Source organism: Megalops cyprinoides, chromosome 17 (assembly GCF_013368585.1).
Source record: "Megalops cyprinoides isolate fMegCyp1 chromosome 17, fMegCyp1.pri, whole genome shotgun sequence".
Lineage (NCBI taxonomy): Eukaryota > Metazoa > Chordata > Actinopteri > Elopiformes > Megalopidae > Megalops > Megalops cyprinoides.
This window is the reverse complement of record NC_050599.1, coordinates 8475770-8547858: the sequence shown is the minus strand read 5'-3', so window position 1 is coordinate 8547858 and position 72089 is coordinate 8475770. Positions and strand designations below refer to the sequence as shown.

General features: G+C 41.2%; 2 protein-coding genes and 2 long non-coding RNA genes across 5 annotated transcripts; 3 read left to right on the top strand and 1 right to left on the bottom strand.

Annotated features, from left to right (window-relative positions):
- Positions 1 to 19665: 19665 nt before the first annotated feature.
- On the top strand, positions 19666 to 34941 carry rhag (Rh associated glycoprotein). Its single transcript, XM_036549190.1, has 10 exons — positions 19666 to 19984; positions 25539 to 25722; positions 27058 to 27208; positions 27966 to 28113; positions 30027 to 30193; positions 30604 to 30741; positions 32211 to 32332; positions 32809 to 32882; positions 33216 to 33289; positions 33579 to 34941. Exons 1-10 carry the CDS (start codon positions 19807 to 19809, stop codon positions 33651 to 33653), a joined length of 1311 nt encoding a protein of 436 aa, XP_036405083.1. The 5' UTR covers positions 19666 to 19806; the 3' UTR covers positions 33654 to 34941.
- Positions 34942 to 36212: 1271 nt separating this feature from the next.
- Positions 36213 to 38265, top strand: LOC118791767. The gene is made up of 4 exons (XR_005005567.1): positions 36213 to 36398; positions 37290 to 37365; positions 37500 to 37652; positions 38232 to 38265. It is a non-coding gene; the product is annotated as an uncharacterized LOC118791767 (long non-coding RNA).
- A 743-nt stretch (positions 38266 to 39008) lies between these two features.
- On the top strand, positions 39009 to 40345 carry LOC118791766. Its single transcript, XR_005005566.1, has 3 exons — positions 39009 to 39094; positions 39468 to 39560; positions 39991 to 40345. It is a non-coding gene; the product is annotated as an uncharacterized LOC118791766 (long non-coding RNA).
- A 1316-nt stretch (positions 40346 to 41661) lies between these two features.
- On the bottom strand, positions 41662 to 58404 carry rd3 (retinal degeneration 3, GUCY2D regulator). Of its 2 annotated transcripts, none has more exons than XM_036549192.1 (3): positions 58381 to 58404; positions 47995 to 48321; positions 41662 to 43144 (listed from the first exon to the last, which is right to left on the bottom strand). In XM_036549192.1, exons 2-3 carry the CDS (start codon positions 48282 to 48284, stop codon positions 42835 to 42837), a joined length of 600 nt encoding a protein of 199 aa, XP_036405085.1. In that variant the 5' UTR covers positions 48285 to 48321; positions 58381 to 58404; the 3' UTR covers positions 41662 to 42834. The 2 variants fall into 2 exon arrangements, with proteins under 2 accessions (XP_036405085.1, XP_036405084.1); XM_036549191.1 differs by lacking the exon at positions 58381 to 58404 and adding an exon at positions 51775 to 51964.
- Between the last annotated feature and the right edge of the window lie 13685 nt (positions 58405 to 72089).

Genomic DNA, 72089 nt, shown 5'->3' with positions numbered 1-72089 from the left:
TCATTATTAGTTACTACTACAACTAAAAGGCTACTTCCTATGAAGGCATAAATCTCCAAATGTCCCTCTCACAATAGTGGATCAAAGGTCACAGGCTGTCCCAGATGGTCTTCCAGAAATAACTACAATATTACACTACTACTGCACTCAGTATTTCTGCTGCTACTGCACTCAATCTTCCCTGAAATCAGTATTTATTCCATCAAAGTAGCAGCTTGCACGATCTCTTACTGTAGCACGTATCATAGTCCCACTTCAATGGCAGCAGTCTTTTGATTACTACTGGAGATTCCTCCACAAGAGTCAGACATCAGTCTAGCAGAGAGATGAGTCAGGTGGAATTGTGTTGCCAGGGGTGTAGTCTGAGGCAGCAGTCTTTCTGTGGGTATTTTTTTTTTCTTATTTCAGGCTAGGCCTCACAGTGTCAGTCTCCTCAGGGGCTGTCCCAGATGCAACAGAGACGATTCTGAGTCTTATGTGTGAGATTGTTTGAAATTGACATAACTACCACAGAAAGATGGCCATGGGATGCATTTTGTCTCCACCAATCCTTGTCTAAATTGAGCTGAGTATCCTGAATTGCAGTACGCAGCAAGTTTTTTTATATATATATAAATATGAGTCTCGAGGGAAAAGCATCTTTTCCTATTTACCGAAATGCATATTTTTGCCTCAGTGTTATATAATTACTTGACTGCTGATATTGTGAGCTGTAAGCTCCCTTTTGAAGCAGGCATTAGTAGCTTGGTGTATAATCCAGAACCTCTTGGTCACAGCACTACCCATCATACCGTGATCAGATTACAGTGGTAAAAACCAGCTCATTCATCCTCACAAATAGACCCTCCTGTGAGGAATGCTTTAACACACGTTACGCCAGACCTCTATACGTGACATCAACACGGAGGAGACACTCAGCTGAATCAATTGTGATATATACAGATATATACACAGCATAACAGGGTAGCAGCGTGGCACAGTGGTAAGGAGCAGGGCTCGGAACCGAAAGGTTGCAGGGTCAATTCCCCACGCGGGCGCCGCTGCTGTACCCTTGGCCCTGCTTCTTCCTGCAGTGCAGTGCATCAGCTTAAATCATCTGAGCTCCTGGCCAGGGAGGTGCGCCTCTTGCCCTCATAAACCAGTGACCACACCCTCAGTAAAAATCCAAGTCAAAATGCCGGGGCTCCAGTCTCATGCTTGTTCTAAAATCCCCTCTTAAGTAGAGAGGGGGAGGAGGTTTTGTGGCTTCCAATGTGGGCACAGTAGTCTGTTTTTTTCTGGAGGTAGCAATGGGGGTGGTGAGTAAAGTTGGCCTACATGACTGATTTACCGCATATGATGGCAAATACAGCATCCGTAAGTCACCCTGGAGTAGAGCATGGCATATAAACATTAATGTCGAGCCATCATAATGCTATGTGGGCCAACAGGCTGAACTCTTTGCCACAGAGCCACAGGTCAGTCAAGGCAAACCAGCTAGGCAGAGGGATGTATAAGCAAGGGAAATCAGGCAGAGGGGAAAAGGTCCACCTGTCTAAACTGGACTTGGCCTCGTTTCAGGTTTGGAAAAGTAAACTTCTGAGACAATAGAGTTTCCAAAGCCCAAGCCAAGGGGACTGGACAACACCCCTGTGGTCAACTGCCAGATGAGTCCTGGCGCTGGACACCCACCCACGCCGCGGTTTTAATGACCACCGGGTTCCGCTTCACTAGCGCTCTCCGGGAGGAACCAAGCTGAGAGAGCTGTTTGGTTTTTTTCTTGTCGTGTTAATGCTGGGCCGCTGGAGCGTAGTTCCAGATTTCCCCCTACCCCCCACCAGGCATGCTGTTTTTTTTCCCCCATGAAGGTAATTGAAATGCATTTAAGTGCATCCAACATTGTTTTTTTTAATGTACTTTAGGGACGTGTGAGTCTTGCCTCATTTGCTTTTGTCTCTGGACTCTGAACTTGTTTGAATTCACGCGGGACCTCACTGTCATTTTAAATAAATGGGTGTTTGCAGAAAACATGTTTTTTGTAATTGCAAAAGTTGATTGAGTCTTTCAAAAGGAACACAAACTTATAATACAAACCTGGAAAAAAAACAGCAATTCTGAGAAGAAAACCATCAATTTTTAACTCTTATTTTGCGCTGGAGGAATGATATGAAACCCTTCTCATATTTTATCCTTCTCTGAAGTCTAGAATGAAGTGCCACAAATGCGGATGAGTCTCCGTTTGTCCACTGGGGGGTAGTATTCATCTCATTCACACACTCCGGTTTCCCGCCAGCAAGGAAGATGGGCAGAGAGATATAGAAAAACACAGATACTGTAGATCTGGATAGATAGATATTGACAGAGCAAATATAGATCATTAAAGTCTTCAAAAGCACAAAAACTGTTTTGCTCATGTGTGTCATCAAGATTGGACTGCAATGCCTTACTGTGAGGCAGCGCAAACAAAAATGTAAGTGCGTTCTGGTTCAAAATGTTGCAAAGATATTAGGTAAAACTAAAAAAGTGAAAAGATTGCACCTGTTCTCTGCCTGTAGACATTCCTGGCAAATTTAAACTGAGTGCTATTTTCAGTTATGTGTTAAACTGGCTTTCACTCAACTCCCCTTATGCTGCATAGTGGATCTACCACCTGCCACAGTGTATGGACTAATCTGAACCTGCTCTGGTTCGCACAGGATACATATTCCGCCAGCTCAAAATCAGGTAGTTGAGAAGCAGCTTTTTTTTTTGCCTGTGCTGTTGTGTCAGCTGGGTCAAATTTTGTTCAGTTTGCTTTTCTTAAAGTATTTTTACAATGTCAACATGAATTCCTTTCATTGGCTTTGACTAGCTGTCATTTCATATGAAATACAGATGCCCTATGTCAATTCTGTGAATAAACTCACCTGTCTTTATTTGTGGTTGTGCTTTTTAAAAGTTATTTTTAAAAAATTATTTATGTTGCACTGGACAAAGCACTCTATGATGACACTGTTGTTCAGGAAACTATGATTGATTGATTGATTGATGCACTACTCTCTGTCATGGTGTACGCAATGCATCAAGCTGAGTTACATAAGCTTAGACTTTTTCTGAAAGATTCGGCTCGTCTAACAGGATTTTTTTTTTTACGTACGCAGACCAGGAAAGCGTTTAAGACACGAAACGCCCTGAGGTCAGGGACAGACTGGAAAATGAAAGAAACAGGATACATCTGAATATTTTCTGCAAATGAGCCCCCCCCCCCCCGGAGGGCAAAAGCGTCAAGTAATATTTCCAACTGCAGAGTGATAAAGGCAGACGAGTCCTTCCTGCAAGAGTGGGGCGTGAGATAGGCCTGGGCACCTCGCTTGGCCAAGATCGATAGAGCCCAGTATGCCAACCGGCAGGTCTTATCACGAAGAGCAGCTTTCCTTGACAGTTAGTCCTACAGTAAAATGTGTTTATGACATCTGATGGGGTCAGTAACTTGCCCTGTTTTGCTCAGCAAAGCATAGATACATATGACAGGCAGGAGTCTCCTAAGTCAAATGAGTCCACTTTGTTCTTCTTACTGGCAGGACTTGTGTATTTATTTATCATTTATTAACATATTACATCTTTATACGCCATTTTTAACCTTGAGAATTGATGTAAGCAGCACCTAATAATGAACACCAAACCTTTTCATATACAGAGGAATCCTAGTTCACAGGGTGCAACTGGATTATTGAAGAATCTCCATGTAAATGGTGTTAACACAAACAAAAGGACCTCTGTGTGTTTGACTAAACTAGACCATACGGACAGAGAGAGAGCTGGGAAGACTGTGCAAAGAGAGTAACAACTCTGAATGCAAAGTTCTGTATTTCTAAGCAGTGTTTCTGGCTCATGTGACCCTTTTTGATTTTAATTTTGGCACTCCTTTTGTGCAGGACTTCAAGTCTGGGCTGTGTCACTCACTGACAATGATTAGGAGTCCATAGCAGTAAAATGCAATTGGTTTTGTTCTGCTAGGGGAGGGTGTTTTTCATCAGTCAGGGTCTGTTCACCTAGCCACCCCAGCACCCTCTAGTACCTCATCAGGTGCCTGCACTTTGGATGATGTCAGTGATGATGCACCTATCCTCCACTCGCCATTCGCTTCACTGTGATGTACTGTGAGACTGCACTGCAGTGTGAAAGTAGCTGTTGGCTGCATGCAGCTGTGCTGGAAGAGTGCTCGTGCTTCTGCACTCCTGAGTGAGCATAAAGGGTGTGTTCAGAGGAAAGCCTACAGTTTAGTTCTGCAGTTTACGTATTTCCAAACTGGGTTAAAAAGGAGGACAATCATAAAAAAAAATAATAATAATAGTAACTCTGCATACCTAGTGTTAGATCTAAGAACTGTTACCAAAAATGGAAGAAACCACACTGAATCTCAGGCATTACAATGAGGCAACAACTACATTGCAGCCTACTGTGAAGATATGCAGACTGAGTTGTCTGCATCCTCATTTCGTTATTTATCAATGAAAAGAAGTGCCATTTGAACTCCGGAGTATTCATCCGGACAGAAGGAGACACTACCTGATTATCTGTCCTAACTCTGGAAATTTCATTTAGTCTGCTACATTATCATGGTTCATTATCCACGTCCTTGGGGAGGGACAATGTCTGGGAGTTTCTAAACGACAGGAAACTTTGAAGTCCACCCAATTACTTGAATACCATACAGTCTGAATATCTGAGAATTTCTGAGACAGCTTTGGGAGGCGCTATTTGTCAGACAAACAATCGAATAGAGACACCTCTCCACACACGTCTTGCAATTGTTTTTCAAAATTTAAAAAAAAAATCAAAATGAATAAAAAGGAAACACATTGTACTTGTGCTTCATAATGTCGGACACACCTATTATTTGAAGAGGCCTTTGTCTTTGTAAATCACTTACAGTATCCCATAATGGTCTTTACACCCACCCTAGCACTTTGCTTGCTGGTAGATTGATATCCAGCATCTGTGCAAAAGCATTTTTTTATGCCCAACCTCATATTGGACAAATTCCATACATTACATTTCTTTTTCACATGTTATGCAATGATATATCTGGATATATCCATGTATGTAGTTCAGATCAAGTTCCACAATAGCAGTACCCTAGTCACCATTTGACTCTGTAACCTTCTGCTAGTAAGCTGCTTGACCACACCTCACTTTCCCTCTTAGGCCCACGCCTGACAAGAGATCAGGACCATCAACATGCATGCCCCAGCTCAGAGCAATAGTTCAGAACTGGAAGACACAGATATAGCCAATTCAAAATAAAAAAACAACTCAATCAAAAATGGGGTTGCGAGCTCTCAAGATACTGAACTTCCCGCACAATATTGGCCCTCTTGTTTCAAGCCTAAAAAAAATTACTTGTGAGTTTTCAGAAACAACAGCACAAACAAAAGCGCATGACATTGGCAAACAATGGAATTGGGGGTAGAGCGCGTCACAGAATTCCAGCCGGCCTGAAATGAAAGCACAGAGTTCATACTGTAGATTTCCCTCCATTCACAGCCTTGAGATAATGCAACAAAAACCGCCAACAGACAGTTATGGCGGGCTGTGATTGAGCTCCGTCGAGTGTTGCACTTCACAGAAAGCAGCGGCCTTAAAAAAAGCAATGCCACTCCGTCCCATTCGGCGAAGATCAACAGATTGTTTCAGGCGATAGGGTCGAAGGAACAGAGGTATAAGCGATGGTAAATGACAGCAAAGGGAAAACACACTCTTCTTATCTGTGGGCTGTGGCGAAGCAAGCTTCCCGACATTGTGTGAAGGGCCTCTCAAGTCATGTGACGTGCGCAAGTGGTATTCCAATTTGACCTTTTCAAGCGATTCTGACCCCGGCTTCCCAGAACGTCCCAAATGACTGATGTGGCCAACAGGATGACTTCTGCACAGTGCATTAAGCAAGACAAATCATTCCTGAGTTCTACCTTTGGCCTGTACCAGCAGCGGGACAAAAGTGTTTGAAAAATAGATTCTGTTTTGATCCATCATCCCGCTTTAACTTATTAACTAATTAACGGTTTTTCCAGTAACACTATATCAGTACATAGTAATCAAATTTGAATTGTGACATAGTTGTAGTAGTATGTTAGTATGGTTTGTACAGTTATATCGGAGCTTGCCTGCCAACTGAACACACACATGGTGCTGGTGCCAGGATGGATAATCTACAGTGAAGCAGCAAGACAACTGAACCCATAAAACAGAACAACTGTAAGCAGTTTGCTTTTGTGAATGTAAATTGAGTGTGAGAAAGATGGACACATTCCAGATAGTCCCTTTTACATTGTAAATAAAGTGGTTCGGTCCTAACCGTTTGTAGACTGTTCCGTGTTTAGATAACAGCACAGTTGCTACACTAATGATGATTGATACTGGCCCTGAATGGCACTATCATTAAACCTGTGCTAAGGGAGGTCAAAAGCCTATTTTCACATGCAAAGGGTTATTAATGCCCTCAGCTGGAAGAACACATTTCTCAAGCAATGCATGCAACCCATGCGTGTTATTTAAAAAAAAAAAATCCTCTACGTGAGCGAAACTGATTCTGAAAGATCTGGCAACTGTCACATATGGAGGAATGCATGTGTTCCCAAACATATACGTCAGGCGTGGCAAGTTAATGCACGTGAAATATCTGCAGACATTCCTAATATTGCATGAGAAGGAGTTATTTTCTCTGACGCTCAGTGCTTGCCCCCGACTACCGCCCCAGAACGCACCAATAATAAATAATCCAAGGCCCCCATTCCATCTGCTTATCTGAGCTGCCCTTGTAATTTGACACAGACGTTCGCCAGGCCCGACGGCCCAATAAAACCTTCGGAGCGTTCCTTTTTTTCAACCCCTTTTAAATCTGTTAACCATTACTCCACGTCGTATCCCTGCCAAAAACGCAATCCATATGCCTCGCTCGGCAGTGACTTGGTCATTCTCAGGTCAGACGCTGCGTACGACTTGTGTTTCATCCACTGCCACACTGCATTTTCCACCTCAGTAGAATGTACATACAGAGCCTCTCAGATGTTTTACAGCCCTAGGGGCTTTCATTCTTGAAAAGGCAATACAGTCATCGCCTTTTTTTAAGTCATGGGTGGTGCATACGTAAAAGTTTGAAGTGACACTTGGCTGGCAGATCCAGTTGCTCAGTAATGCATAAAAGTGTATACGGTCAGGTGGCACTTGTATTGAAAGACGGTAACACAGTCAAATAGTGATCTGATGCAAAAAAGACAACTGTGGCAGTATTACTGTTAAAATAAAACACCTACTCATGTCTGGTCTTACGCAGATGGAGAGGGAGAAAAATGGACTTGGACTGCGTACTGAGGGAGGTCACCTGGTTAAGGCGCCTGTGTAGAAAACAGGCTGAGCCTTACAGCTCAGGTTCGAGTCCAGCAGTGTCATCTGCCGGCAATGACCAGAAGCCCACAGCGATGGAACTCACCGGCTTTGTTGCGCCAGGGTAGAGGGTGGGTATGTCAGCCAGTGTTCCCTTGTCCCAGTGCAAATGCAGAAGCTGTTGCAGTTAGATGATCCAAAAAGTTGGAGGACAAGTGGAGAAATGTAAAAACAAATAAAAAAATGGCTTATCTGGTGCATACAGTATGATTAAGGCTTTACTGACTCTGAAGATAATTATACTACATGAAAACCACTGTTTACTTCATAACAATGAGCATCATATATCAAGATAATGACCAGCATTGCCACTTCAGCAGGAAAGCATGACGTGCTGCATCCTTACCGAAGTGTACACCCTAGCGATGTTGGCGGACATTCACTTTTTATCAGGATATGCACAGATCCACTGATTTTTATGTTGTCTAGATGAGCTGATAGTGCTAGCCGACTGTTGATAGATCCATATATTTTAAGAAAGATTAGTGGACCTGCACAGTGCCTGCTAAGACCTGATTTGAACGAGCAAAGTGTTCATTGAGTAACGTCATTTCAAGCCAACTGTTTCTACATACTACAACAGGATACTTTTCCGGATGAAAACCTTGGAATTATTTTAATGCATCACTCATTTAGTGCACTCAAGTGACAGCTCCTTTGCAGCTCCAAGTCTTCCAAAAGATTCTCCTACGGTGGGAAATAATTTAAGCATGTGCCACTCAAACATTCCACATGCAAATCATATCACAGAGGAAACAATATCAACACCAAATGTAAATGTTCTATGTAAAAAAATCAAGAGAAAGTATAGCGACAGCAGATACTATGACATAAACTTAAGGTGACAGGTGGAGGTTGTTATTTAGGTATATTTTCAAATTACTCAATTGCCCATTGCTCTTGATTTTGATTGGAGAGCTGTTTTTTTTTCATTCACATTAAGTGCATTATCTGTCTGCACCCTTGTAGGTGACTGTTTGGTCCCACCTTCTGGGGCATCCTGCCCAGTGGTGTGAAACGTCATAGTGACTCCTGTATTCACTGATAATAAAGACCCTGAAAACGGGCCCTGCTCGGCTTCTGTATGTGTCAGATCTTTGCCCGGCAGTCCGACAGCTTGACAGCCTGCATTCCCACGACTGTAACAGGAAATACCATGGGGCACCATGGTATGGAATCGGTTTAAAGAAATCTGAGAGCTGTTGTTCCTAACCAGTGAACACTTCTACAATCACTTGCACATGTAAAAACATGGACCTAAATTGTTTAAGCTCGCATGCCATTAAAAGAGAATTTATTACGTACATGAGCAGGACTAATTTTAATCCCTCTGTTTTGTATCATCCTGCCCATCCTTTAATTTATGACTGAAAATAAAAATCTTTGTGATCTCTGAATCTCTAAAATCTCTGTATTTCTACATGCACTCATAAAAGGCCGTATTCTTTTGAAAAGACACTTCTGCTGGAAGAAAGGGGAGGAAAAAATAGCAACCACTCAATAATGCAAAAGTGCAAAAGTGCACAGATTTAAGGAAAAAAACAGTGCTCCAGTAAAGTACACACCAGCCTCAGACATGCACAAGAGAGACAATACGGTTGTGGCTACGCAGTGTTCACACGGGTTTGACTGCATTCAGGTGCTTCTGTCACCAGAATGCCTTGAGCATTGACACCACTGTGAACGGCAACCTGCAGCACAAACAGAGCATGTGTTCAGTGCTGAAGTGCTCCTGCCTCACACAGTGAGTAACAGTAAGCGCAAGCATACATTACGTATGCGCACACATGTGCATGATGACAGCCCGCGCATTACTCTTTCCCAAGGTACGAGGCTTCTCGTGCTGTTTGCGTGACAAGCTAATTCCTTCCCCTTTCTTTTTTTTTTTTCTTCCACCGCACATACTTCAATCCGATGTCTCCCACTTCCTCGCTGCTGCAATCCCTCTCCGCTGTTCAAAGCAGGATGTTTTCGATTTCTTCGGGTTCTCTCTCCCGCTCTGCTCTCTGGGTGCCATGGGAAGCATGTGGGCCGCGGCTCAATTATTTTAGTTTTTATTAAGATGTGCCGATAGGGCCAGGTTGATTACTGCATGGAGCCACACGAGGAAAGGGTGCGGTGCAGGCTTCAATTAAACCTAATTTAAAGAATCCCTCATTAGATAAGACAATCAAAAACGGCTCGGGGGGGAAGCGCCGCCCTTCATATAGTTTGTGGAAAAAAAAAATTTACATTTTCTGTCCGAAGCTGAAAATAAGTAAAACAACGGAATTGTTCGTGCAAAATGATTCCGCTTTTGTAGACCAAATAAGCAAAGGACAGGATAAAAAGAGTATAAAAACCACACACAAAAACAATGTTTTCACAAGAGGAATGCTACTGAAATGATCTGTTGAAAGGATGATGGATGATTGGTATAACATTAAATATACATAATTAATGACTGCTGAATGATGAAAAGACTGTATTATTCAGTTCACATTCCAAAAGCACACAGGGAGATTGCGATCTTATCACAAATTTCATGTTGGCAGTGGACTGAGACATGATTTCGCTTTGTTATCTTTGTAATTGAGGAAACTTGAAAGCAAAGCAAAAGATACTTTATCTACATCTTTTCACAAATAAAAGAAGTCCCACGACACCCAAAAACAAGTTTTACCCTGTCCACTAATACTAAAATCACCTTCCATTTCAGGAGTTCAGTGAGTTTAAAAGCTCTCTCTACTATAAAGTTAAATTAGTAGTAAGACAGTAGTGTATGACTTCATGCAGTCTGACATCTAAAACAGGAAATAGCACAAGCTAATTATGAAATCATCCAAATTTCCTGACTCCATTTTTTTCCTTTCATTCCACTAAAACATGCCAGTCTCTTTACGACAATGGTTACGGTGTCGTGAGTGTCTTCCAAAGCAATTCATATGAGATGTTGTATCTTCTGTTAATGGCTAAAAAATATAAAAGTATATAGAGCATATAAGTAAACCTCCCATCGTCGTAAATCTACATATTAAAAATGAAAAAACACATGATTAACAGATATCCAAAGAGAACCAATAAGTGAAATTTCTGTCATTCTTTTTGTTGAGCAATTCCAAACACATATTTCTGTAAACGCGACCCTTCATCAACAACAGTGGAAATTCAACTTGTATTGAAAATGAATGGTATCTTACCATGATAATGGTAGCAGGCTGTTTGTTTTACTAATGTGCCATGGGACACAATATATCATACCCTCTGTGATATCTTTGTATGCGTGTAGCTGGGGCAGTACCACCTGCTGTGTTCAATCCTCTCTATCATAATTCATGTCTACAGCACACACCCTCCCATACTATAAACACTAAGTCAAATTCTGGAGCCTAGTCTTGAGAAACAACCATAGTGACCCTTTCTGGTGGCATGCCTCTCTTCAAAGCAAACTGCATCTGTTTTTTTATTTTACAAAACAACTGTAGTAAAGCGTGGTCAAATGGCGAGTACGAGTACTAAGTTAGTACTATTGTGTGACCTTCTGAAAATGATAATTATGAATTTGTCCTTGCATACTTTTCACATAGAAATGTAGCATTTTCTGTAATATTATTGTGATAAGATTAAATAAATCTATTTACCTCCAAGTAACCTCTGTTCACTTTCTATTTTTAATTCTTGCTTTACTGACAATGTCCACCGAAACAGTTTTTTTCTTTCAAAATCTATGTTCTTTTCATTATAATGTATATTTTATTGTTGTTGTATAATGTCTGTATACAATGTTGTATATAATGTCTACTTAACCATGGGTAATATTTTTTGAAAGTCTTCAGTCTGCAAATGGCGATGAACTGATACGTAATGCAATGAAATTTTTATAACCAGTGCTGCGTTGGGGCGGGGAGCGTTTTAATGGAAGCACTTAACATCAAAGGATGTTATAGAACTGTTTACGCTCCGTGCCTTTCTTACATGGCCATATACCATCAGGCCGTAGAAAATTAAACAAGATGATTGTTCTTGATTACCAACATCTAACACTGTGATTGGCCTCCTGCTTAGACTTCCCTCTCTGCCTGCTTATCAGGGGTATACAAGTTTTTCCTTAAGCTCAAGATGCAGGAAATAAGGGGTGTGGTGTGGTGATGAGGGTGGGGCCAGCGACAGGATGGTAGGGGGGAATCCTTATGCGCTGAGGCCTGTTAGGGTGTCCTCCGTGTAAAGTCGCCAGAAACTTGCTGCAGTCTGAAACACTGCACCTAAGTCATGCAAACCCGCCCTTAGCCTCTCAGTCATACATTGTGGTTTCAGACAGGCTGGGGCCAGCCCAAAGCCGATTTCGATATTTTAAAACTGTACATTGTTCCTAAAAGTACAGTTTTCCTGTAATGTATGGGATGTATGAAGTACTGACATAAAGGATTGAATGTTCCATACCTTCCCACAGCTGATGACGCCAGAAGGCCGACATGTCAGTCTGGCATTTTGAGTGTGGACTACTTCAACGTGTTGAAAAATACTTTTTTTTTCTGCTGAGAGGTCAGATTAGTGAAAGACACTGAGAATCAAATAGTAGTAGTAGTAGTAGTAGTAGTAGTAAAAATAATAAGAATAATTGATGGTATTTATATAGCACCTTTCAGAGATCTGAAAATACTACAGTGGTGAAAGGGTGACTCAGTTCAACCACTACCGATGCATAGCACCCATCTGGGTGGTAGAAGAACTTCTTGTGAGTTTATCAGCATGCAGGCTGCACACAGTGACAATATTATTGCAGAACTGAAATGACACTAAAATGAAATTGAGATAATCCTCACAAATAGCTTAAACGGAGGGATGAGGCTTGCTGTTTGCTGAATTTCAAAAAAGTGAAATGGTCCCTGTGCTGGTTTGGGTTCTTGACTAGGGGTAGAAGAGTTGGTCTCTTGGCTTACAGGACATGGTTCAATAAGCTCCAAAATGCAAGTATATGCCCCACACATTTCATAAGACATATCATATATTATTGTTATACGAGTTCTTCTTTTACTTTCACCTTTTACCTTTTACTTCCTCTAGTGATCTACCTTCTAGTTCCAAATGAATTCAGATATAATTAATAATTATGGAAGACAATCTTTAACACTGAACCTCTGCTGATGCTTCTACAGTATAATGTATATGTACCAGCCATAAACTCCATATCTCCTGAACAACAGAACCACAGGTGAGTCCGGTAATAGGGGATGACCTGCCAGTAATTCTGCTAATCTAATTGTTACACAAAACTATGAAAGGAAAATCAGAGTGTGTACAGACATCAGTGATTGATAACTGGGCTTGTAACAAGAAGGTTTGTTTTGAATCTTTGATGGTGTAAAGCGGTTGTACCTTTTAGCAAGGTGCCTAAACTACACTGCTTCCACAAATGGATTACTTGTGAGAAAAAAGTAAAGATAATGGATAAGGACACCTGCTAAGCGATGTGACTTGTTTAGTGAGGTCTTTTTGTGATTAACAGAGGAAGAATGGGAACAGAGGAGGGGAAAACATGTTACATTACTGGCATTTAGCAAACGCTCTTATCCAAAGCAACTTACATCAGTTACAGTTTTTTTTACAATGTTATCCATTTATATAGCTGGATATTTACTGAGGCAATTGTGGGTTAAGTACCTTGCCCAAGGGTACAGCAGCAGTGCCCCAGCAGGAAATTGAGCCGGAAACCTTTCGTTTACGAGTCCTGCTTCTTACCACTATGCTACACTGCCGCCCCATGCCACCCCAATGTTGATTTGGGGTCACCATGGTTTTTGTTTGGCTGCTGCCGCTGCATTGAGCCGTTATGTAGCCACCTGCAGGTCTGCACTGTGAAGCAGCTGCAGGGAGAGACCCACGAGTCGCAGTCACACACGCATGATGGATCGCTCCAGGGGTGCTCTCAGGGAACAGGTTCATCGTATACCCTTACAGCGGAGCTTCAAAGCATCACAGAATACTCAGAGGATTCAGGACGTAACGGTCTCTACGCTATGAATCTCAGGGAACTCTAAGAAAAGAGATACACCTCTCATGGCTAAAAGGGCAAAAACTTGCCTGTTTGATCTTGTCATAAATATTTAAAAAAAAAAAAAAAAAACACTGATGGTTAAAGTTGAGGAGGTTAAGATGAATCATTTCAACCAACATCCAAGATCTTCAATCAGAGAGAACAGAAGAGACGTGCTTTTTAAGAAGAATCTGTACACTTGCTTTTATGAAAACAAAAAGGCAGCTCTCAGGCAGAGTTACATCCATCTATCACAAAAGTTTAACCTTTGCTTCTTGTTCTTACTTTTATTCTGGTCATTTCATTAAATGCAATTCAACTACGATACACATCTTCTTGAGTTTGACGGTCACAGATAATGACAAAAAATGCTAGTGAACATTTATCAGAATCAAAGGCAAAATGCCATATTCAGAAAGTCTGCATGTGTATGACACTACATCTCTACTTTGCCTAAATTGTAAATCCCAGATGCACTGATTATCATTCTAATTGACTGCTTTGTCTGCATATAATTACTGTTTGTCTTATAGTCTTTTCATTATTTCTTAATAGTCTATTGGTAACAATACATTACATTACATTTTCATTTAGCAGACACTCGTATCCAGAGTTACTTACATACAGTAGATTACAATTGTATCCATTTGTACAGCTGGATATATACTGAAGCAACTGTGGGTTAAGTAGCTTGCCCAAGGGTACCACAGCATCACCCTAGCAGGGAATTAAACCAGCAACCTTTTGGTTATGAGCCCTGCTCCTTAATTTACAAAAATAACTGAAATTAACAAAATAACTGCCTGGAAACAACTGAAACTAGTACAACCCTAAACTTGTTTCCCAAGGCTGGGTCAAAGCACACTCTGGTTAGTCAGAACACAGCCACTGTCTCCATTTCTTTTGGTATTGTGGCAAATATATATACATATGTGGTTGATGAAAAGGGGCTCTGACACTCTCTTCCACACAGCCAGTATTGTTAAGCTCAGATGCTAAACCAAAGATGTCCTTTAAATGTAACATTATGTAAACCCATCTCTGTCTTCCAGTGCTTTTCAGGTCCCCACCAGGGGTTCCAGTGTTTGACACTTTAGCTTCCTTTCCTCTCCGTCTAAAAATGGCCGTTCGCCTCAAGTGAAAATGTTCATGCAAAGTTCTTGAGCGAAGCCTGCATCCTGTCAATCACGTTTCTTGTTTGTTTTCACCATCATTGAATGAGGTCCATAAATCACACAGTGAGTTGCTTAATCCCCACACGGGATTGTTCTCTAAAGGAAAGTAAAAGAGAACAATGGTACCCTGAGACCCCTTGGGGAATGGAGGGGAAGCATATTTTGAGTAGCTACTCCCAGAGACACTGCTCAGATTCCTCCCAAATGTGAATAACGACAAGAGGGGTTCTGGGCTTTCTCCGTTCACACGAGAGCCCGTCACTGCTCAAAGGTAAAACGCAAAATCCTCCAGGTACTGAAAGTGATTACTGCATGGCATTTACAATCACAACAATTAATCAACCCCTGTGGTAGTAAAACGTTATATATGTGCTGGAGCAACGTACAGATCACAGTGTGGTGAGCCGAGAAGAATCCCATTAAAAAATTATTAAACTCCAAGGTCGCAAAAGGTCAAAGGCAGATATTTCCCAGCTGAGCATGTGATTCTTTACAATGGGGGGAGTAAATATTGTGAGATGTCAAAGGTTAAAAAGAAGGGGGGGACCCAATCCTTTATGCATGAAGTTATGGCCTTGAGTTGATTGCATGGGAAAGAACATGCATGAGCTATTAAAAACACTATAACTCAGACACTCGCGTGAACGGAACTGCTTTTTAGAGGCGAGAATGGACTGAGCTGGTTCAGGGCCGTGAGAACATTTCTCCGTACTCCCTTACACACACTGTGCAGGGTGGTGCACAACAACAACGTCTCAGCGTAAAACACAATGGCAGCACTACACAAATACTATAGCGTGAGGTGCAGAAAAATCACACAAAAGTCACAAAGGTCTGACTGAATGTTGTATTTCTTATTATTTTATTGAAAATCATGACAATCAAGAGCAACACATACAAACAGTCTGCTGTCCTGCTAGCCAACAACATCGGTAGCATTACACCACACTACGGTGGGGAACATAAACCGCTGACACAGTATGCCCCCAGACAGAATAGGGAGACTGATGGGGGAGACAACCAATTGCAAAGCAGACAGCACAAAATACAGTGGCACAGCACAGATTACCTACCCCATACTTACAATGTTTATGCACGAATCCTGCACACTAATCGAACAACAGCATGGAAGGGAAAAGCCAACCTGTGTGTGCTGCTCTCTGCTAAATCCCTGTTTTTTGTGCTTTAGAGGCCAAACTTCACTGCGATTTCGATTGTACTTCCATTTGATTCGATTCAATACGGTGCAGTTCTGTGCATTGTCACTGCACATACAATCAAGCCCAAAGAGACAGTTCAATGAGCAAAACCATCAAATTCTAGAGGAGTAATATCATCTTTGTAAGTCCACAAAAATATGAACATGGAAGGTATTAGTAAATTTTAAATAAAGGGTTGGATTGAATTGTTAGATACTTTACAGACCTAAACCCTCTGTTGAAATCCAGGGCATAGCTGTTTAATATTTTATCAAATTGTTTATAAACTGTACATTTTCACATAGTTTTTTAGTTTCATCATTTAACATGCTTATCTGCCATGTATTTTGTGTGTGTGTGTGTGTGTGTGTACCTTGTGCTACCTAATGACATGCACAGTTCTATGACATGAGAGTGAATGAATTTAGTCTGATCATTTGTTTGCTGCCATTAAGTCTGGGGTTCATGGTACTGTAGATTGTAAGCAAAAAAGAGATAATGTACCTAATGGCTTTCCTGGAATGCAGAGTTCACAGAAAGGCTAGATCTCAATGAAGATTGGGCGAGATTAAAGTGCTCTTTTTGTTTTTTGCAACTCTAAACTTAATTGAGGCTGAATTATTTCATCCTTATTTCCTTCTTGGCCAGTCTGTGGATTTTATTCACCAGTCTTCAGTGTTACACAAGGATTTCCATCGTAGGAGAACTCATTTGGTGCCTTATTTTCTCTCAGTTTCTACAAACTGAGAAAGTAAGATCATTTCTTATGAAAACACCGCATTTGAATACTTAAGCCACCAAAAAACTTTTCTTTGTAAAAAAAAAGAACAGTGCTAGCTGCATAAATCATCTAAAATTAAATCAGAGAAATACAGAGAATGAGAAAGAAATTTCATTACATATATGCTATTCTGGAATCTCTAGACTGTGTAGAAATTTAACAGGCAATCACTTCAGAAAACTTGGTGTCTAGTATTGCATAACATGAGTTGATTCACACATATTCACCATGTATTGCCATAACAACAGAAAAAATTTCCCACTCCCACTTGGTTATGCAAGCCCTGCAGGAAAATACAACAAATAACTGTAGTAACAACTGTAGCAAACAACTGTGACTCACCCATGATAGCTGACAAACCGCAGTTGTCAGTTGTCATGAGAGCCACTGTATTCTGAACTGATTTTACCTCAAATGGGATGGAGACCTGCAGTAGCAGGAGAGTAAAGCTTCAGAATCATGCTATAAGTGTCTCACTTGCTGGAACAGCCCAGTGTGCTTCACTATGGAAAGCAAAGACTTTGAATTGGTTCACATAAGGACAGTGACTGACAGCCATTATAGCTCCACCCAATATGGAGTGCGTGAAACCTCAGTCACTCCCAACACGAAGGATTACACAACCCACTGCCTCATTTATTTTCGGTCCCTTGCCAATAACAACAGTGGCACAGATTGGTGACCCTTCATCGTAAAAGGTTCAGCTTCCACTGAGTGCCAACCCCTTTGTTTGACCGACATCAAACAAAGAGTGTTCAGTGCTTCGGTGCTTCAGTATTTAACCCTACACAGGACATTCACAATTATCAAGTGTGCATGTTCAAAGGCATAAAAGCCCTAAACCTAAGCCCATGTTAACCTAAACCACCATGTTAACTTGTGGTACAATAATAATTTAATGGAAAGTTTCTCTTTCATCTACTGCAATCTACCACCTCTGATAAATCTCACTACAGTGTGCTGTGTCCTTCATTTGGACTAATGGGTTTAAGCAAGTGTTACGAATGAATGAATTGTTTTTACATTACATTTTAGCCATTTAGTAGACGCTCTTATCCAGAGTGACTTACATAGGTTAGAGTTTTATGTGTTATACATTTATACAGCTAGATATTTACTGAGGCAATTCTGGGTTAAGTACTTTTGCCCAAGGGTACAGCAGCAGTGCCCCCAGTGGGGAAATGAACCAGCAACCTTTTGGTTTACAAGCGCTGTTTCTTGCTACTATCCCACACTGCTGCAATTTTCAAAATTTCAACACAACATTTCTCATTAATTTCAGAGATCGTTGCCCTCACGCCATGGTGCAGAGGCTGAAGTAATGCAAAAACCACTTAAATTTCCTACTTAAAGATCAAGGACAAAGTACACCGCACCATCTGTCTTGTACGTGGGAAAACATGCACATACAGTAGCTGTTCACAAAGCGGCTGTGATGAGATGCAGTGGTGTGGTTTATTCTCGCTTATAGTGCCATGCTAAGAGAATTACAAAAACACCATATTAATTACATTTATTACGACACCATGTTTATTAAAAGCAACAGATGCTGGTCAGGGTCGTCACAGCAGGTTTAGGCCCAGCTTTCCAGTGAATATTTGAACCTGCTAGCCAACTACACGGCCCCTGCAAGTCCCTCACAAATCCCCTGTCATAACAGTCGCCAGGTCTCACGAACAGCCCGTCTGACGGGAAGATAGCAGACAGAGAACAGGCGCACACTCGTGTGATAGCAAAGAAGATCACAGATCCTTGCAAAGCATCAATTTCAAACAAGTCCTCAGTGAAAAAATCTCATGCAGGCAAAGCCAGATAACAGCAAATTAACCCGCAGTTGCCTTGCTCTGTCTGTTAGGGGCATTTGATACGGTCAGAGAGAAGAATGCTGAGAAGTAACCATGACATCCTTTCACAGTTCACACACAGCCAGAGTGACCATCTTGGTTGTGGCTTTATCTACGCCGCTGCAATTAAACACAAATAAAAGAGCTCCCACCAATCACGTTTCACGTTCATTCAAGATCTCTTTGCAAAAACCTTTAGTCTAGTCTCCTTGGTTTGGGAAGGGGCGTCAGCAGGGGTGGTGGGGGGAGTTAACTACCATAGGAATCAATTATAGAAGACAACCATGCGTTGTGTGACCACTTATAATTTCTATGCCCTCAGATGTCCTCTCAAGCCATTTAATTAGAGAGATGTTGTCTGAGTTCAGACTTATCTTCATACATGCATCACAACATATTAAGCCCAACACTCCTCAAATCTACTATAATGAGCCGGAATTTGCAGGGAAGTTACCCTCATCAAGCGCAATGAACACAGCTTACATATTTAACATATTATCCATAACACCATGTGTAAAGTTGGACATTTACTGAAAAAAGTCAGAGTATGTATCTTACTTAAAGCTGCAGCGGCTGTGGCCCACCTGGGAATCGAACCCACAACCATTTGGCTACAAGCCCAGCTCCTCAACTGAGTTGTTTTTGTATGCTTCACCCATTGTGCAATAGGGCATCTCAAAACCACAAAGCAAGAAAGGCATTCCACAAACTCTAACACTGAAAGTGAACCACTCCGCCTTCTTGTTCTCTCATTTTAATGTCCCCCTGAAAATGCCCTGAAATCCAGCAAACATTTAATAAATTTACCAGTGGCCCTTCAGAAAAATAACTGGTTTTAAACAGAGAGAAAACACAAACACAACTTGCATTTAACAGTCAACAAGTAATAGATAAAAGCTTAGTGATGCAGAGGAAAAGAGATCCATCACAGAGTTTACCAGAGAATGATGCAACATGCCAACTAAACAGAAATAAACATCCAAAACAGGCAATTAAAAACCCAAAACAGCCCCTTCAAGTGAGATTTAATTTCATAAAATTATTTTTCAGAGCCTTGTTAGCTCATTATAGTCACTGTGGGCCTGTTCACATGTTGAAAGTAACTCATACCACTTCACTCAGTTATTGATTGGGCTCTCTCTCTCCTCTCTGTTGCAGCAAATGACACTTCTTGTTTGCCTGCATAGAAATATGTCAACAGATGCTTGAGGAAGCCCTGCCCCATGAACAAAGTGCAGGAGCCATCCACCCTAGCCCCTGCAGAGGGGGTGTAACCATTTGGCCGTGGGTATCCTGCACTGCCATTGGCTTCTAAAGAGTCTGCAGTCAATTTAAAGCCCCAAGACCAGACCCCCCTCTTTTATCATTCTACCACAGGACCAGGAGATCCACCATGCCTGCGTACGCCACCAACATGAGGTTCAAGTTTCCCATCCTGGCTCTTACACTGGAAGTTATTATCATCATTCTGTTTGCGGTGTTTGTGATCTACGACGATGGCAAGCCGAGTCATCACGGCGATCATGACACGTCCAATGACACGCATCATGATAACATGGTGCTCTACCCCAGTGAGTACACCAATATTCCTCTGCCGGTCTGCACGTGTGGCAAATGTGTTCTGCACAGCCATGTGGATTTCCAGGCTGGAATTTATTCTAGAGAATGTTGAGTGTCTTACAGTCATAATCTTGTTGGCTCATCATCTCCAATTGCTGTTGCAATTACTGCCACAGCAAAAAAAAAAAAAAAAAAAAAAACCTTGACTGCATTTGAAGAGTGCCAAGTGAGTGAACATCATAATGTAGCTTTACTAAAGAGTGCAGCTGACCTCCTGTTTTGTATTATCCAGAAACCCTGCACCTATCTGCATCGTGCTGATAATTTGCTGGCCGAGTTTTGATCCAACGCACATTCCAGTGTACATTTCTGACATTTCTGCTGGACTTGTGACAGTCCGTTGATGCCACAATTTGTTTAGTTTACACTCAACAGCTGTTTTACATCAAACAGAGCCAGCTTTACAATTTCCTCCATGACAGATGTCAGTCTAATGCAGAACTGCTGACAGCAATTAGGGATCATGTGTTAGCTGGGTCTAACACACTTGCATGCATTCAACATGTATATTCCTACATCATGTCCTGAGGGGATGTCTGAAAGTTCTTACGAGGTTAAGTACTACTCATTGAGAGGTCTGTTCTATCGGCAAAGTGAGAGTGCATGTGTGCGTCTGTGTGTGTGTGTGTGTGTGTGTGTATGTAGAGTATATGTAGAGTATATGTAGTACATAGAAAGACATAATTTGTATTTAATTCAATAGTTTGTAGTTCTTTGTCATTAGGTCAATTTCACTTCCTTGCTTTTTTTAAGATTCTTTTGGTGTAAGTCTTTGTAGCAAGTGCAGCAGGGTGGAATTTGGCACAAAAACATGGGCAGGGCGCATACTGTATGAAGAACCAAGATTAGGACAAAAGTTAAAATTACTGGCTAGCGTGTTTCCTTGGCAGCATTTTTTTTTCAAGCACTACAGACGTTTGGCATAGCCTCAGATATCTCACCATTTAAATTAAAAACAAAACCATTTTGGGCATTACAGTCAAAACGTTTTGTAGATTTTTAGATTTTTCTCATATTGCACTCTATTCTAAAAACAGAAATGCAGATGCAGTAAAATGTATTTAAATTTAAAATGACAATTTTTTTGATAATAAATTCAAATCCCCAAATTCTTTCTGGCTGAAACTGTCAATCAATACATATAATCCATACATATGTAATTAATCGTATATAAACTGGTGAGGCATTCTATTTGGACACACCAACATCTTTGACCTCATATTTTGTGAGATTCAGAGTTATATCAAAATTTACCTATGAGATGCAGCTTTATTTTAAAAAGAATATGGTAAAATGCTTCTGAATCAGTCACACTTTATTTATAATTTGCCCCAAAAAGGCTGAAGTAGCTTGAGTGAGTATATTAACTGTTTGACTCTTAGACTTCTCTGAGTAAAGGGGCAATTCAGACTTGACGGTTTGCAGTTTGTCCTTTTTTTACTCAGTGAATAACGATCCATGCAGACAGAAGGTATGTAGACTATGGGAAAGTTGCAGGGGCCAGCTGCAGTGTGTAAGGTCATCTATATCGAACTTTGTAGATGTCTGCAATTATGTGTTCAAAGAAAAGAAAATAAGTGGAAAAATGCAATTGTGAAAATAAAAAAAAGATTCAAACCATATAATCAAGGGGCAGATTGCAGGCAAACTTGTGATTGAGAGCAACTGAACTGAGAACAGCACGTTTTAAAATACTTCCAGGTTCCCTTGGAAAATGGAGTCAATAAGATGTTATCTCTCTCAGACTTTTAACACAACTATGGCTAATGTCCAGAGCTCCGTAAATGCCCAATAATTACCAAGCAACAAATTACTTTATCCAACTCATCCAGTGGTATGTAAATCCATTCAGATGCAAAACTCACTTGTGTTGTACTGCCTCACTTGCAAGTTGCTTTGGATAAAAGCGTTTGCCAAATGAATAAATGTAAATGTAACACTGTCAGGACTAAAGTCACACAGTAAAGTGTTGTTTTAATTACAACTGATTTATGCATTCACAATTTACTCGGTGTGTTACAAACGGCAGTTTGTCAGCTAGCCCAGCTCTGACAGCCTGCCTCACTAAGCACATGACTTCTCCAGAGCATGCAGGAAGCTTAGCGTGAGCAACTGCTGGAGTTTCTGAGGTGTAGCATTACCTTATTCATTGAGAAATCCATCGTAATAACCACAAAGGCTTACATTTGTTGGTCCGTTGATAAGAAGAAATACATCGCATGCATGCCAGCACAGACAGGACATATATTACATATATTAAAGTTTGTGCTTTCTAAACATATTGCACTATATGTCTTTCTTGGTAGGAGGCAATATCTTTAACAATGGCTGCATTCCAAACCACGTCCTGGTGCCTTATCTCCCTCACCAAGTGATCATTTTACAGGAGCATACAGAAACACACTTCGGCTGCAGCCGTGTGGTCTATAACAAATGTATTAGATACTATGTTTTGTAAAAAGCCCTCATGCCTATTTCAAGAAAACCATCACATGCATTGTACGCAACTTTGATTAAAGACTTTCCAGAAGGTGCTTGAAACAGTGTTATACATCCATAAGTTTGGTGATTTCTGCAATTATTGACAAATTTTATCGGAGAGATACATGTGGAAAAAACCTCAACATATCACATTATTAAGGAGAAAGTGCACTGCAGTTATCTGACTTTTTTCAAATATATGTCCAAATGTAACAAAAAAACAGATATTTGTGTATAAGTAGAACGTATGCATTGCATGAAGAACACTTCTGCAGAAGTAGACTGAAAATGCAAAGTGTCTGTGGCAAAACCAAATTTGTTCTTTTTTTCATGTTCTTATTTCCAGACTATTTCAGACTATTAAATTAAATTAAAAAAAAAACAGCAGTTCCTAAAAGAGCAAAATGTTTGATGCTTCTTAAAAGAGGCCCGTGTGGGCACATGAAAATATACCATATCTCTCCCCAGACACCATGGGCCCCCTTTATTACGCCAGTTATCTGCACTGTTCAGTCTGAGACAGCCTAGAGAGAGGTCTGAAATGTGGACCCTTTACAAAACATTAAGCGCGATGGGACATATGACAAATAATTATAGTGGAGTGAAGATTCTTGAACCCCTATAATGGGTGGAGCTATGTTAACAACGACCCAATGATCTCAACCAACCATAGAAAAGTTGTTTCATTGGTTCATAAAAGTCAGTGCATGGTAGCTTCACTCATTATGGGGTTCATGAACACCCAACTCTCTCATCATTGTACATTTGATCCATCAGATTCAGCAGCTGATCACAGTAAAGCCGTAACAGGGCGACGTGAAATGAGGATGTTTTCACGGCTGATTCTGAACCATGATTGTTCCCCTCCACACCCTTCCCACATCCTCTGTACAGGATCATATCACCCAATCATAAATGAAGGTGTACTCTTGCTCCACCCCCATCCCCCATTCCTCTGGCCATAACACTTATGGGCAACACGCAAATAGGATGCCGATAAGGAAATGCTAATTGTTGTTTCTGAAAGGATTTACTCCGATGTCTTTGCCAGATGGCAGTCTTACGCAAAGACTGAGCAGTATAATAAGTCTAACTTCCTCCAAAGACACGAATTTGCAGCCGGTGTGTGCTGGGAGGGTGGGCCGTAGGAGGAGGGTTGGGGTCGTGTTATTCGCTGGCAGGACGGGATCCAGGACTGTTTCCCTGCAAACTGTGCTCCACCCTGGAGTGCCTGTGCCCTGTGGACTGTGCGTGCCCTTTGGGAGTTTTCCCCATAATCACCCAGTGGACTTCATTTCAATGGTGGGCACTACTCCATAGAATGACAAGGACACACCTTTCAGCAGACGAAAGGATTTCTGATCAGGCAGAGAGTCGCTGCACACTACATGCCTTTTAGTTTGGAGTCAATTCAACAACAGTTCTCCAAGGATTGGATATGAATTTATGCATGCATACCATATTGCGGTGGTTTCCCAGGTGGGTGTCAGGGTTTGGGCCTAGATGTTGCACAACACAAGTGAATTTGCGAAGGCATGTTTGAAAGTAGTTTTAAAGCCTGCTGGTGTAATACTGTATCTTAGGCTGTGTGATAGACTGTAGGCTTGCATTTTACAAAACATTCATTTAAAATGAATATGCATCATGCCGTTCCAAGAGTTTATTATTTACTGTTTGAATTCTTTCAATAAATTATTGAATATATCAAGAGTATTCCTTCTAGATTCTTTCTGATTTGTAGCTGCCCATGGAGCTAGTAATGTCATCTCTAAGGTAGGTGGATGTCATGTTATGCTATTGACATTTAACTAGTATGACCAGGATTCATGGCAACATTGGAATTATGACTTGACATACTCCAGACAAACACAGTCCACTACATTTAGCAATAAAAATCTATAACTATAAAATAGAATAACTAGATAAGTTTTTTTTTCAGAACTATTCTGAGATTAATTATACTGATTCATTTAAATCACATGCAGTGAGAGCAAGAGTAAAAGGTCAGGCTGAGCTACAGAATGGGTTTCACAGTGTTCTTTTCAGAGTCTAATTTAATTTCGCTCTCACTAAGCTGGCAAAATGGGTCCTACAATATAAATGTTCAAAGCAGAAGACTAATGCATTAACATTCTCAACAGAAGGGATTTTCTGACACCACCCTGCTGCACAGTGCTTCTTTTGTAATCACCTTTTTTATGCTTTCTCCCCCTCGTGCAACCCCGTGTTGGAATCGGCGGTTGTTCGTTAGGGACACCTCAGTGCCTGCAACAGCTTCTCCACTTATGCAGTAGCACTGAAGCAGGATGAATGCGATCCTGTCATGCACTTGCATGCAACCAATGGCAGCCAAGGTCACACAGTGCATCCCAGTAAAGAGGCCGCTCGCTTGAGGATAGGTGCTGCTCCACTGATGTTGTCAGAAAAACATGCAGGCAGGCAATCGTAGTGGGATCAAAGTCAAATCACAGGCTAATTGCAAACAAACTGCAAGGTGCCTGAGAGCAGGGAGACAAGGACAGACAGGCTAATCTGGTCACCCCAGCCAGTCTGCTTCTCTTCAATGCTGCCGGTTTGGAACATTTGGCTCAGTCTGCACTTGAGACGAGCACCTTGCCAGTTAAGCCACTGAGGAATCTCTGTAATCATTCAGACTTGCTTGGCAATTAATGTATCGTCTGACATCTGCTGATACGAGAGGAAATGCAATTTACTGCAAGTTAGCATTATTGCACATTGTGTTCTCTGACTGGAATGATTGCAAATCAGCCAGAGTTTACCCTGACAGAGCGTAGCACAGCACAAGGCAGCATGCCGTAGCAGTGCACAGGATAGGAATGGAATGGCGTAATACAGTACAATATGCCTTTGACTCCAAAACAAATACTCATACACACAAAAGGTAGCGTCTCTTTCTCCCCATTCTCTCTCTCTCTCTCTCTCTCTCTCTCTCTCTCTCTCCCCTCTCCCTCCCTCCCTGTCTGTCTGTCTGTCTCTGACCTCCATGCTGTGTTCTCTCTGCAGTGTTCCAGGATGTCCACGTCATGATCTTCATCGGCTTCGGCTTCCTGATGACCTTCCTGAAGAGATACGGGTTCAGCAGCGTGGGCATTAACCTGCTGCTGGCTGCCTTCGGCCTGCAGTGGGGCCTGCTTATGCAGGGAATATGGCACCTGGACGATGGCAAGATCAAGGTCACCATCCTGAAGTAAGCACATCCGTCCCTGCTTTGCAAAAAAAAAAAAAAAAAAATGGTTTCAATCTGTGAGAGAGCATTTACTAAGATTTTTTACTCATAAAACAGGTGACAATAACAAGAAATCATACTGATACAGGACATTCTATTCTGGGCCCTAAAAAAAGAGTAGTGGTAGGGTCGTTGAGGTATTTTATAAGGGAGGGTGATTCGGCCATCAGTGTGTTTGTAAATAAACACCCCCATTCTGAGAATGCTTGGTAAATGTCTTTATGGCGATTACTAAAAGTAGGTTAGCAATCAAATTAGAAAATATTGAGAGTTATTTGTTTAGAGTTGTACCACAAAGTTTCTAAAAGGTTTAGGGCTGGGATTGCTCAGACTTTGTTCTATCACTGTCTGAAACGAAGACACAAGAGTAAAAAATTGGAAGAGAGTGGTTCAGCTGGCAAGGTGCTTGCCTTGAGACCAAGCTAAACCCTTCAACTCAAGTTGGAAACCAGCTGTGTCATCTGCTGATGGTGACCAGATGTTCACAGCAGGGGATCAAATTGGCTACATTCTGCTGAGGATGGGAGTGGATATTTTGGCCAGGGCCTCATCATTTCACCCCAGCGCTCTACAGCTCATCCCACATCTAGGATTTGCCCAGGTGACATCAACGAAGAAGCACCTACTCAGGTGCACCTACTCAACTGGTGCCCACATAATTGTGGAGTGTTGTGGGACTAGCACTGTTGTTGAAAAATAGGCATTGGTTGTGTGCGACTGTATTGGAAAATTCCTCTGACTTCAGAGCTCCTGCGCACCTGCAGAGGTGGTCATGGAGAGACAAGCCGAATGTGGAATTGGCTATTCCAAAAAGTGTTGCACAAAGAGGAAAAAAAACATAAAAACATCTCTCCGATGTTAAGTTTGGTGATGGTGTATTTCAGAGGAAAAATGTCAATCAAAACCTTCAATCCAGCCAAGTTAAAACAGCTTAGACTCAAACTATTGCATTGAACGTCAACAAATCAGCCTTGCCGAAACTCTTTTTGAAATGTTACTGATTTACTTCACTCCACGTTTCAACCTGATATACATGTAAAACTGCTGATATTTCTCAGGGAATTCCCCCTAGGTGTCCTTTAAAATCAGAGATAAAAGTGGCCTGTTTTGGACATACACACCTTTGCTCTCTTGAGTACGGAACATTCCACTGACAAAGAGTGTAAACTGAGGGACAAATATTAAATTGATTCTGTGATGTATTCAAATGTTCCTGACTGTTTATCGATGTTGATCTAGAAAGGAGTAACTGCCAAATAAAAAAATACATAAATAACCAATTCTTTTCACACACAGGATGATCAATGCAGACTTCAGCACGGCAACCGTTCTCATTTCGTTTGGAGCCGTTCTGGGTAAAACCAGCCCTGTCCAGCTACTCATCATGACAGTCCTGGAAATCGCTACTTTTGCCGCCAACGAGCACCTGGTGGCTACCGCTATAAACGTATGTACATCAAATCATCAAATTTCCTCTTGACAGAAAAAAAAAATCTATGAGGGCTGGCAGTGTGGTGGCAGTGTAACATAGTGGTAAGGAGCAGGGCTTGTAACTGAAACATTGCCAGTTCGATTCCCCACTGGGGCACTGCTGCTGTACCCTTGTGCAAGGTACTTAGCCCTCAACTGCCTCAGTAAATATCCAGCTGTATAAATGGATAACATTAAAAAAAACTGTAACAAATGTAAGTCCAGTGGATAAGAGCATCTGCTAAATGACAATAATGTAATGTGTCATGGTTGAGCAGTTGAACCTATAACCTAGTGTTTGCACATTCAACTTTATTTGGCAGTTACTCCTGTACCCTCTGACAAGGTGCTTAGCCTGGATTGCTTCAAAACATATCTAGCACTATTAATCGATGATATTTAAAAAAAGTGAGATATGCAAGATCCCTGGAAAAGACCAAAGTATGATGTAATATGTAGTCAGGCTAACACTGACACACTTTTTACAGAACATTCCAATACAGTATTTGCCTTCGTGTAACATTTTGTGGACATTAGAGTGTACAGAGACTTTGCAAAAAATAATTTTAACTCAAGAACATCAACACAGTAAAATATGTAATGTTTTAGTGATGGTAGGCTAGGCTACTAGGATGCTAGGCTGATGGACTATCAATCACCTTGATGGCCTTCGCTAGACAAAGGATATTATATGAACATCTACATTGTTATTTTTGCCTTTATTCCAAACATAGGCCAGTGACATTGGCGCTTCGATGACCATCCATGCCTTCGGAGCATACTTCGGGTTGGCTGTGGCTCGCATGCTGTACCGTCCCGCCCTGAGGAACGGCCACGAAAACGATGGTTCTGTCTACCACTCTGACCTGTTCGCTATGATCGGTAAGATTACGCAGGAGCAAAAGCTGACACCATACTGAAGATGAAATGGGGTGGAACGCAAATGCTGTGAAGCCCATATATAGTGCCCTTTTCTGCAAGAAATGTGTAAGGGCATGATATTGGGGGTTTTTTTGTTTGTTTTTTTTTCACTCATTACACAACATTTAGATGATTTTTTTTTTACTTCCCAAAAGGGAAGAACAGGGTGCACTGTATTTGCGCTGGACTGATTGCTTGGTGTGATGTATACTGTGAATGAGGTCCACTCATCAAATATCTAAAACAATTCATTTCCATTCTCTGACACTGCGTAGCTCAAAGTGTGCTGAAGAGAATACTAAATGTCGTCTTTTCATATATACATAATCCACACAAGTTCTTATTTCCTTGATCATTATTATGTAAAACCATATGAAACCGATTACGTCGTGTCGCGTCAGACGCCACATCGCTGTTCGTCGATTATGTCACCTTACAAGACCCATTCGACGTTCGGCTTCGTTCTCGATGTTCACATTCGGGCCCGACACTGGGAATGTGTCGGCTACGACAAAATCGTGTCAAAATCGGGCTGAAATCATGTAGTCTGAACCCGACATAAGTGAAGCAAAGGGTGGTGTGCCAGACGTGGTGTTTTGCACCACCTAGTGGATGAGTGGGTGAGTAGCAGTAATGAGTAGTGCTGTCTTTACAGATAACGGCACAGTAGTGTCTCGTCTGGTGCGGGCTCATAACCACGTTGCCTATTAGTTCACTATCCAAAAAATAGCATAATTGAAAACAATACATGTTCAAATTGTATAGATATCCTTTTACTATTTAAATGTCACCATACATCAACAACAAGATGTTACTTATCTTGAATCAACGCGGGATAACGATGACCAATATAGAACAATAAGACTACGGCGTAAAGCAGTTCCACCGCGAGCAATGATAATCACTCTGCTAGAGAACGTGGGTACCAGGAGGAGAGTAGCGACAGGAGATGGACGGAAGAAAACAAATGCACGTGTAGCGGTATGATCTTCAATTTAAAATACCAGAGGTGGAAAACCCCGGCTTCAGAAAGTAAATATCCTACCATGTATTTATTCTAGCCATTCACTAAACAAGGTGATTTCACTAATTAGCCTCTCTACCTGGCTAAAGAGTTGCGCTAATTAAATTCAGCTGGTGTAGTGCATGGGTGGAACAAATACGTGGCAGGACTTTTACTTTCTGAAACCGGGGATTCCACCTCTGTAAAATACTCAGTTTCAGAGCAAGAGACACGGAAATTTTATTAAATGAATAAATCAGGGGGGAAAACGGAGATGTCAACATTATTTATTTGCTGATTGATTCGTAATTCATACAAATACTGAAATATTGATTTTAAACTTGTAGTGTCCGTATGACGTGCTCGAATCATTCATCATCACTGTATCACGAATCAGTCCTTCCAACCACCAACATACAGACAGGGGCAGACATAAGACATATGCGTGTTGGAAACAGAAACGTTAGGGTGAAGATTCGGACAAATTTAATGCACGTCGTAAAATCATAAACCAGTGACAGTGGGAGAAAGCTGCAGTTTACGGAACAGTAACGGGGGGGGGGGGGGGGGGGGGCTACCGTTTATCATTAGCCTACTATTTTAAACTCTGGGAGTAGGAAATATGAATCCTAATGTACAGCTATATATAAGTTGAGCTATTCCAGATTTTACGAGATGAGCGTGCTAAGAAGGAGCCTCAGGTGGAATTGCACTCAGTTCACTTGTATGCCTTGAATGGCTAAAACCATGACGCACGGCCTGGACACTATCACAGCTGCTACTTACACCGACGCTTCTTAAAAATGACAGCCAACCGTATGCTTCGGAGAATTTTAAGTACTTACATACCACTTTTTCGATTTTTATCCAGGCACCGTTTTCCTCTGGATGTTCTGGCCCAGTTTCAACTCTGCCATTGCTGATTCCGGCGTGCCTCAGTTCACGGCTGTCGTCAACACTTACTTCTCGCTGGCGGCATGTGTGCTCTCAGCCTACGCCATTTCAAGTTTAGTGGAGCACAAAGGAAAGCTCGACATGGTGAGTATTTTTTAATATCCTCATTGTAAGTTTAGTGCGTTAGGGTGTCTGTTGTAAATTTATGTGGTGTAGGGGGTTAATGAGCTAGGCTCATGATCATAAGGCTGGGGCACAAGACGTTTTTTGTTGCTGTTTTTTTTTTTTTTAACCTCAGTCGCTTCAGTGAATATTCTGCTGGTCTTACTGAGCGATTTTGCCATAAAATTGCTGTAGTAAAATATGTGCAATTAGTCAGTGCTGTTTCAAAATGATACAGAGGTCATGACAGAGGTAGTGTACTAGAAAGAAATTGATTGACAGGTATGTTGAGAAACAAAACTGGTATCAGAGTGAACGGACCTTAAACAGGAAATAAAGTATATATTTACTTACAGACATATTCTCCCTGTCACACTGTCCTGTCTGTGTAGGTACACATTCAGAACGCCACCCTAGCTGGAGGTGTTGCCGTGGGAACCTGCGCTGACATGAACATCGGACCCTTCGGCGCCATGCTGATTGGGTTTTTGGCTGGCATCGTCTCCACATTGGGATTCAAGTTCCTGTCGGTGAGTCGGTCATACTTGACTGGTACTTGGGGCTCACAAGTCCCTCAGCCAGTAAAAGCAATTGTTGTTTCAAGCACAAGGCTGAGCTCTACAGCTCATGTTCGATCCCAGTGTCATCAGCCGACAATGACGATATGGGGGGGGGCCCACAGCAGTGGAACAAAATGGCTTGATTCTGTCAGGGATATAGGGGTGTGTAGACCCTATTTCTCTTCAGCAACTCCTGGTAGCCAATGGGGCACCTGTGGTCTGCCTGCATAGCAACAAATGAAGTGTCATCCTCTGACTCATGTCTGCACACTCATGTTTAGCATGTTAACTACTATGTATAAAGAAGGGGAAATGACATCACATGCTTCATAGACAAGCATATGTTTGGAATGCGCTCAACCAGATCGGTAGTGGGGGTTGCAGCAATGGGTTGACTAGTCTATGACACAATTGGGAATTCCAAGTTGGGAGAAAATAAAAATGGCCTGTCACCAGAAGGTTGCAGGTTTGATTAACAGCGTGAGGTTTGGCATTGCTACCGTAATCAAATAAGGTATTCAACCTGAACTGCTTCATTACAAGTCCAGTGTTACATGAGGAATGGATATGTACACAGGTGTACACAGCTACAGCTCAAACACTAAACACAGTCAGTGAAAGGTCGACATCTGGTAGGTCACGAATCAAAGCGCTTCTCCATCATGCTCCAGACACTCCAGGAGTGTCTTGTTAGTACAGAACTCTGCTTGTAGCGTTTAATGGCAGCTTGGCTAGACTGTGTTACATTGATTAAGTCCAGGGGCTGACTGCTGTATTTTTAGCAGGCTTATTCTGGTGGAAACTGCCTGTATGATACCCGTTTAACGGCAGAGTTCTCGCTATGCCACTATGCCACAGGAGCCTGTTCACCAGACTTGACCCTCATTGAGCATTCATGGGATGAGCTGGCTCAATGTGGCATCTAAGGCACAGAGAGCACATGCTTGTCCCGGCCCTGCAATGGGCATGAAACAGAAACCCATAATGCAGTACGTGAAACCTAATGCGAAGCATGCACAGTTTTACAGCTTGTGTTGCTTCCCGGAGTGACCACCCTTGGCCACTAATCTGTGGCTTTCCCAGTAGACCCAGTGTTGATGACAGGCGTCAGTAAATTTTAAGATTACACGTGTCATGTGTGTTCGGTAAAATATCAGTGCATATGCCCCAAAAGAGAATGCAATTCTCGTAACTGTTAAGTGCAAGTGGTTCGTTTGATGTTTAGTGTCAGTGCTCTTCTTTCTCCATTCCATTTCATGTCATGTCTGTCGTAAATTGTACTGTTTTTCTGTTGCACTACATGCAGCCCTCAGTGACACATCCCTTCTTAACAATGCTGTATGCAGAAAATATCCAGGTCAGGTTTAATCAGTCGTTGGTTTGCTATTTAATATTTCTTTTTTCAATTGAAGTCATTTCACCTCCTCTGTGTGTTGCAGCCTATCCTTGCTGCAAACTTGGGCATCCAGGACACGTGCGGTGTCCATAATCTTCATGGCATGCCGGGGATTCTGGGAGGACTGGCTGGCATCGTGGCTGCGGCACTGGGAAAGAAGAAAGGGTAAGATTGAGGAATAGCATAAAAAATACATGAAGCATGAGAGAAAACTCTATTGACAAAGCACCTTATACACAAACATTGTACACCAGGGCTCTGATTAAAATGAAAATGAGAAATATTGAGAAAAATGAGAAACATTTTTGTAATACAATCTGACGATTGTCCTCTTGTGTTATGTTTTGTTGGGTAGACTGAACAGAATATTGGGGAATTCACTTTCAGTTGGAATTTGATTGTATTTGACGGGACATAATCCCAAAGGCTTTGGTTATGTTGACTACCTGAGCACAAGCAACTTTACTGGCATCAATGAGTACATGCATCCATTAAATTTGCATGAATACACTTCTGTTCTTTTGTGCTGGAAGTCACTCTGAGTAGGATTGTCTGCTAAATGCATGTAATGCAATATAAACACAGTGAGCGTTTAATTTGATGAGTGCCCCATTCTCACGTGTGCCCCTCTCGCCCCCTAGTGCTGATGCTGCCATGCAGGCCGCGGCCTTGGCCTCTTCTCTGGGATTTGCTCTTGTGGGAGGAGCCATCACCGGTTTGTGAAGATGATTTACGCCCCATTATAGTTTTTCGTAAATAAATACATATGAATAATATTTTTAAAAAAAAAATTGAAAATGTAAAAACAAAAATAACACCACAGAGTTCTGGAAAAAAAGCATTCCCTCTGCAGGTTGTCTATGAGACACATTTAATTGTTGTCTAGTTTATAGATGACTTGCAATAGTAGTTTCTTAAAAAAAAAAAAAAAATTTTTAAATTGCGGGATTGTCTTCGTGGGTGTATGTTCATAGAAGCATGGATAATGCTTCATCACAAACAGGGATCAGTGTTGTGACATTCTCTGTCTTGTTTGTAACCGTTAAAGGTTTCATTATGAAGCTTCCAGTGTGGGGACAACCACCAGACCAAAACTGCTTTGATGATTCTATTTATTGGGAGGTAAGCTTGGAGCCGGGCTGTCCAAATCTGGGTCACTGGGTAACGATCGCCATGAAGGAGTAGAGCTGTACAATTACAAAAAAAATCATGAAGCAATGCAGCTACAGAGGAAGAGAGAGAATCAAAGAAATGAAGAAAGTCTGCTGCATTCATGCTGTCGGATAGCACTCAACAGCTAACTAAACATAGCATGGCTATGCTCAATCTGAAGATTGCCTCTCCTGGAAAGGGTGTAAAATTTAATAGCCAATCAGGTCAAGTCAGTAACTGTCAGGTGTCTTCTGTCCAGGTACCGGAGGAGGAAGAGGAGAACGAGGAGAGTCTGGCTCATGGTGATCATTCCAAGAACAAAGCTGAGGCCTAAAGTGAGAAGATGCAAAGATGTCTTCTCTCTTGACACGATCCGTTTATCTACCCCCCATATCTGGAAGTGTTTGTTAGTTGGGCTCACCTGTGTATGATGGAAATTGTTTATTTTTTTGTTCTTTTAACAACTTATAGGTCTCATATTGCATTTTACTGGTGTATTGGGTACTCTGAGCACCCAATCAAAATTAAGGGCATAACATTCAGAAACATTTCTCCTGGCATTAAGTTGCGATAAATCCAATCTGAGCCAAACTTGAAGCCCCCATCTCTTTTTGGTGAATTGAGCATATTACTACAAGAACACAGTATCACTGCCTCCCCCTTATGTTTTTGAATAGTCTTTTTTAAGTGCCAGAGATGGTGTGTTTCCTTCGTTGATAATATTTTAGTGCAAATCTATCTCCTGCCAAGAGGCATCTGACATATCGACTCTGTCTAAGCCAATTTATGAATAGTGACAGGCCTCTTTATGACTGGCCTGGACATATAGCTATGTAGACAGCAGAGTTAACGATACAGGTCACTCAGGGACCAAATACACAGAAGCTCTTGCATGAATGAGGTTGATACTTTGAGCTGCACAACCTTACCTCATGTGGAAAAAACAAAAAAAAAAAAACGCTCTTGCAACCTGCCTGGACGATCAAAGCGCATCCTGCATTTCACGCTACAGTCTGCGGCTGGCACAGGACCTGTAAACAGACCAGCTGAGACGGTCTTACGGGTCGCACTGAACCAGAACTGGGCCGTGTGTGTGTGTGTGTGTGTGTATATGTGTGTGTGTGTGTTTGTTCTCTGTTCTTCTTTTGCTTTTCCTCTTACACCGATTCTGATTCTGATTCTGATTCTTATTGTATATATCAATGGATGTAGTCAGTCTCATCACTTCCTCCTTGCATCTCTAACAAGAAGCAGTAAGCATCAGGGATATTGTCAACAAAAAGTTCAAGTGAAGTTTCATTACCTCTATACTTTTCATGCATTTTGTTTAAGTAGTTCTGTCAGCGGTGCCTGAAATATTAACACATCAGAGTGGATGAGCCTTCCAAGTGCAGGGGAAGATTAAATTGGCTAGAGATAGGTAGATTACAGTGTGTATTTGGTTTTGTCATTGTCACCTGCCAATAGAATGTGTGATTCATTAGTGATGCTTAGCGCACCAGCCAAGTGAACAATTTATTAGAAGCTTGACCGAATTCACCATATCAATGAAATATGTTACACTTTCCAAAATGTATCATGTACTAATACTGTCATTTATAAATATGTTTTATATTGTATTAGATGTGCGTGTATGAGTGTGTCTGGGTGTTTTAATATTAGTTTGAGAATGGCTGTAAGAAATATATTCTGAGAAAATGTAAAAACATTTTGGAACAAAAGGTGAAGCAAGTTCCCAAGATCCTAAGATCACATTCATTTTTTACACACTTGAAAAATTAGATGCATATGTATTTCTCCAGGCAAACCATACCTGCATTTGCATTGTTTGCCAGTGAGTGCATGGACCATTTTGGATCAGTAGCAGGCTGTCCTTCTTAACAGCCTTGGCCCTTGTTTATTAAAGGGCAGGAGTTCTGACAAAGATTCATGAAACCATGCAATGCCATACAATTAAAGCAGGCTCTAAATTACAGCCTTTCATTCTAATTAGCTCTGTCTTAAACAACATCAAAGTCACACCTCATTTCTCAAATCTGAGACCAAACCTGTATGGGCAGCTAATTTTTAAACTAAAACAGAAAGGCAGCCTGAACCAAATATATTATCATTTGTGAAGATGACATTTACACAATAACTTGCATACACCTGCACACTGTTGTCTTTGACCTCTGTGGTCTTTATTATTTTATATATTACTTCATAAAACATTTTGAGGAAAAAATTGCAAAAGTACATGTATACATGATTCCTATGAGGCACAAACTTAGGAAACATGTAATTTTGTTAACATTTGCACAGTGGCTAATATCATTGACTGGCTAAAACATCTACCAGATCTGAGTAATGATATTTGTAACTGAACCAAAAAATAAAATGTTGAGCAACAAAAACAGGTTCACTAGTCTTTTGTACGAAATTGTCACAATCTACAGATGGCAAGATGGCGTTGACCTCATTTTATAAATGCAATTTGTTATTTTGTAAGGACAAAAATATTTGATTCAAGTCCATATTGTTTGGATGGGAACACCTATTCAGCAGGTGTAGAGCATAACATTCCACCATGACCCACCAGTAAGTTAAAACCCAAAGACTTTAATTATTCACACAACCATTAGATCAACATGGAAACATTTATCATCATTATTATTAGTAGTACCTAATGGTTAAAATAAACTAGGTACATTTTGCATTAATTCATGTATTTTTTTTAGATTTATAGCTACTTTTCAATAAGGACACACAGTATTTGTTAAATTCACATAAGTGGAGGATATACCCCAATATACCTCAGAGCAATATACCTCAAAGGTTGCTCAACATCATGCCACCTTATTCACAGACTAGCGTGACGTTCCTTAACAACGCAGTGCATTGTGGGATACAACATGGCCGCATTATTGTAATTACGGATGTGTAGTTTCCATACAGCAGACTCCTTATTTGTGGAGAATTTAACTTGATAGTTCACTCATATAATATATGTATTTACGCGACGAAACACATGTAGTTGGCTCATTACTTTCAGTTTTTTCATTACGTTTCAAACGTGCACCTACGTCGTGGTTTAACAATGGTAAGTACTTATAGCTGCCGGCTAGCAAAGGTTTCAGCAACGTTAGCTGTATAGCTATACAGATAGCTAATGTTAGCTACCATGGTGAGCACTAAGACGATGCTAAAATGTAAAGCTAGCTAGCTCGCTAACATCTGATAGTGTTGAAAGACCCTGCAGTTGTTTGTTGTCGTATCAAACTGTAAGACACTAGCCAGCTGGCTGATTGTCTGATGAATTATTAGTTAGCTCGAACAACAAATCTGGAAACAGCAACTACTAGCGTTAGCTAGTTTGGTGATCTTGGTACGTACAGGTTTCCTGTATGTTAAGGATCCTGTATATTAACGGATTGTTTAGACTAGTTAGCTAATATGCAAACATTTATATATGGTGTGCAGAGGACTGTAGCTAAGTAGATAGCTAGCTATGTGCATGTGATAGCACGCCGTTAAGAGATTTAAAAAGCAGGCTTGCAAGTTACCTACTCTAAGTAGTTAGTGAGCTGGTTTTCCGTGCAGTGAACAGAATTGATTTGTCAACTGTCTCATCTTATGCTCTAGATAAATCATTTGCATAGAAAAATATTTTAATATGTCAGGTAAGTTTTTTAACGTTTTTTAAACTTGCCTTTTAACTGGAAGAATACACTTTCGGGCTTTCTGAGGGCGGCAGTCTAGTATAGTAGTAAGGAGCAGGGCTCGTAATTGAAAGGTTGCTGGTTAGACTCCCAAATGGGGCACTGCTGCTGTACCCTTGGGCCAGGTACATAACAAAAGAGTTGCCTCAGTATATATCCAGCTGTATAAATAGATAACCTGTAAAAATTGTAACCTATGTAAGTCACTCTGGATAAGAGCGTCTGTTAAATGCCAGCAATGTAATGTAATCCGTTAAAAATCTGTCCTTTAGTCAGACCGCGACTCCAAGGTAAGAGGGCGGAGCGAGTCGAGCAGTGCTACAGATGAGAGAAGAGAGAGGAGTAGAGGTAAGTTTTTATGATCTACCACTGTTATCTTCTCTGAAGGTGTTTTTATATGGAAGTTATGTTCTATACGTTCTGTTGCATCCCTGAGGGATATCACAGAGGCAAAGTATTAAAAATGATTAACTTTTTTAAAGGAAAAGAGAAAAGGAAACGAAAGCGTAGCCGAAGCAGATCGTCTTCATCATCCTCATCCAGCTCATCGTCGTCTTCCTCGTCCTCAGCCTCCTCATCCTCGTCTTCCTCCTCACGATCCTCAGTCAGTCGGAGTAGCAGCTCCAGTAGCAGTGGTGAGTGGGGTGTTTGACAGTCTCCCTCTTGTACTTCACTAATATCAAAACAGATGAAGGAAATACCTAGAAGGTTAGCCAGCTATCTTAAGGTGAATTGGTGAGCTCTTCAATTGTTCTACACCCCAAAACAGGTCATTAAACTACTAGTCAACCTTAATAAATGACATTGAAATCTCAAACAATGAAACTGAAAATCTAATCCACACTAATATGTGGTGCAGTATTCACTGGAAATAAGATGAGTGACCTGTCTTTCACAAACATATCAACCGTACAGTTCTCTCAGGGGACTAAAAGCATGTACATTCCAAGTGATGTCACACAGTGAACATCCACTGCAGCTGGTGACATCATTATCTAGAGCCAGAACAGGAGTGTCATCAGTTTTCCTACCTAAGTACCTTGGTCCTTATTTCAGGGGCCTAATCATATGGTGTGCTGGTCACTTTGAAGCCCATAGCGCACATATATCCACCGTGTGCCACCCGGGACCAGTGGATGAAAGGAGCCGGTGATGAAGGGTGCGCTTAGTAAATCTCAGACATTGTTAAAACGCAGTTTTTTTTTCTTCCCCAGATTCCCGCAGCAAATCAAAAATTAAGAAAAGGAAAAAGGACAAACAGCACAAAAAGGTATTCTTCTGTCTTTCAGTGCATCAAACCGCATGAGCTTAGCTTCTTCTAGCACTGTGTCATAATTGCTTCATATTCATTCTGGCGATGATTTCTTGGCCTGTTATATTATCTCACACACTTCCATATTTGTCACGTTTTACTCACAGAAGTATCTACCTTATGGTGGCAGCATTTGTGCTGAAAAGTATTTTATGTATTTTATGGATAGGAGGTGAAATTTGTCATTTATTAAATTGAGTTGCCTGTGAAATTTCCTGTTGCATTTGGAAAAGACCTGTTTGAAATGAGATAGTTACCCCAGGGCTGGGGTACCATTTTACAGGTAAGGAGAGTAATAGTACAGTTAAATAAAGAAGAGGAATAAAGGCATTGTCAAATAGTTTTGCTACGTGAATCCCTCCACTGTTTGTGTTTACATATGCTATTATTCAGGGGGAAATTAAATGACAAAAATGTTTTTTTCCATTGACACTTGTGGTGTAGGTGTGTATTTATATAGCTGACCATTTACTGGAGCTGATAAAGTACATGGACCAAGGTCACAGCATTCATTATAGGATTCAAACCCATGAACCTCCGGTGCTGAGCAGCAGCACATGCTTCTGTTAAATACTGATATGCAGACGGCCAAACATTAGTGCACTTTATGAATGTGTTCTGGCTGCAGTTATTATTTTGCAAAGCTAATAGGTGCCATTTTTGTATCTGTAACAGAAAGGGAAGAAAGAGAAGAAACATAAGAAGAAAAAGGACAAGAAACACAAGGGAGAAGAGGAGAGTTCAGGGCCTGTTCAGATCTCCAAGGTAAAGGGCACTCTTTCCTGTCCACTTTTCAACGTGTGAAGTTCAGAGGTTATTTTGAATACATATCATCTATAAAAATATAAGCAACATTTTACTCCTTCTTAATTTGAAACAAGTTAACAAAGTAGATGTGAAAGTAATAATCACATGAAAACGGTGTATAATTTAGTGGGATGTCACAGGACAGTTTGTATGATGGTAGCCACGCAAAAGAACAATGGAATCAATCACTCCATGATGGTAGATTTCCTAATATATTCCAAAAAAATCAAGCAGTAGTAATACAAAGAAGGAATTAATTCAAGATTGTTGAATGCAATCTTTAGACAGTCAAAAGCTTGTGTCAATCAACTGAAGATGAATTCTTTTGCAGTATTTAAAGGAGAAGAAGAAAAGTGGCAAGTACAGCATGATTTCAGGGAGGAAGATTAAAATGAAGGTGAAAAAGTCTAAGAAGGACAAGCAGGTGACTATTTTTCTTTCTTCCTTTCAGCTCTTGTATTGTGGTAGGGTAGGAGAAACTAACAGATAACTGAGTGTGAGTTGTTTGGAATCTACTTGAGAAAACAACTGGTACCTTAGCCCTTATTTACAGGCTACAAGATGTTTGACCAAAGTGAATCTCTGTCTTGTGATTTGTGTGGTAATACATATATTCCGGTTAAATTCCTTCTTACTTTCTTCATTCTTCTGTTTTCTGTATGCCCCTTCCCTTGTTGAAGTGCTTCTTGGTTGCAGGTTTTCTCTTTTGTAATTGAAAATGGCTGACCAGTGGGTGTCACTGTCGATCTATTCATGAACAGCCAACAGTCTAACAAATTTGTGTTAATGTGTGAAATGTTATCATTGAATTGTTCTCTGATGCCTGCTGTTTTTTTTTCTTCTTCTTTTTTCAGAGGGACAAAAACCGGGCCGAGCTTCTAGAGTTTCTCAACTCTGCCTTTTGACCCAGTTAACTATAACTGGCCTCTGCCAACAGTCTCCATACAACCACCCACAACTACAACAACTCAGGGAGGTTCACTGCCCACTTGTCTGCCTCAGTGCCCTGCTTGGTATCATTTCCCAGAGTTTTTCCATAATCAGAAGGTTGGCAAGGAGTGTTGCTTCAACACAGTGTTGAGAAAGGCCCCAACTGGTATAACCACACTTTCCTCTAGAGTCAAACAGCAGGGCAAGTGAACAATCATTCCTGTGTGAAGGCCCTCTTACACACCTGTTTCTGAAGTTTATCGTGACTCCCAATCTTTCATCCTAAAATCTGTTTTTTTTCCTTCCAACCAAATCCTTTGGGAGAGAAATTGACATTCTAGGTCTTTCTGGATTCCATTTCTGGTCTTTGCTTTTCTGTAGTGTACAGATGATACAAAAATAATAATGTACACAAAAAAACAAGACTGAGAAGGATCTACTATTTTATATGGTGGCAAGTGGTTTGTTTTGTTATTTCAACTAATGAAAAAAATAGAATCTGGACTCTAGAATCAGGAATTTGAATTTTTAATTGTTCTTCCTCCAAGTGGTTCAGCATCTGCAACATAAATAGATTCCTGAAACACAATCACACAACTTCATTATTAGATTGTGTTGAAGTAAATTCAGAACTCAACTCAATATTATGTGCTTAAAACAGCCAACAAAATTGTGACTGTACCCCTACAAGATATATATTGACTGTTGATTTTCCATTGCTGTTCATTTTAGGTGGTGCCATATGACAATGTTGTTTTTACCTTTTTTTTAAGACGGCGGTGTCTCTGAGTGATTTACTGGTCTGATTGGGGATTTATGCACATTATGAGCATTACAGCAAGGGTGAAAAGATGCTATTTTAGCAGCTGTGTCAGTTTATGTTCCTGAAGTCACTGTTTAATATGCTAATGTATATCAAGTGTAAAGGCAGGTGTTCAGGCTTCAGCCAAAATGGAAATGTATGAGTTCAGAAAACTAAAGATAAGAGGAATTGAGTCTTTTTACATTATGTTGCTGAAGCTGAATACTTTTTATCCAGATTAAAATGAAGGCTTGTGTAGATAACCAAATACAATGCTGACCCCTCTGACATTGTCTGTACAAACAGATTCTGTGCTTAAAGGAAGAATGAAATGGCAAAAAAAAACAAAAAAACATTTCATCTCAGAACTGAGTGGGGCCAAGTGTCCCACCATCAATAAAACATGTCTGTCGCTGTTGATATGATTTATTGCAGTTGTTGTGGTACAGGGATAAAGATTGTCTGACGGATGGAGGCACTGGCTGTTTAGGTTTTACAGTCTACCCTGTCACGCACACAGCTAAGACTGGCTCATCTACTGTGCTGTCATTGCTATACACACAAGTAGCTGCATTCTTATCTGTGGAATTAAAAGGCACTTAGGGTTGGGGGGAAAAGCATTAACCCAGGGAAAGTGCTTGGTTGGACGTACAAAACCCATTCTCAGTCAGCCCTGAAAGGACCAGCAGAGACTATAAACTCACAGCAAAAGAAGTTGCATGGTGTGAAGTCTTAAAGGGTTGCACCAGCAAGTTTTCCTGCTCTGTTAACTGACTGGAGGAAAGCTAAATCTAGTTAAGGGTAATGGTTGGAGCCAGCAGATGCTGTGGTTCTTCAGAACCAGGGTCAAGTAACCTGCCTGACAGCAAGGACCAAGCTTTTGTTTCGTTTTCAGCTGGCTAATGCATTTAACTGCTGGCATCATAGCAAATTTAGGTGAAAAAGGCCATCTCTCTGGGCACTAAGGATTATGATGTGCAAGTGTGCATGTGTGATGACCTTACCCATGGAAAAGCAGCTGTCCACTGGTATGTTAGTGTGTTAATCCACTTAGTGTGTTCTTAATATATTCAACCAAACACATTCCCCAGGTTTGACTCTCAAATACTTACTGGCTTTTTTTCCCAGAGAGCTTGAAAGCGGTTAAAATCTCCACTGGATACATTACATTGACAGTAAAGTAAAGCGTTGATCGTATTCAAACAACAACCCTGAGTGCCCTTGAACATTTTTGATTATTCTACTTGAAACAAGACACCATCCTGCATAAAATCACTTAAACACATTTAAAAACATTGTTCCTATTCAACTGTTTCAAATGGCGGATGAGGAATAACTGCACTGATTGCACAGATGTTCCTCATGCAGAAACGTTTAAAATGCATTCAGTCCACTTCTGATGTGTTAAATGAGGACAGTCATTATTTCTCACATTGTACGTCAATTTGCAAAGAATTGGTAATGGTAACCTGTTAGTCACATACCTTTTAGTGAAGATATGTTCCATTCATTTAGATACAGAATACAATTTGTTTCCGTCAATTAATGGGTCATATCCTCTGAGGGATTTTTAGGTGTGTCACTTATGGCTTAAAGCGGTACAAAAATTGGTAAGGTCATCAGTAATGGACTCCCCATTTTTGTCATAACCATTAAAATAATTTATGGAAATAAGGTATCAGCAGTAATTGTTACCTGTGACATCTGGTATGATCTAAAAAATATTTTTTTGTTTGTTTGTTTTTCTCGCATTCGTAGTAATCCTGAAATTGTGGATATACTCATATGAAGCTGAGCGAAAGGAATGTACAAAGTTAAAGGCTTACACAGTACTTTCAGCTGAGCACAGAGTGACCCTCAAAGGATGGGCCTCAGCTCTGCCAATCTCTGTTGCCTCATCGGCCCTCGTTCCGGAACATTCCATGCCCATCCTCCGGGACTCGGCCCGGGGGTCCCCGGCAGGCTCTCACATCGCCTTGCCGTTGCGGAACTCGGGCATGCTCCACACCCTCTTGGCCCTCTCTGCGCTGCCCACGCCCCGCTCCACGTCCTCGGACACGGTCTTCACCTCGCTGGTGCCGAAGGGGTTTATCCTGACGCGGGACTTGAAGGTCATGAGGGAGGCGCTCATGGAGCGCTTGTTGTTCCACTGCCGGGACAGCCTCTTGGCGTCTTCCTCCTCCTTCATCTTGTCCAGCGCCTCCAGCAGGACGGAGCGGAAGAAGGACGACACCTCCTGCACCTCCGGCTCATTTTCCATCACCACCTGCCTGAACCTGCGGACAGGGAGAGAGAGAGAGAGAGGGAGCGACTCACAAACTCAGGACACAGGAAGGAGCAGGGGGAGCTGGCCAGCATTTGGACACGTAGTCCTGAGTTTATATCATAGGTGGGTCACTAATGCGGTGGCAGTGTGGCATTGGAGAAACTGGAATGTTAACTTGAGGCTTATAGGATTAATTCCCATCTGGGGCAGTGACATTCTCACCTTCCGTGTGATACTGTGGAATCTTAGGGCACAGCCCTCCCACTGTACAATGCAGAAACCCAATGGCCCAATGAGTGCAGTCACCAATGCCCTAGTGCAGCTGAGATGTTAAACCAAGGTACTGGCTCACTGTCTTCATTACAGGTCTCATGGCACCTATCCCGGAAAAATTCTTAAATTGGCTCCTGTTCTGGCCACCTAATCATGCATTAGTCTAATTGGTTAAGTAATTCCTGCACTCCCCATAAGCCTTCTGGGACAGAATGGCAACCTTGCATCATCCATACAGGTTCTGAGGGGGTAAAGTGAGTCAATCAGTTTTAATTATTTTTCATAGAAATAAAACAAAATAATTCTGAATGCAGGTTTGGTAAGTTAGTATATTACCTATAATGTGCCAGTCAATACCGCTGTAGTTGGAACACCACCTTTTGCTTTCATCTTGAATTGCTATGCCTTCACATAATTGTTTGACTCATTAGAAAAGCATCGGACAACTTGGTAATTAGCAAGTTTCCTTGTGCAAAATGGAGGGGGTGTCAATTTTGAATATTTATCTTGGCTTTAAGCACAGATGTCATGAGGCATATAGCAAGGCTGCCTGACCAATTTCTCACATCACACATTTCACATGTTAATCGGTGGGGGTGGAAATGAGAAGCTCCGGGAGCCAAATGGCGCCGAGCAGCACCGCTTCAACCCACTCAGGTCCACTGTAGCCTTAATACATGATCCGAGAAAGGTTCTGGCACCACGTACTGGAAAAGGTTACATCACCGGGGCTGAGGTGTGCACAAATATGGGAGCATGCTCTTTAAGTATGGGGCCTAATCCTTTAGCTGTGAGAGGAGCTGACGCATGTTCCGATGCAGGCGCTTGAGATCAGTGTGGTCCGTGGTTAATGCAAATTTTGGAGCCGCATTTTGTACTCCTACTTTGTAGGTGGCTCTGAACGAGGGAGTAGGCTAAATCACAGAATGTAAATGCTCCGCTGCAGCAGTACCGTGTCGGTCTGATCTGCGGGGGGCAGGTGGACCAAGGCCCCTGGAGAAGGTGTGCTCATCTCGCATTCCCCAAAGGATTCTGCGGTAATCCGCGGAGCAGCAGAGCTCGGGGCTCAGAGATAAATCACAGAGCGAGGTGTGTAATTTCTGAAAAACAAGGACGCACTGCAGGGCCCAGGAACGAATCCAAGCGAAAAAGAGATGAGCACAGGATGAGTCAGGACGTGCCGCGTCCAAGGTGCTTTTGCTTTGCCCCGCGCTCCGGGCTCGCGGTCCTATTTCTGCTCCAAAAAAAAAAACGCTGGGGGTCGGAGATAGAGCAAGAAACAGTGTGGGTGTCGCGTTTGAAACCCTTTCTTGAACAGAGGAAAGGGACCAGGAGTTCACCGCAGGGGGGCACGAACGAGGTGATTATCATTTTTTTTTTTTTACAGCAACAGATTCCACGCAGAGCTGCCTCGCTCTCCAAAAGCCCTTGCGAATCAGTAAGCGGACGAGCTCTTGCCTCTTCGGTGACGACAGTGCTCTCAAGCACCCCGCTCTTCAAAGCACTGCAGATAATAGGTCTGCCCGCTCAGGCATCAGACAATCACAGCGCCAGAAGAACATTGCCAGCAAAGCTACTTACTATCCGTGAAAACCTGATAAGTCCATTGAAGCTTTTAAATAGACTGGGTTCATGGTGGCCTTTTGTCTTTTGACAGAAGCATATTGGCTACTGGTACTCCTGTCATTTCCAGGAGCCAGGCATTGTCTCCGCCAGATGGCATACGTTGTTGGTTGCGTCCACCTATCAGTCTAAGAGTCAACAGAACCCATATGATGTTCACGTCATGTATTTGAATAATCATTTATTTGTTAATAGTATATTTTTGTGTTTCTGCACACAAAACAGTTTTGCTACATATGGCGAACCTGGCGGTCCAGCTACCACAGACATTGTAGTATGTCCGTTAAAATCTTTGGTGCTACCACCGTGCAAAGCAAACCTGCAGCACCTTCCATTTACAAAATGTCACCATTTCTATAGCCGCTGACACAAAAAAAGAGATTAGCCATCTAACATACAGAGGAAACAAGAAAGACAGTCCATATTATACTGAAGTCAAACTACATTTTTCTTTTTCTTTCTCTCATGAATACTTTTACAGATTAATGTAAGTTACAGTGCTATGCACATGGGGACAACTGGAGCTGTTGAAACAGCTTTTTTGTAAATCTTTACACAATGAAGGTGATGTAGGTTTTCTGAGACAGCTGTTCATATGAAAACTATTCAGAGCTACTGCTGTTTTGGCATGTATGTTATCTTATACTTTGTTATGTATTCTTATTGTGTCAGTATGTGTTTCTGATTTTTACACATATTGTATGAATATTTTGCCTTACTATTTTTGAACTAGCCAGAACTAACCAGTCCTCTGCTTATAAACACTTTCAAAAAAAGTAGACTGTATCTCCTTGGAGAGAGACCTTCCTACAGTACTTTTATTTATTCATTTAGGATAAATACATCTTTGCCACTGTCACCATAGAGGTTTAGAAGATCTAAGGTGGGAATCACTGTAACAGATAGAAAAGAGCTTTGCATTCTCTACTGTTGGATTGGAGGGACTGACTCATGTTCGGCACTATTGATTATGAATTTCTTGTCTTTATAAGATGTTATTATTTCATCTGCTATTGTAGGATTGTACCCAAGTACCACAGCTGCTTGTAACAGTTACAACTAAGCTGTGTTTCTGTGGGTATCTTAGCACTCTTCAAGAGAAGTTTTTCAGGGCTCAGTATTACAGCCTCAACTACCAGGTGGTCCACTGTACCCTTTAGCAATGCACAGTAGGCAAAACCTTAATGGGTCCAGTAAGTTTTCAGCTATATAATTGATTCTACAAAAATGTAAGCCGTAATGTAATCTAAGTCACTATTGATAATGCTCCTGTACCCTGCAAATAGTGTGCAGATAAAAATTAATCTTGGAAAAATTCTATTATAATAAACTAGTACCTTCAAGAGTTAACCCTGGAAAATTGTCATTGCAAATGTCCTCAGTTGTAAAATAGTTGTTAAAGGTATGCAGATTGTGTCAAAGACACTCTATGTTCAAAAGCTGTTCTTTTCCCTGAATGCCAGCTCTAATAGCGTCTCTGCCATGGCAGGAGAATGTCAGCATACATGTAAGTTCTCTCTATAGTAGCCGTGATGGTTCCATTGTGCTCCCAGAATTATACCTCTATATCTTAAGTCACTTCTGTGCTTTGGTCCATGACTACTGCATCGATTTTTACCCCAGAGTGAAGTAGGAACTGACCAGTGAAGAGATAGAAATCAAAGACAGAAATCAAAACATGCTGAGCAATTGCGTAGCAGGGTGGAAGTCCTGTGGTGGGAGGAGGAGCAGTGCAGAAGACGATATCGACTATAAAGGAATGGATTTTTTCTATTCTAACCCAGCAAAAATTAGCCTTTGGTGTGGAAGGATGTCACAGTGGCCTATTTAAGAGCCCCAGGTAATTTGAATTTGAGACCCTTGCAGTTAATGGTTACTGTTACAGCAAATGGAAAGTAAACAATCCAGAAAAGCATTGTTTTAGATTTTGCGGCCAATTTTGACAAAAATCATAAAATTTAATCAGCTGGGGCGGTAACCTGAGATCAGCTTGAAGATCGACAGATTCCAAGGCACGCTGCTTGTGCCAGCTCAGGCCTCAGCCCGTGGTGAGCGTCTCGCCATCCCTAGAGCTCCGGCCTACACTTCAATCCTACTCCTAACAGGCAAGCTTCACAGCTCCATGGCAACCGTAACGTGACAGGTGAGCAGAGCCCCTGGCTGACCCCTGACCTGCTTTATCAATGCTGTGTAAACATGAAGTGAATGATGGAGAAGGAACTGGAGTGAGGAGAGAGGGAGAGGTGCTAACAAGCCCCACACCACAGGTAGGCAATTTCAGTGCTCCCAAGACGCTTTAGACCAGCTTTGCCATTTTTAAGGCTTTCGGGGCTTGCTGTTCATTGATACTTCAGCTCCTGATAAAGACTCATACAACTGTAATCTGAGAACACTTGGCAGTTGCCAGTGACCTATTAACAGGGGATGTAGAGGTCTTACCTTTATTACTGAATCTTTTTCTGTTCAATTGGTTAGCATGATTAAATATAGTGATCACTCATTAACAACATGCTCTCTCTTCCTTCGGATCGGTCATTATTTTACTTCATACAGTATAGTGTTCTTTACAAAAGAATTGTCACAGAGCGCTTCACAGATTGCACTCTGTATCAATGGAATAATGTGAAATACAGTACCTCTGCCTTGCTGCACTGATCTCATTTTATGTAACCCATTCTCTTTGTTATACTTAAAAATATTTAATGGGTAGCGCATAAAAGGCATTGTAATGCTGCACCATTAGGCGCAATTTAGTTAAAAAGGGAACTGGGCCGCTCATAGGTGATCCTTGCTAAAAACCGCCAAGCTTGTGTAACCGCCATTATCAGCTTAGAGTACATTCCACGCCTCCGCAGGCGCAGCTTGCCAGTCAAAGACGGCCTGATTCATGCGGACTAGGGTGGCCCTTGGCAGACGGACAAATGGACAGGTGAATGGACAGACGAGCGGGGCAGAGACGAGTACCTTAGAATCACTGCCCCGCAGTAGGAGGGGTGTATCTTGGCGCAGAGGTCCTCCAGGGCCAGCCTCTCGCCGGCGGTGATGTCGTAGGTGCTGCGCGGGTAGCTGACCAGCCAGCTGTAATCCACGCCCGTCTTGATGCGCCGGTACTCGTTGTCCCGCTCCCGCTGCAGCCGCTCGGCCTCCTTCATCTGCCAGCTCAGCTCCAGCATCAGGGTGTCCGTCACCACGTCCGACGGGCTCCGCTGCAGGGTCCGGTGGCAGGGCTCGCCCCAGCTGAACCACGAGGCCATGCTTGCGTCCTCCCCCCTTCCGCTCTTGCTTGAAACACTGCCGTGTGACACAGAAGGATATGTGGGTTCTACACAGGCTCAGCGTAAGGAGAAAATACAGAGGGGGGCAGCTGCAATCCACAGGGGTGCACAAAAAAGTCATAAATATTATGTAGACATCAGGATATAAGGAGACAACTGGGGGTGCACTGAGGTCCGTCTGGGGGTGCAATGCATCCCTAAGCACCCCCATAGCGCCAGGCCTGGTTCTACAGCTAGCTGGCTCTTCGAGCTGCAGCCTCAACTGGTTTCAGTTCATTACATTACATTATTTTCATTTATCAGATGCTCTTTTCCAGAGCAACTTACATAGGTTACAACTTTTACATGTTATCCACTTTTGCAGCTGGATATTTACCGAGGCAATTCTTGGGTTAAGTGCCTTGCCTAAGGGTACAGCAGCAGTGCCACTGCAGGAAAATCGAACCAGCAACTTTTTGGGTTACAAGCCCTGCTCCTTACCAACTATGCTACAGGGCTGCTTAGATCACAGCATTACTCTGCTGCAAGGCATCAGACAAATGTGTGCTGTCCACAGAAGAGCTTCGGTTATGCTTTGATTAGATTTTATAGACTGTAAAATTATTTGATGTAATTTGTATTCAGTTTAAACAGGCTGTAGTCCATCCACTATAGAATTACATAAGACAATGATATGGTATAAGAACACACTGTTTCCAGCTCTCTTGTGAAGGTCATTTTTTTTCTTCATTAGATTAGTGTGCATTAATGGCTATAAATGATATCATAGTCAAGTCAATTCAGTAGGCCTGGAAACAGTAATCAGGAAATGTAACCATTAGGCAACAATGAAAGCACTCAAATACATCTTAATATAAAAGCAACAAGTTATTGCATTTAAATGGCAACTAATAACTGCTTTGGTGCCACCAGGATGTAAGTTTGATTCAGGAGACCCTAACCATTTACAGATGATTCATTCCTGACATAAAACAGTCATATTTTTTGTATAAAACATTGTGGTTATGCAATCCATTTAGCTGTATATTTATATATTAATTCTATGAACACATGTAATATGGAAAATAAAATAAAATGTACAAGATTATGGCACTATCTTTTCGGGGAATTTGACCAGGGAAGAACAAGAATGTCATAGGAATATTTTAAGACTATTTAGCGTTATACGAAGATAAGAAATCTCGGATAGTGTGTCCTGCTTTCAGTCCCCCTGACTTTACCCACTCCTGTTATGCACATGCTCTGGTTGGACATGTAAGGCTACGGCAGGCCGGACCACATGCCGTTATGCTATCTAAAGTTGACTGCGTTGCCGTTCACGTCTTTCCTCAGCAATCTGAAAGGGAGTCTCGGTCTAAGCGGACCCAGTACGACAGCTGGCCTTGGCTCATTCTGACAGAGCACCTGTGCGCAGGGAGAAGCAGTGGGCCGACTGCTAAACATCGCCTTGAATACATCGGATCAGGCCTCCCACACACATGACCCCAGCACTCCCGCAATTCCTCTGACTTTGTGACATAACAATCCCAGAACCACTTGCTGCGCCCACTTTGTTTTCCAAAGCCGCATATGTTCTCAGACGGATGAATGTACAGTACCTAAGAGGGACTGAGGGAGGCATTCCCTCCCACACATTTAGTGTCATGGTATCAGCCCATTAAAAACACCTGTTCCACTCAGAATGTCCAGGTGCGTTTCTGACAAACCTTTTGAGGCGGCATTCCATTTAACTGCTACGGTGCCCTCTCTCTTAATTTTTGGTAACAAATTCAAGCAAGATAAGTTTTTTCCTTTTATTGAAATTACATACATTTAGCTTATGACCCAGAAAGTATGTTATGCAGCTGGTATGGAAGCCATGTTGTACTTGCTTAAGCACATTACAAAGTTAACAAAGAAGTGGTGCAGTGCGGAAGAGGTTAGATTCAATGACCCCCTTGTATTGCTTGTCCAATATTTGAGGTTTTTCTGTACCTTGACCATACTAGGAAAGGAGAATATGTCAGAATATAGGTACTGTTGTAATTTATGTATGCATTGTGTTTGCCAACAGCCTGGGTACTGACATATTCAATAACAATTTGAGTTGAATATGTCAAGCGAAATAGCATGAACATAAATTCATACTGAGCTGGAAGACACAAGCCCATATTAACCATAAGCCCCTGTGGTAATTCATTTATTACAGCAGTTGTAGCCTTGTGGTCCCATATCAGAATCGCGTACGTGGTGAATGGATTTCTCCTCAGTTGGGATGGAAATCAAACCAAGCTGAGTGACCCCATAGCAAAGGGGACAGTGTTACGCGTTGATAGTGTGAGCTGTGGGGAAAATACCGCCGGCTATAACAGAATTCAACTTTTTTTTCTAAACCCAGCAAATATCATCCACTGGTGTGGGAGCCCTGTTGGTCTAGTAGCTTTTATCTCTGCCCACACACAATAGGAGCAGGCTCTGGCATTTTTTTTCTCCCAGCCCTTTCTTGGTTCACCAATCATCCTGAGGGAAGATCACCCACAAGAGGTGGTTTTCACAACACACTACACAGTTGCTTTAATCATACATTCTGTCCGAAAGTCACATGACCGGCTTCAGTTACAGCAGAACACCTGGGTTCTGATTATCTGATGATTTTACTGCATTCATTCAATCAGCTATTTATTCATTCCTTTTTGTAGTGTTTTTTTTTTCCCTCTGTGGTGATGTATTGGTAAATTGTAACATAAAGCTGTAGTTACCCAGAGAAAAACCCAGCCTCAAATGGAAAACATAATTATTTTCTCAACAGCATTTGTGGTAATCATTTTGAATGTATCCACAGACTCAAGTGTTTTTTCAATGCCTTTCCAACACACACTTGTCTTTGCACTGCATGCTGTCTATTTGGCTTGAGTGCAGTCTGAAATTCTGGTGTGCAGGATGCACAATCTGTTTCACTCTCCTTAATCAATGCGTCGAATAAATAAAGTGCCATGAAGACATTCTCTTTAAATCACTAAAAACAAGAATGATGAATTTGAACTATCCTAAAATTATTGGTATCAAAATGTCATTCTACTTAATTTGGCCCACATTGCCTCACACAAACTGAAAAAAGCACTATTCTCAAAGCAATGCTCAAAAGCAAGACTTAACTGTATCTCCTTTCAGCTACTTAAACATTACAACATGGTTAACATTGCCTCTATAAGAGTAGTACAAAAAAGTATTGCATAAATGTTAAATAATTGAATGAGCCTCTTACATACCCCTTTCTTGACCCCTATAAATAATACTTCATCTATATGCACAGATTTGGGGAAAGAAAAATGGCAATAATATATCTGGCATGCAGTAACACTGGCACAAACAAAAAGCTGGACCAGTAAATAGTGTTTTACAGTTTTTTTGTTCTTCTTCAGATGACCAATACAGTTGCTTTACTAAAAAGTAAATATTTTACATGTGATAAATGCTACACTGAGCCTACCTGACTTTTCCTAACTTGACAGCGGAGGTGAGCGATGCTGAGTCCCGGTGTGGAGTCCCGGTGCGGAGCGGAGACTAAGTGATGAGGGGATATAGAGCAGAGGAGAGTGCTGTGGGAGCCACAGCTTCACAGACTCCCTCCAGGCTTGTGTAGTCTCCAAGCACTTTCCCTCAGTCTTTAATCCTCCGTCTCTCTCTCTCTCTCTATCTCCCTCTCTCTGTCTATCTCTCTCTCCTGCTCTCTCTCCCTCTCTCCCCCTCTCTCTCTCCCTCTCTCTCTCTCTCTCTCTCTCTCTCTTTCTCGCCCTGGCCTGCCGTTACTTGTTGCTGGAGATTAGATACACCGTCTCAAGGGACCGCCCTGGATCGCAGCCTGATGAAGCCCTGGCTCCTTCATTATGATTTGCGGTTGCCATAGCGATGATTCTAAGCCTATTTGGCCACAATAAGCTTTATCAGCTGAGGGAGAGAGAGAGCGAGAGAGAGGTTAGCGAATGAGATGTGGACAGATAAGAGTACGTGACAACAAGATAGCCCCGTTCTTTTTCATATTTTTGTGTAGACGCTGTTAGAAACATGGCCCTGCATATCTGCTCTTTTTGTACCATCCCAATTTTGAACACAAAGCAAAGCGTTAAAACAGGGAAATGTTTATCCCTAGTTTACATGAGGACTGTCTGTCATAACTGATTTGTCATGAGTGTGTAGACTCACAGTTGAATTTTTCATGCCAGGGAACATTCAAATATTCCATGAAAATATTAGTGTATTAATGTTCTATGTTGCTCCGTAACATTTATGTTGTTGCTGCTTCTTTTTAATCCTAGAGAGATATTCAGACCTAATCGCTGGGGTAATTTGCTGTCAGATTTGACGGACTAAATTTAGGATTTAATGTTTTCACCGGCTCCTACTCCTGCTTCATGACCACCTTCAAAGGCAATGTTGTCACAGCAGTGCTGAACCCTGTGTACCAGGACTGGGCGTGAACTAGCAGATGGACAGGTAAGATTCCCTCCTAATCCAAACAGATGTCTGCACTAATCCCCCAACATTAATACAGGGAGCACAGAGTGAGGTAACCTCTCATGCCCTGCGACATACCGGAATCCTCCCCATGGGCCGTGTGACCATTACTCACACACTGGCAACCGGTGCTTTGATGTTACAAAAGCTCGCATAAACCCTCACAATCTAATTGGGCTGTTGACACGCTGCAGAGAGACCAAAATGGAGACATTTCCTCCTTAAAATTACATGGTTATCAGTACTCGTAAAGGTGGCAGTACATTATTATTATTATTATTATTATTATTATTATTATTGTTATTATTATTCTTACTTATTTTCACCTGGAAATGTAGTAAGAATGGAACAGTGCTTCCAGCTTGGAAGGATGGAGCTTTGAATCCCAGATGGAGGACTGCAAGGTCCTCCAAGTAATGAATCCAGGAAACATTCAACTGTATATGTCTGTAACATGTATTGTGCACAAGATAAAGGCATCTTCCCAGCAAAGTAATTACTTTATGCCTTTCTTGCTGCACTGAGTGTCCCTTGAGAATAGACGTGGTGAAAATGGACCACTGTGCCCTCAGCAAATACATACAGTTATGGCGTCCTTTTTCCAAAGGGCCTTTGTTGTTGGCCTTTAGTTATCCTTAAAGGCACTTCAAAGCATGTGCTTTTGAAAAGGAAGAGCCAGGCTGAGCGAATGTCATTAATTCCTTCCTATGATTCTGCATTTTGCGCCTCCAATGTTCCTCTCTTTGTGAACTGCATTTCATTTTACAGCAGTTTTTTTAACCAGACTGAGATTTATTACCTTTTTTCCCTCTGGAAACACTGTACCACAATGTACCTCCTCCTTTCTTGCCAGGTGACTGCTGTTCAAGGTTTGATGACAGTCATTCCATCTGCAACAATAATTCTGCCTCCCAAGAAAAATGTTATGTTCAAACAGCCTCTTATATTCTTATTTCCGCAAGAAGGTGACAATCTGGTAGCACTTCTGCATTCTAAAGCCTATTTTCTTTTTTTAAAATTAATTCCAAAAGCAGTTTTCACTGCAGTTTCCCCTGTTCATGAAATATTAAATTAACAGACCACACATAATACACAACACACACAATAAAAAGTGAGCTTTTATTTAAAAAAAACACCCAAGAATGTAAATACCACCCAAGAAAAATGAGCAATTGTCAAGGCAGTTATCAAATTTTATAACTCATACTCATATAGAATGAGTCATTTTTAGGTTTCCTGTTGAAAATGTCCATTTCAAATTTTGATCAGATCATGAAAGAAAAAATACAAATAATATGAAAGAATACATAAAAAAAGCATTTCACATACTACCATCTTAAATTCCGTTTTAGCAGTTTTGCAAGAGATTTCATTCCCTTCAATCCCTGATGTAATTCCATAAATACCTAATTAGCCATACATCACCACAAATGGACTAATATCTTTAAATGGTCATGCCCTTGGAAATTGTTCGGGGGAAAGCAAATGTGCCCCTACAACAGAGTATAAGACTTTTACAATATAATTATTATACATAATTTCCCATAACTGAAGAGAAAATGTTATGGACTGTGAAGGACATGATGCCTTTGTGGTACTCTGTTCTTTTCCCTGGAACAATTATCATAGTACAAAACACAGTGTTTCCAAAGGCTACCTGTGTAAGCCTGACCGTTTACAAAATGCATTGGCCTTGGCCTGATCTTTGACTTTTCTTTGATCTTTTCGGTTTTCCTTTTCTTCTTTACTTTTGCAGAAATACAAAAGTCATTCATGTTAGTGCCTCCATCTTGGCCAAATAAAATTCACTGACCTCATTTTTCAAGACATTTCAAATATTTAAAGGTGTCACATGAACAACTAAACCAGAAGACTTCTTCAGTTTAAGGTTTTAAGATAACGCCTATGTATTGCTTTGAACAACGCCTATGTATTGCTTTAAGATAACGCCTATGTATTGCTTTACGATAACGCCTATGTATTGCTTTAAGATAACGCCTATGTATTGCTTTGAACAAAGGTTTTAAGATAACGCCTATGTATTGCTTTAAGATAACGCCTATGTATTGCTTTAAGATAACGCCTATGTATTGCTTTGAACATCAGCGTCATTCTTGTTGACCTCAAGATCCGAAGTGACTCCATCTGATTATTTTGTGCTGAAACATGAAAATGGATGTGCTCTTTGACATCTTATATGAACCCAGTTAATATCACTTTTGTCCCCTCCCAAAAAAATTAAATCAGTGTACACCCCTCCACCATTTACATTCATAGTAGAAATAATTTGTTCTTTATTATAAATTCTTCCTGAAGTCCTTCCACTACATTTGTATAATTTGTCGCTAATGCAATGGACATTGCATCCTCTAATCCTTAGCTATATCATAGAAGATTTCTGGTGAGATGAATTACCTGGATTAAGCTGAAGGTGTCTTTGAGTACGGAATGATTGCACTGAAGGTGCATCTATTCCAGGTCCTTGGAGAAGGTTGCTATCTGCATGGGGTCAGTGTAAGAATTTTTGGCTATTGGATTTGGGGAATTTTATCAATCCACATGGACTTTAGTAAAATGTTGGATGAATGACTCCCACCAGTAGATAAAGCTACCATTAAGAGCACTGTCAGCAGCCAAGAACACTGTGTTGGAGAGGCATAGAGGTAACATATCAAATGACCTCAAATCAGTGCACTCATCCGAACCTGAAAGCAAATACTTCAGGCATAGAGGACACAAACAGCACTGCATGTAAGGTGGGCTCTGTGGCTTAATGGGCAAGGCGCTTGTCTTGAGAGCAGGTTGAGCTCCTCTGGCTGTGAGGCCAGCTATGCCATCTGCAGACAATGAGCCCCCAGTGATGTAACAATGGCTATGTAACTCCAGAGATACGGGTGGGTAGGTCAGCCCAGGTTCCCTCATCACACCTTTCTCTCCACACCCTGCGACTCGTCGGGTGCCTGCAAGTTGCTCGAATGATGTCAGAGCAGTTCGCTTATCCTCCAATGAGCACCCACTTCACTGCAGTGCACAGTGGGAATTGTAGTGTAAAAAATAGCTGTGCTGGTTTCAGGATTGCATTCTCACGCCTGCTCAAGTATATAGGTTAGCACAGTAAGATGAAGTTCATTAGTAAAAACCATTGACTACCAAAGTTGAGTGAAAAAAGTGGAAAATGCAAGAAAAAGACCATCTGAGGACAATTCAAGGTGCTCTCAAGTATCTGGATTTTTTATTGTCATTTCTTGTCTGGGAAATAACAAACAACAAGTGTTTACTGACGCAACGTAACCAAAACTGCTTAAATTAGGGATGCAGTTAGCTTGGCAATGCAGAGCACATTTACACCAGTGGCATCTATTAGCATAATTACTTTGCAAATTTCCGTTTTGTTTTGTTTTTGTTTTGTTGTTTTGACAGCGGCAACTAGGATTTCCTAGGAGCTAATATGAGAAATAAAAGATAACAATAAACTTTTAACTTGATGAATCTTTCATTGTGGTTAGATTTCACACAGAAATTTTTACTTGTTGTGGTTTTTGTGATGGTTATGAGAACCAGTTTTAAACGTGCCTGTTGCTGGCAGTCAACAACAGACTGAAACGATTATTACAGGGAGAGATGTTTTGAATATTTTCTTTTTAAAGTGACCCTTTTCCCTGGTTTAAATATAAGACTGGATTTAAGCATGCTTTTTTGTCTATCAAACAATTGGTTTTGTGATGACTAGCCTGTCTGTTTTACCATGTTCAGCACAATGGTAGTCTTTCACAATACCAGTTCTGTTTCAGCCTGGCCACAAGAGGGAGCCACAGTGTCTTATGTTGGTGAGGTCAAAGCCAGAACAAACCACTCTTCATGCTGGGTTTACAATGTAAAAATAAAGCTTTACAATTCTGAATGATATAATGACCCTTTACAATGCCAATCACAAAAATCTTGCAAATGAAGAACAGATATTTCATTTATAAGACTTTTATGTTTAAATTCTTGCTGAGAATATTGGGGCAGATTTAATGTGTGTGGTCTGTTTGCTTTACATTTATTCGTTTGGCAGATACTTTTATCCAAAGCCACTTACAAGTGAGGTAGAGTACAATACAGGCAAAAAAGCATAAGGAGTCAACACTATTAGAAGCACTGCATGACCACACTCTCACACATTCGATAGAGGCCATTAAATAGCCATGTTTACACAACCAGGTTGTGAGTAATTGGTTGACATTCTTAAAAGTGTCTTTTTCAGACTTATTTGTCAGTGTGATCAATTTTTTCTGACACCTTAGCTGTGCTTTACACTGCTAAGTGATGAGGGTGATGTCAAAATTACCAGCACTGGAATATGAGCTGTACCTTAGTCATGGCAGCTCTAGTCGAAAAAACAGAACAGTTTTGTTTTCAAGATTTATTTTTGTAAGAGAACAATGACAAGTGATTAAAGGTGTATATATATACTAGTAAAGGTGTGTATGTGTATATTATATATATATATATTATATATATATATATATATATATATACATACATATATACACACTAGTATACAAAAAATAGGAAACACATAGTTGCCTGTCTGTCTCACTAATCTTTAAAATTCACCTCTCCAACTGGCACTTTTTCACATTCGCTTTTTTAATTATTCACAGGTGAAATTAGGCTAAATTTGATCGCTGAATACTTCTAAAACCCCCACAGGCTCAGTGAGTTGAAAACAGGCTCATCAAGGCTGAGTTTTCATTTTCATTCAGAATGGTATTATCAGAAACACTGAAGGGTCGCACAAAAATGGTACAAGAACACATGAATTAAACTGCACTTCCCCATTTTGAGGAGGCATTGTCATGAATGTGCCCTCACAAACCCTGGACAAAACAACCACACGGGGAAAAGTTTAATAATTGGGCAAAAACGGGCTTGTTCCAAGCACAGGGAAAGGGTAGGGTAGGTGGGCCTGAGTCCCCTCCTCACACCACTCAGCACCCTGTGACACCTATCCTGTTTGGCATCTGCCTCCTGGTGCGTTGTGGGATTTGTAGTATGGAAAACAGTTGCAGTAGGAATGTATGGGTATGGGAAGACTGCCATCACCTCACTCCACAAGTACAGGGGTTGTCACAAAGGGGAAAGCTTGTACAACCAGAAATTACCAAAAAAAAAAAAAAAAGGTCAAAAATATTCTTATAATCTCATTTTGACACAAAATGACAAATTTAACAAGAAACAACAACAAGAAAAGGGTATGTTATCTAGATTGCTGACTAGAATTTGACAAGGAAAAAGAATGGAGTGAGTTCCTGCTGCAGCTTTTCACTGTACCCCGTAAAGTGTATTTTTAACTTCTGTACATGTACAGTAACATGATAAGTTACTTTGGTAAGAGGGAAGGAGCAGAGATTTTTGTTATTTTATACAGATGGCCCTTAAGACACCATTCGGTCAGTAGGATCTTGACTATAATTTTTCTTGAATTCCAGCATTTCATATGGGACTGATGTGAGTGGGCGTACTGATGAACAGTACAAGTCACAGGATGCAGTTATGAGACATTAATGATATGTACAATGACCCAGTTTTCCCTTACCTTCGTCTGTTCCATTTCCTTATCTTTTTAAAGGTTGTGATGCATCAAGCAGCAACGCGCATGTGCTCCGAATTCATGCTTAATTTAGCCTGTGGCACAAAAAAGAGAAAGATGACCGCGTCGCAAAGGACAATCGTCTGCCTGAAATCTTACGTTTATCGATAACAGGCAATGAGTACTTTGACAATTTATCAGTTTATCTAACATTTACAACTTCTTACAGGAACTTGCCATTCATTCAGTCTTCATGGATGTACCCCGTTAACAGTCACTGCAAATTAACCACAGGCAAGGGTTTTAAAGGTAGACGTACAAAGCACGCGTCTCCACTGCTTACACAACGTTCCTATCCTGCAGTTGGTGTGTTCAGCGATTTTAAAATGTAACGGATGTGTCCATTTTATGTGCAAAAGAAAGGCTTCAACGGTAGCCAGGACTGCAACAACGACTGCTTGTTTGTTGAGCCCAGTATATCTATGTCTTTCTCGCTCCTTATATCAGTCTCCGTTCTCACCTTTATATTTCCAACTGTTGCGCTGAGGCAAGAGGCTGAGGTCCACACTGCATCCCACTGAACTGCAAACTTGGGCAATTTTCAAAATACCGTTCGCTGATGAGACTCGTGGTAGCCAAACACAACAGTTTCATTCATAAATGTTGTGGTTGCAGCCCCTTTCGGGTTTAAGTGGGTTGAACATTCGTTCAACTTCGTTCAGTTCCGTGAACAAGGCAACGGTAACATTTAATACATTTTTGTTTTGCACCAGAAGTTGCCACCTCACTGTTCGGCTGAACCATTCCGGATCAGCTACGATGCCATTTCCCAAGTGGTTTGCTCGCGACGGTGCAGTCGACATTTGCGCAGATGTAAAACAACCATAGATATGTTCTTCCCTCTCTGTTGTTCTCCTTCTCCCCTTTATTCTTTACTCCAAATGTTGGTACGGATGCACTGCAAGTAGGCTTTTCTTGAAAGATACCAGTGCCAACTCCAAACCGACGCCCGGCCAAAACAGTTGCAATGGTTCAGGCCCTGCGTCTGGTTTCGGGTGACAAGCTTGCTACCAAAATTGGCATGAAATCTGTCCCTTTCATTCTGGACAGTTTGTAGAGAAAACAAGCAATTAATCCAATTTTAGTTTAGTTATAACACAACATGAGATGAAGACGGAAAAACTGGATATTGGATCGCGAAGTCTAGATGCAAGAACTTTTCAAAAACTGCCCGCGGGATTCGAGGCAGAAAGGTGCTAATCTAGGACCAGATTTCAATTTTGACGTTAACCACTATACATCAAACTGCTATGACATCAGCACTTAAAGACTTTTGATTTCCAAGTTGGGGAAATTGTAAGAACATGTACAATCGTCGGTTTCGGGGGGAGAAAAAGCTATTCACTTTTATACCGCTAGGTGAAGATGTTTCATCAATTTCTCAGCGTTGAGACTTTCACAGTGGTTCGTCTTATGTGTCCAGGGTTCCGAAACTTTTACCACCAATAAATCTTTACGTAAAGATTTTACCACGAATAAATCTTTACGTAAAAAGAAAAGATGCAAGGTATTAACAGTTTATACAATATACGGAACATTTTATCATCTGTCAAATATTGGTCATATTTTAACATTATCCTAAGTACTACTATAATATACGTCATTTTACGTCATAAATAAAGCAAATGTTGTAAAGATTCATCACACAATGTATTCCTGAACAAGTATTAATGACTGCAACCTGCCATAACTGGTCTTTTAACTCAGCAGTGGGTACTCATAAATCGTTTCTACTGTTATTATCAACTGAAAATCAGTTTTAAGGATGGGACTGTATTTGCAATATGAGCCTACCATTGGTCACAAAGCCGTTTCCACTACACCACCACTGATTATCTTATTGTGCATTAATTGTCTACTTTTCTGTACGTATCAAAGCATACACATGCCAGGGCTTATTTTATCAAAGATTTTGTTTGAATTGTCCAGGTAAAAGTGTTTAGTTAAATAGTCCCTCAGAAGGTGATCCTCCTTGATTTGAACATGTAACACACCAGCATCATATTTTTTTTTGAAATATTGGCAACCAGTGACCAAATAATATCATGTAAATGATGAAAATTTGTTAATATAATTAAGGATGGAGTTAAACTGATTACAGATAAAAATTGAAGATGCACAAAAATCCACAAAGTGGGAGACTCCACTCCACTCAGAGTTTTCTCATGTTGTCACAAGTCTGTGCCCTTTTGTAAAGAATCTAACCTAGGGCTAGGGTGTGTCCTCCTATTGGGACAACGACATCACTGTGAATACACAGCCAAGTTAACGCAATGCTGACAAGATAGACATCAGGGAGAAAAAAAGCGGCAAACCAAGTCAGCAAGTATATTGTTCTCTTTTGTTGGTTATTGTGCCGGTCAGACCATCCACGGTCCTTGCTGCTTCACATATGCATTGCTTTAAAGAAGGACAAGTTGAGTGAGTCCTCCTTCATCATTTTACGACAATTTAAATATACTCTTTTGGAAAAACTAGTCCTCCCAGAGTTGCCTGTTCATTAACAAGGGAGACAACAAGCATCACACAGTGGAACAATCCCGGCTTTTCTCTCCTCCACGGGCTGGAGAAGAAGTAGCTCTTGATGGCCCTCCCTTTCACAGAGATGACTGGCGAACTGCAGACACGGGCAGCCTGAATAAAGCCATTGTTCCATTGTCTGTCCACGTTTGGGGCCCACTCGGTGGCAGGCACTGCGTCTAGCCGCCTGAGTTCTTTGGGTGCGTAGGGTGGGTCATATACGTACTGACCCTGCTCGGCTCTGCCCGAGGTATTCATCCGGCTGAGCCGTGGCGCTAAGCGACTTTTCAGAACATCATTAGGCAATCCCTTCTACACCAGTGTGGTAATTGAATAATGAACCATGAAATGTACAGTTTTCAAGGCAAAGGCTGTCACCCAGACATGAAGATAAGGTGGCTGAAGGAGGATTAATCTTATAATGTGCATTGACATCCTCAGTGACACCAGGAGGAGAAAAACGTTGTAGATTATTGCCATCAGTGAGCTCTGTAATTTATGGTCACCCAGGCGTGGTAATGTAATGAACTTACCTTGTCTCCCTATAATTCAGCTGTCCCTGAAGAGAGGAAGGCCTAAAAGGCAAATGTTAAAGCTGCAGATTTGATAATTCCAGTTTCACTTCCAGCTTGAACAGTCTGGGAAATAGGAACATGCACATGGTATTGTAGACACATCACCTAACTCTCAAAAAATACAGATTTGTGGGAAATCAGCACATATTTTCTGAATGTTTTATATATATATATATATATATATATATATATATATATATATATATTCAGCAATACGATGGTAACAACATTTTGTCAACTATGTATTCCACATTCACTCCATTGTCCCAAAACTGATTTACACTGACAGTTTTTTTTTAAAATGTAGGAGTATAAAGCTAGCTGAATACCTGTTTAAACTTCAGCAGAATTTCAAGTGGTAAACCCTTTAAAAGTATGCTGATAAGATTAGTTAATGTTTTCCTTTCAACAGCGGAGAGTAAAAATTTTTGTGAGCTATTTTGCAATGTGACAAACAGAAAAAAAAAAACATTTGTCAAGAATATATCCATTGCACAACAGAATCATATGACAGCCCTCCTCTTCATCCTTTCTGTTTTCCTATTTAACTCATCATTTCTGAATACTCCTGCAAAACTTGTGTGCTACTTTACGGCATGACCTCACTTCTGTCATAGAATCTTAATCGTAAACTCTTTGATGGCACTAAAGTAACACGATTGTTGTGGATGTAGAACACAACCTTTAAAAGAAAGTAATGCCAACGTATACATACGATTTCAGCGTACTTCAGCGTTAGTATTTCCTTTATGATTTACCCCTTTTTCACCGTTTGGGATACTCAGTTGTACCAGATGCATACCCTCCTCAGCACTCTCCATACTTGTGTAATGGGTGCAGTCCGCGTTGTGTCTTTTTACTCACACAGCCTACTCATTTCAGCTCTGCTACACTTGCACAAAAGAGCAAGCAACTGCTTTAATGTACTGTATGTAAGTCGCTCTGGATAAGAGCATCTGCTAAATGCCAATAATGTAATTGATGCAATCTTCACACATAGTGGTTCGCTTACTGTCACATCATGGGTTTCACACTGCACCATGTTGGACAAAATGTGAGCTGGAGGGTAAACACATCTCCAGTGGCATCATTCGTAATTTTCAGGCACCTTGTGAGCCACCAGAGGGTGTGGGACAAGGGGATGCTGGCCTATGAGCCCTACACTGCCCAGACAGACAACAAGGCCAACTGAGTTTTGCCACTATGGACATGTGATCATTTTCAGTGAATTGGACAACTCAAGTCTCAAACCTGCATCAAAAGACCTCAGAACAAGTAACACTGGGAAATCCCAGCACCCTTTTTTGTGATTATAATTTTGCTGTATTTCTTTTGTTATGTATATACAGTACATCTGAGGGTAAGGTTTCATGAGCAAGAATTAAAAGAAAATATTGTGTAAATAAAGTAAAAAAGAAACTTTGGAGGATAACGTAGGCCAACTAATTAAATCATGAATAAAACTTTTTAAAGCTGTAACACAGAGCTGACAAAGATCCATAGGGAACTCTCGCCTTATGACTTTAAGCAAGGAAGATTTGCACTGATGGCATAAACGCCGACTGAAATGTTGCAAGTGCTGACACCCCCATTTTCATTGTTCTTTGGCCCTGGACCTATAGCGGGAGAGACAGACAGCACATTACAATCAGAGGTTAGGGTCAATAGTCTGTTCTGACCCAATTGTGCCTCCCCTCATTGTCTGAGCTGCTTGATAAGATACATGAGCACTTTTAATGTGGAGTATGCATCTGAGTTGTCATCATTACATAAAGCTGAATGACAGATCGCTAAGAGTAGTTGTTGGAATTTATGCTCTTTGGAACTCAAAGCAAAGTACAAATTCAGACAGGAGGTGATATTATTATTATTATTATTTTATTAAGTTTAGGGAAACTACAATCCTTTAAAAATTAAGCTGGACAAATAGCCTCTAAAATTTCTCTATACTATTCTGACAATATTTGTGAAAAACATTTTCCTTTGGATGGAAAAAATAGTTTAAAGTTAATGTTCAACTACTTTAACTGTATCTAAGCTTTTCCACAGAAGCCATGTCAGCAAGACATGCACACAAAGAATTAGTATGAGCCTGTTACTGAATTTCTGAAGACCAAACTGAAGCTGCACTGCCTGTGAAATGATTAACAGATGACGGAAACTGTTGACTGTAATACGAATTAATCAATACAAGCGTATTTATTTATTTTAATTATTTTCCAAAAGGGTTTCAGCAGCAGCGTGACGCATGACTTGTACTTCCCCCAGCGGAAGGGACCTGTCTCAGCATCCTACTATTTTCACGAAACTCCAAGCCCCACACGGCGCTATTCGGTGAACTTTTTTAGTTGTCGAAGTACTGCACGCCACCAGCACCCCCATCTCATTCTGTTTGTCACGTGGAATCATTATTGGTGTGACTCGTGTCAGTCTGTCAGAAAACTTTCACATGACGCTAAGGTATGCTGGTAGTGACAGGTTAGCTTATACAAGGGTGCGCCGGCAGGGAGAAGTAGTTATGCAAGTCACTGACATTGCACACGGCCGCTTACACGTGGTTGATGGTGCTTAGTGGAGAGCAAGGTGTCTTATTCGTCAATATTTGTCATGTGAAGGAAAATCATAAGACGCTTTATAAACAGAAAAACGTCTTTTGGCAAATCGTGCATGCTTCAGTATTTAGTCAGTTGTTTTATCGGTAGATTTTATCTTGGTGTCAGATAACATGCTGTTCAGCAGCAAACAGACGCGTTCACACAAGAAACGCTGTTTTGCTTGCGCCGCATGTGACCGGGAAAGGGCTGGTGACTCATCAACGAAAAGAGGAATCGAGCAGCTAACATGCGAGTTTAGGAAAGCCGCAGGCAACAAACACCGCCCGGAAATCTTAGGACTTTAGTAGAAAGCGTGGAGGCCTGCAGCGATTGTGGCCGTCGTCGAAGTTAGTCTCTGTAATACTCAGTTATGCTCTAGCGGCATAAACAATAATTTATGTCTTTGCGGTTGCGGCTGGAACTTGCCACATACATATTGCCTGTATTAAACGGCTCAGATGTAATAGGCACGTATTCCACGCGCTTGGGGCGTGCGGGGACTGAGAGTGAACTCAGTTGTTCGCTCAGTTGTTTTGCCCTGTTCTGGTGTATAACGAAATTTTGAACCAAATGTTTTTAGATCATTACTTGTTAAAACATTAGATATATTACGTATTTGCTTAACAGACACCCGTATCTAGGGCAACTTACATAACTTTTACATTTTACACATTTAAAATACCTGAAGCAATCGTGGTCAAGTGCTCAAGGGTACAACAGCAGTGTCACACCTAGAATGCAAACACGCACCTCTTACCACTCTAAATCCCTACTGTGCTGCACTGTCACCATGGGTACAGTGAAACGTCTTACAGTGGATGGAACTGGCCCAAAACTGCAGCGTCAGACACAAAGCGGAACATGTATGACTGAGGTCCCCGCTGTGTGGTGACGTCATAAACGCTGTTACTCTGGGACGCAGAATCGATTTATCTGACCAGAGAGGTAAGGTAAGGATGCAGGGAGTGAAAGGTAATCTAAGGATGTGGGGTTGTAAATAAAAAAAGTAGGAGAAAAGTAGGAGAGTAGGGGAATTGAAATTGGATGTGTATCTTGAATATTACTGCTGTTGATTTCGTGATAGTTTTGCCCTTTGATTTATAGCTTCATCGGGATCATAAAATCTGTATCATATCAACCCGTTGACCTTTACTGTAAAACATTCGCTTCATCCTCAGATAAAGGGTGCTGCACTAAATATTTGAATGTACATGCAGCAAGGGTCAGAGAAGACGTGAACAGGACAACAAATATTTAATATGGCAAACTCATCAGTATTTGCATTCACCAAAAATTTCCAATTCTGATTATTACCTTTGTTATCAATATCCATACCATTTTGTTAGTGCATTAACTTTGCTAGTATGTAACTTTTTGTATAGACTTTTTAATTAGACAATCTGAAGTCAAAATGAAGAATGAAAACAGCTACATGTTTGCAAACTGGAATTAAATTCATCAGTGACATTACTCTTTCAATCAATGTGGTTCTTATTCACTAGTGGAGAGACCAAGCCATTGGAGAAGTTTATTTCTAATCCACAGCGAAAACCCAGAAATATAGACCTTACTCTATGCATCATATTTAGTTAGTTTGTTTACCATGAAGATATGCAGTTAGTTTGTTTATCATGAAGATATGCAGCTTTTTATTGGCAGAGAGAGTTGGCCTTTAGTCATTGGCCTCATCTGGTCAGCCATTTTGTCACACATGTGTCCTTCCCACAACAGCCAAAGACATTTTTGCATTGAAACAGTTTTATACAAATAGAAATTTAGAAGGGAGTTCAGGTTAAGGACCTTGCCAAAGGGTATAACAGCAGTGCCCCATCTGGGAATTGAACCACCCACCTTTGGGCTACCAGCCCCCCTTCTTCCAACTCTGCCACATTGCTGTGCTTATGCATGTGCAAAGTGGGTGTCTTAAGCTGTTGTCAGGGAAACCGACTTGCATCCAAGATAGGACATCTGTCAGACTTGTGGGTTTGCACCAAGATGGAACGTGACATCAGATTTCAGCTTCACTTTGGCATCACTTTGTAAGGCAGTTGACCGTGCCATTTTACAACTGTAATTTCCCAATAATTTCAGCTCAAGTAATGAGCGTGTGGGCATGCGTAGGTGTGTGCGTGTGTGTGCATGCATGCCCTCGTGAGCTGTTTGTGTTCGTCGCAATCAACAAATATGGTATATCATCATTTCTAAGGATGAGCAAAGGGTGTACAGAAACTCCATCTTAGAACTTATTACATTTTTGGCATTGTATAATTTAATACTGTTGTTTTGTGTATTCAGAGACAACTCAGCTCTTTTGCATTTCCTTTTTTTGTGAGTTCCTTTTATGTGCCAAGTTGAGACAGACAGTCAGTTGCCACAGCTGTGTTCCTTTTATTAATTGCAAAAAGTATCATTTCTGTGTGAAAAGCAATGGTCTGGTCTGTGTTTTGTCTGAGGAATTTATTATCACAGGGTTACATGGGTCAGAAAGACTATCACTGTTTCCTATAGTACATAGTCCTTGTGATGTGATTATCTACACTGGGGTAGCTGTGACCTGACAATACCACTGATAAAAGTAGTACTAGATATTTCCCAGTATCATGGTGAAGAAACTGAACCACATTGTGAAATTGAAAATCCTCATTTCCCTAATAACTCATGATATTTCACCTGTCGTGTTTTCATGGATTGCACACATTCAATGGGTTGCATAACTGGAAATACCCAACCTTGCAAAGTGCTGAGGTTGCTTTTAGCTTTCGTTTTGCATGGCAGTGCTCCTTTTTTGATAACCGTACCCTCTTCCCATCATGTGACTGGCCCAGAGCATCTCCTCAGTAAGGAGCCCTTCCTAACGCACATTCTGACCTTTTTGCCTTTCTTGTATTTTCACTTCCACTTCTCGGCTCACCAATATTTTAGAATTCTCATTTTTGCTTAGCTTGGGGTAAATGTGCACAGTCAAAGTTTTGTTGGCATATTCATACATTTAATTATTCATGCTGAGAAATATTAAGAAATACTCAAGTGTCTGTACTAATTACCCCGAGGGATGCCATGGTTACAAACCACTTACCCAACAAGCCCCCCTTTTTTTTCAGCCTGTGCTTGTTGTAGTTCACGGCAGAAAGAAAACCTTCAAAACACCTTGTTGTTGTATCTGCTCTGCTCTGTGATATTCATCGTGGCACTTCTATTCTTCTTTTCACTCCCTCAGCCTGTTGCCAAATCCATTCAACTCGGGAACAAGAGCACTGGTGCACGCTGAGAGGTCAGGAGGGCTGGAATGTGTTCAGTAACACAAGCCAAACACTGTAATCTAAACATTACCCGCTCACCATTTGATATTATACCAACACAAAATGCTTTGCTGAGCAGCCACTGAGGTGACCGCTGTATGTTTCTAGGCTGTTATTTTAACATCAGATAATATACATGGTAGCACAAGGTTGTAGTTCTTGTGCTCATCAGGTGATTTTTACTGAATTCTTGGAAAAAAAAAGATTTTACTGAGAGCCTGGGGCATGAAAGGGTGTGCAAGCCCTCCAGTCTTTATTCCAGTTGGCAGTTGATTTATCAGCCCAGCATTCATAATTGCAGGTTGTCCCCAGTGAACTCGGTGATCAAAGTCTGCTGGATTGGGGACTGAAGCATACTGTATGGCCGGGCTGTGAAATATTAACCCTTTCCTTTATGCATGTCTCACATGCACCGGTGCAATACCTATAAATAAATTTACATTAATATCTCTACATTCCTGTGTATGGATGTTTCTGAAGCAAACTTAGAAAATGGTTTCTCTGTAGACTTCGAAAGATCACTTTTGGAGAAAGTGGCCTAGATATAAGGTTTACTTTTAATCCTGTGACACGCAGACACTGTCATTTTCCTTGCGTTTGGTAAATGTCCAAAAACACATCCCTGCCAGATTTTTTCCCTTTGGCAATATAAACCAAAATTCCATGTGATCCAAAGCCTTGGCTGTCCAGGATCAGGTTTACATAAGCTGGGACAGTGAGATGTGCTTGAAACGAGACGCTGAACTCTGTGCTTTAAATGGCAGGAGGACATCTGTTAGATTTCTGGCTTAGGTGGCTTTAGATGAACTCTGTGCTTTCACATGGCTGAAACCCAAAGGTTTCAGGTCTGACAGCCCCTGTGGGTCATTGTAACCTTTATCAAGGTTCATAATATGAGTCACCTCACTAAATTGTGAGCTGAATCATAAATCAATGATATGTAAATAAATACACGATTAAAAAAGTAAATAAATAATTAAAAACAATCAAGTTGCTCTAGTGAAATCATGGCAAGGGGTGTCTGCCTTAGCAAATAAAAATGTACATTGTATTATTATTTATTGGTACAGTGCCCAAGAACTTTGCACTTAATGACCTTGCTGCAGAGCATTACCAGACATAAGGAGGGATGTTTTAAAACTCTAGGCACTATAATCCCTGTAGATTCTGTTCATTTGTGCTCCAGAGCTGTCATGTGAGTATGCTTTACAGGCAGAAGAGAGAGCATTATAGTATTATGGTGTGTTTCTAGGGTCCCGTAATCCGTCTGGAATGAGCCCTCTGCCTCTCTGACTGGTCGGCTCCACAGTGTCCTGTGCCTCAGAGGATACCATCGGTCTTTCTGGATGTCATCTGTCTCCAACTGGGGAGCATGGCTGTGATATGGCTTCCAAACCATAGTTCTCCTGTGATGATTCCTTGAAGATGGTAGGGAAGTTTCACATTGTGTGATCCTACCGGAATCATATGATTCAAGTGACTTTGGGGGTGGTCCTGCCATTTGGTCCATGAGTAGTGAATTGAGATAATTGATTTTTATCGTATGATATTTTTTTTAATTCATTGAAAATCATTCCTTCGTGAGGACAGCGTAAAAACAGTGAATCTCGTTTGAAGTCAAATCGTGCTCCTGCAACTGCTTGGCAAGTATCCATCTCATCCACCTTCTTAAAGTGACAGTGCTTTAAAAAATCATTAACACATTTCATGCATCTGGTAAATTTTGCCAGGAGACAGGACACTCCCCTGCTTTTTTGAGTTGAGGGCTGCCTGGCCACAGTGAGCCAGAACCTCAGGTTACCATCTCATCCCACAGCCGTGTCATCATCACATGCTTAGGAATGTGTGTACATCTGTAAGCATCGTGAGTCATGTCCGCTAAGCAAATAATTGACATGATGATGCAATTGCCATATCAGGTAACTTCATGACATGCCACCTTCGGGTATCTTTAGCTATCTTAGATAGCACATGCCACCTTTGCTTTGACTGAATGAAAACAAAGTATGCCAAAGGACAAATATTCCAGGCTCGTTTGGTGGGATAAACCTTAACTACGTGCAGGGAGACATACTGAACATGGCCCTGACATCATGAGCTCCCTACTTCAGATCATATGGGATGTGGGAAGTCTGTCCCCACAGGTCGCATTGTCCTTGTCAGATGCACCTAGACAAACAGTCCTTTTTTTCCCTAGTGGAACTGCTACTGTATAATGTTGTGGTTAAAGGAGAGATTTATAATCAGTCTTATAATCAGGAGGTTGTGAGTTCAAATCCCAGGCTGTTGTTCCCTTAAGCATATTGCTTGACCTCAGTTGCTTTGGAAAATACCCAGCTGTGTGGAAAAATGTAAGCTATGCGCATTACCCCGGATAAGGGCCCTTGCTAAGCCAATAAGTGGTGACCACTCCCTCTCTCCGCCACACCCCAGCAGAAGGATATTTGATTGGATGGTCTAACAGTTGTATTAACCACAACTAGCACCACGATGGCAGTCCCCAACTCTTACAACACATTTGCTTAAACACTGGCAGAGTTGGTCCACAGCTTAATACGGTACATGGCATCTGGCAGCAAGTGTCTGGGCAGCTGTAGCCAATAACATGAAATTTTAGCTTACATATCGGAAAAACACCAGGCTCACAACACTTTAAGTCCACAAGATGTCTGGAAAGTGATGGGGGGGGTATTATGGGGAGGGGGAGGAGTGCCTGTGGGGGGTTGGAGTGGAGAGAGGGCCATTACTGGGGAAGTGGTTACTATTGAAATTTTAGTATGCCTGCTGTTGCTACCCACCTTGGTAATTTACCTGTGTATATTGCAATATGGGCATCTATGCTCCTACTGTAAGAGAACAGGGTAGAATTCTGGATCCAGGGATGTAACACAATATGGAATCATAGTGCACTTACAACTCGTGCTTCCTTTACAACAGCGTTTCCCAAACCTCTCCTGGAGTACCCCTTGTCCTGCATGTTTTAGATCTCTCCCTGCTCCAACACGGATGATCAGTTTGTTATTAAGCAGCTTCAGGAGTTCATAACGAGTTGATCGTTTGAATCAGCCGTGTTGGAGCAGGGAGAGATCTAAAACATGCAGGACAAGGGGTACTAGAGGTCTGGGAAACGCTGCTTTGCCACATTCATCATATGATATCATATGAGTGTATGACGTCACTCAGGCCTTACCTCGCCTCTTCACAGTCCCAAGTTCATCCCCTTGTGTTTAACATCTACATTCCGCAGTACACAAAGCCGTGTACTGTTCAAAAGTGCTCTATGCACAGAGACTTCTATAGTGAGGTACTGCCCCGCCTGTGGTGTGTTTACTGTTGCCTATAGGGTTATGAATCCTATGACTAACAGCAGGATCCTATTGAGGAAAAAAATGCAGGGGCCCTATTTGACCCTGACGTAAAGGGTCAAGTTGTTAGAGAACACTTTGGAAGTAGATTTCTGATACCCACACTAGCATTTCCCAGGGTTGCTATCATTGTTGACAACTGAAGGTAGACCAGATAAAATTTTTTTAATTGTCTCATGCTTCCCCTTTGTCGCTGTCTCTGATCATTTGGAAATAACAAATGAAATACAAAGGCAAACACTCAGGCCTTAATTCAAGCAAACTTAAGTGTGTTTTGTCCTTAAGGTATAGTTGCAAACTTTAAATAGGTTTTATTTTTTGACATTTCACACACAGCTTACTTTTTTCAGAGAATATGAGATAACTGCCATCCTTGCAAAATAAAACAAATATTATAAATTTGGTGACCATGACATGAAAAAAAAACATACTGAGATTAGACTGAGCTTTGGCGTCAATCTTTTAAGCAGAGTGATATTCTATTCTGGTGGTTGTTACTTTTGGAAAAATTAAAAACAGAGGGGACAAACAGGCAAAGCATACTGGGAACAGCGTCAGATGACAAGAATAGCTCTAAGTGACAGACTGCCATTCAGGTCAGATACCAGGCCATGGCACCCCCTCATGGGCACAAAGAGGGCACCTCACTAAGTGACCCTTCAGCTGCAAGAACAACTGCTTTGGGGTGTTCCAGCAGCTGACAAGAAGCAGATCCTCGACATCTTGCTGAGATATGGAGAAATTATAATCAGGCAATGTATAAAGGAGGTCAAAATGCAGTCCATGCATGTACAGTCTTGGTTCTCCATAGCAACCTCACAATGGCAGAATTATACAGTGCATTCTACAGAGTGGTGAGGTATTAATTCAGCTTTGTTGCTTCAGAAAATATCCACCTGTACTGCATGTCAAATGTAAGTTATATTCACTGCTACATAAAAGTCTCTGGATTGTAATGAAACTGAAGCTTTGTTTGCACGTACTGTAGTTTTTTTTTATCTTTTTCCCCCCTTTTAGCAGAGATGTTCTTACTACAACACATACTGATTTCATACAGATCTTTCACATAGATCACATACATCTTTGCTTTTTGTTTTACTGCTTGTTGTCAAACTAGCTTCTGCATGGACAACTGCGAAGGGTATACACACAAAAAATATTCATATTTTATTAATACCTGCCAAGTACCAGCAGAGTGAGGAACAGTGGACCTCTGACAGCACAAGAACAGGTCTTTGACAGCTATATCTACAGAAGTTCAACAAAAATTGCCATCTTGAATGGCTAACCAGGCCAGTACAG

Bases quoted from the DNA above. Each gene is read 5' to 3' on its own strand.
- rhag (XM_036549190.1), top strand. From the start codon at position 19,807: ATGCCTGCGTACGCCACCAACATGAGGTTCAAGTTTCCCATCCTGGCT. The intron at 19,985-25,538 runs GTGAGTACACCA...TTCTCTCTGCAG, and splicing joins TAACATGGTGCTCTACCCCA to TGTTCCAGGATGTCCACGTC. The intron at 33,290-33,578 runs GTAAGCTTGGAG...TCTTCTGTCCAG, and splicing joins ATGATTCTATTTATTGGGAG to GTACCGGAGGAGGAAGAGGA.
- rd3 (XM_036549192.1), bottom strand. From the start codon at position 48,284: ATGGCCTCGTGGTTCAGCTGGGGCGAGCCCTGCCACCGGACCCTGCAG. The intron at 43,145-47,994 runs GTACTCGTCTCT...CCCTGTCCGCAG, and splicing joins TGCGGGGCAGTGATTCTAAG to GTTCAGGCAGGTGGTGATGG.